Raw genomic sequence first — 66,439 nt, forward strand, 5'->3', positions numbered from 1 at the left:
AGGGCCACTTGGCTCACGCATCATCCACAGAGAGGCCCTGGTGTTCCTGCTTGTACCTTTGCTCAGGCCGCGTCCTCCTGGGGAATCATCATTCCCCAGATGCTGAGTCACAGCAGACACCACCTCCAGCGTTTATAGAGAGGGCACAGCCACCCACAACACACAATGTTACAGAAACAGCCGTCGGTCAGGGTCCTGTTGGGAGGCAGGGGGCCAAACCCCCAGAGGGGCCAGGGACCGGGTACTGACAGGCCGTGCTTCGCTTCCACCCGCCCACCCCTGCACCTCAACCTGTTAGGTCAGGGAAGGCCCTTGCGGTGATGGGGCTGGACCTCTCCCACGGAGATCACTGTGGCTCTGCCCCAGCACTGCCTGCTCCCTGCTCTGAAGGACCCGGACCCTGGTCCAGGGATCAGAAGCACTGTGAGGTGGGTAATTTCCTTCTTGGTTTCTGAGGCTGCCTGCAGGGGGTGACGGGTGAGAAGTTATCATCCCCTTTCCAGAGAACTTAAATGAGACACGTCTTCTTCACTCCTCTCAGGGCTTCCCCTGAAGGGACTCCAACAGCCTTAGGCCCCGCTGCCTGCTCTCCCATCATCCAGGACAAAGAGAGGAGTCGGGCTCAGCACGTGTGTTTTCTGACTGAGCCTTTCCCAACACAGCCTGTGAAGAGGGTGCGACCAGCCCTGCTTTGTAGGTTGGGGGCCTGTGCAAGGGTGTGATCCTGGGGACAGGCGTGGGCGCACTCTCCTCAGGGGCTTCTGGTCCTCTGTGGGGTCCATGCACTGCTCGAATCCCCCCTGACCTCTCCCCTCCCTGCTCAGACCGGAGAAGTACTGCAGGAACCCACAGGGTCTGGGGCTGCAGGGCCCAGTCCGTGGGATGGGGGATGGCCCGAGGGGTGCCCCTCCCTGGGCTCCAGGAGGCCTTGTGGGCAGAGGAGATGGCCTCCCACATTGATGTGTGTGCTTCTGCAAAGCCATTCCGGGACTCAGTAAGTGCCCGGCCCGGCCCTGGGGACTGAGGAAGGGACAGGACAGCCTCCCCGCCTCTGAGGGACCTCAGGCTAACAATGAAGCAACACAGAGCAGCCCTCTGCCGGCAAGCCCTGGGTCAGCCCTGCTGAGGTGCCCACGTAGCAGGTCGTCAAGGGTAATTCTGGGTGCCCCCTGCCCAGGAGACTGAGGGAGTGTCTAGTCAAGAATCTGCCACACCTGTTGGCTCTGGGAAAGGATGGGGGCTAGGCCTGCAGACCTGGCTCCTGTCCAGGCAGGGAGCGGGGAACAAAGGAAGTGGTCTGAAGTGGTCTCTGCTCTCCCCCCAGGATAGCCACTGCCCTCTACGCTGGACCCCAAGCCCTGCTCTCCAAGAAGGGTCCAGGCTTTACCCCTTTACCTCTGTGCCCAAGCTCAAGACAGGTGCCAGGGAAAGGCCCGGTCCCATCAACCAGGGGCGGAGGGAGCCAGAAACCTGTGCGCGCCCAGCAAGGACCAGTGGTAGATGCCACAGCCCGTGCACAGAGGGTGGGGATGGGCAGACAGGCACATGGTCCCAGATACCTCTGTATAAATTACTCATGAAAGCGTTAGTGGCTGGGGCGCCTGGTGGCTCAGTGGGTTAAGCCTCTGCCTTCAGCTCAGGTCATGATCTCAGGGTTCTGGAATCGAGCCCCACATCAGGCTCTCTGCTCAGCAGGGAGCCTGCTTCCTCCTCTCTCTCTGCCTGCCTCTCTGCCTACTTGTGATCTCTATAAAAAAAAAAAAAAAAATCTTAAAAAAAAAAAAAAAAAAAAAGAGTCTGCCTTCGGCTGAGGTCATGGTCCCAGGCTCGTGGGATCGAGCCCCACACCCGGCTCTCTGCTCGGTGGGGTGCCTGCTTCCCCCCTCTCTCTCTGCCTGCCTCTCTGCCTACTTGTGATCTGTCAAATAAACAAATAAATAAAATCTTAAAAAAATAAAATAAAGGGGAGAACCTGGTGATCAGGTGCACGTCACCAGGATGGACAGCAGGACACCTCAAGCCTCTCAGGGTGACGCCCTCGGAAGGACATCGTGGCACTGACGTGCTCTTTATGGCAAGAGCACAGGTGCTGAATCTCCCGGTGAGTCCTCAGATGAGCTCCGCAGAGGCACAGCCTACCGAGTGACTGGCTGTATCTTCCACATCCACGTCGTGCAAGGCAGGCAGGCTGGGATACTGGCACCAGGCTGTGGCCAGGATGGGCCACCTGGCGGGAGGCTCTGTGGAGGTCACTGGGGCACACAGCAAGGGTCCCCATGCACCCTAACCCAGTTCCCTGCACCGTGCCGTGGCTGCTCGGTCTGTCCTTCAGCCTTGCGGGATGCAGCGGGCATGTGAGGGGTAGAATTCGGGGTAACTAATGATCAAACGGTTTAGAAAAAAAATAGAGCAGAAATATAAAAAAGCAAATGTGGCGAAATGAGAACAAAGGGGAATGTGGGTCAGGGCCGTGCGCAGCTCCCGTGCGTCTGAAACGTGTCAAAGTAGAAACCTTTCAAACACGGGGCGGGGCGGCTGGTGGGAGTGCGTGGTGGGGCTCAGACCTGCCTGCTGTGTGGCCTTCGACTAGTCCCCATCCCTCTCTGAGCTCGTCTCCTGTGACATTTGTGAGGCTGCTCTCCCAGCAGCCGTGAGAACCTGAGTGAGAAGTGGCAGCCCCAACTGCAAAGGAAACAACGTCTACTTCTTGGGGTGACCTGAGGTCCAGCCTCAGGGCCCTGCCCAGGCCAGCATAGCAGAGGCAGTCAGAGACCTGGGCTGGGGACAAGAGGGCCCACCAAGGAAGGTTATTCCTGGGAAGCTGAGAGTGGCCTGGGAGGTGCCGATAATGTCTCTTGTGGCAAGAGTGACTGGTGTTGCCCTCAGGAGACGGAATGGCGGACCAGCATGGAGGGTGACAGCTGCCACGCAAGGCCTGGGACACGGCCACTACTGCCTCGTAGGCTGGGCAGAGCCCCAAGCGGAGGAGTGACATCTGCTAACAGGGGAGGCAGCCCCAGAAAGACAGGCAGTGGAGGCCGCTCTCAGCAGGCTCCAGGGGCCTGGGGACAGGCCTGGGCACATTCTCCTCAGGGACTTCTGGTCCCCTGCGGGGGTCCCTGCACTCCTCGAATCCCCTCTGACCCCTCCCCTCCCTGCCTCACACCAGAGGCACTGGAAGCCACAGGGACCCTACACGGCTGCCCATCCGGCCGCTGCTGGCCCTTGAGCAGAGGCTGACCTCTCTGGAACCCAGCCCTTCCCTACAAAGCCAGGACGTCAGGTGCACAGGTGGCCACCCGAGGGTCCCTGCAGCTGCACGAGGGGGAAGTCAGGCAGGCAGTGCCTCTGCCCTTCGTGGAGCCCACAGATTTCGGGGGACAGAGTCACTGGAGCCAGGGCAGCTGGCATAGGGGAACCTATGCCCCTGCCCTCGGCCCTGTCCCCCGACCAGGGCAAGGCCAAAACCAGACGGCAAGCGGCCCTGGCTCCATCCACGCATGCCGGGACACATTCAAGGGGTCAGACTTGCAGGGAGGCCCGCTCCAGGGGACGGGGTGTCCAGTGCCTCCCGGCTCAGCAGCAAACAAGAAACAGGCACCGCAGACGCCTCTAGACGAACAACGGGGCCGGCTGTCCCATGACCCCAGGAAAAGGAGCTTCAACACACCCCCACCAAGGTTAGGACGGAGGTGTGGGGCCTCCTTAGACCCACCGCCCACACGGCGGCGGGAAGGCAGAGGGCGCACTCCAAATAGGTGGGAGGCTTTATTGTCACTGCAGAGAAAGGCCGAGCTAGGACCTGGCCCACGAGATGAGACGCCGGGCCGCCTCCATGGGCTCCCCACTGCGGCCCGCAGCCAGAGAGCGCACGCTACAGCACAAACATTTCCCGCTCCAAGAGGACTCAACACGTAAGACGCCATCTGGCCATGCAGGCCTCCTGCCCTGGGCATGCTGGGGCTCACGCCCACAGCTGGACTCCACGCTGGCCAGCAGGCAGCTGCAGCCTGAACGCTAGGACGCCCCCTCTGCACGCGGGAGGCCACAGACACGTCTGCCCGGGAGCTGCCTGCTTCTGCGGGAAGCCAGTGAGGGAGACGGAGGATTTGGGGCCTCTTCCTGCATGGGCGCGGGGCAGCAAGGTGGACGGGAAGGTGGACGGGTGCTCGGTCTTCAGCGACGCAGTTCCGGGCACCCCATGTGGCCTGGCTTCACACAGGGAGGCCTGAAGGCCCTGGGGGCAGCTTCCGCTGCAAAGCAGTCTCCCCAGGGGGCATCAGGCAAACCCCGTGTGCTCCGGGCTGGGTGCGCTGCTGCCCAGTCAGCTTCCCAGGGGGCCCTGGGTCACTGAGGCTGCTGGCTCCGGCCAGGGACACAGAAGTACAGCCCCAAGCAAGGAGATGCTTGGGGGTTAGCCTCAGGAACTGCTGAGTGCATCCGGGGAGGGGTCCCTCCACCCCATGGCAGGGTGGGGCTGCTGGGAGCACCAGGGAGACCCGCCAGCTCGCCCCACTGGGAGTGGGCATGGTGGGCGGAGGCGGGGGCTCTGGGTGTGATCGGGGGTGGGGGGACTGCCGGGCAGGCCTCGGGGGGCTGGTGGGTACCGGGTGGCCAGTGCCATCAGAAGAGGTCAGGAGGCAGACACCCTAGTGACGGATTACAGGCCAGATGGCCTGGCCGGCTGCCCCTATCCACCACCTCAGAGCCAGGAGGAGACACAGAGGCCTCGAACAACGTGGGGCAGAGACGGCCAAGACCAGGGACGTGTGCCGTCCTGACGGTCCGCACCCCCGGTGAGAACGAGGGCGGAGTGAGGCCGCATGGTGGTGCTGGGCAGGCCGGCCACCGGGGCCTCTCAGTCTTGCTTGTCCCCTCTCTGCCTCCAGGGGTAGATGAGCTCCCCGAAGAACAGCTTGCGGCACAGGGAGCCCCAGGAGTGCGTGGGGTGGCAGCCGCAGCTGGGCAGGCGGTAGGCGTGCACCACACGACCGTAGGGCAGGGGGTTTATCTGGAAGCACAAGGGCAGTGGTCAGCTGGGCTACGCCCCCCAAATCCCTGAGGCTCCAACTTGCTGGTCCTAGTGGTCCCTCACTGGGGGTCCCTGGGCTGTCTGCGGTGGGTCCCCAGGGGCAGGCTAAGCAGCTGGAGAGGGAGCGCTGGGGCCAAGCTCAGGCGTGCTCTCCTCCTGGCAGGCTGCAGGACAAGCCACCCAGGGGACACACGGCAGAGCCCGAGAGCACGCCGCACCCCGAGGAAAACACGCAGGGCCCCAGCTGCTTCGGCATCTCCTCTCTCCCAGAGATGTGGTCCCCCAGCCAACCCCAGCAGCCCCCAGCGAGTCACCCAGGGACCCGCCCTCGCACTCCCACAGCCCAGAAGGACTTTCTCAGAGCAAGAGTGTGTCCTGAGACCTTGGTCAAGCCTATGCTCTACCTCCTGGAATGAGAGCCTGTGGGGCTCAGGGCAAGAGCCCGGGCTGGCTGAAGGCTTTGGACACAGGACAGAGGATCCTGTCCAGGTCCTGCTGAGGGAGGTTCCGGCCGGAGGGGTCACGGTGCCCAGAGGTCTTGGGGGTGCCCCTTGGGGCCCCACCCGTCAGCTCTGGCGCGCCCATGTAGCCCTCCCCCCAGGACAGCACGGAGGGACTGGATCCCAGCTGTCCCAGAACACAGGCAACATCACCGGGGCCGGGAGAGGGTCCGTCCGTGGGCCCCGGTACGAGAGGCGCACAGGGGCCTCACCTGCATCAGGAGGCGGAGGGGCCTGCCGGCCTCATGCTCCAGGACTCGGAACTTCACGCCGGCTGCGAGGACGGCAAGGTGCCTGTGAGGCACACGGGGCCCTTGGCGGACAGCCTCCCGGGCCTCCCGCCCCGTGTGCCTGCAGAGGCAGGGCTGGACACCGGGGCTGTGGCAACAGAGGCCAGGTGTCCGAGCTGTGCTCAGGAGGCCGCACCCCGGGCTTGCCTCCCCCACGCCTCCCCCACTTCCCGCTGCCTCTCTGAGCTGTCTCCGGGCCAGGATCAAAGCCTCCGCAGACTTCACGGAGACAGAAGCTGCATGTCTGGGAGGTGGGGAAGAGTCGGTTGGGTCTTGGGGACGCAGGCTGCACTGCTCTGCGAGGGGGGACGGGGCTCTTCCCCCAGAACGGACGGGGTACTCGGCGGGGCGCGGCTGCCCTGCGGGTATCCTAATGCCGAACTCCGGGTCAGCGGAGTTGACTGTGCTCCTGGCCTGCAGCTGGGGCTCCCAAGCCTGGGAATTTCCGAGGCAGAAAGTTCTTGAAGAGAGAAGCTGGAGCTAATTATCAATTCATGAAGAGCCCCCAAGGCAAAGTCGGGAGGAGGCGGGTGCGTCTGTGGACTCGGCCATGAAGCTGAAACGACTCTGCTCTGACCGTGGGCTTCAGGCTGGGTGGGGGAGGGGCTGGGTCCCGGGCTCTCTGCCTGCCCGCTCCTGGCATTCCCTAGTGAGGACAGAGGCTGGGGTCCCTGGCATGGGCCATCTGGGGGTCTGCAGGGGAGATGGCCTGCAAAGGCAATGTAAGAGCACCGGCAGGCAGACTTGGTCCAAAGCACACGGAGCCCGCAGGTTCAAGTCCCCTGGCTCTCCACGGGCTGGAAGCAGCTGCCAGGAGCTCTGGCGTGGGGGCTGGGCGTGCTGCTCAGTACGGGGCCTGCTGAACAGCCGCTGGGTGGGATCTGTACCAAGAACGCCCGCATCCCCTGATGCGTTCAAAACCCCTGAGCGGGGATGGACTGACTCACAATGCTGGACCAGTTAGGTCAGCACCCCCACCCCTGCAGTGGGGATGACCTTCCCTCAGGGGCATCTGGCCGACCTAGTGGTTGGTGTCAGCATGAAAACAGGGGCAGCCACCTGCAGAGGGGGACGGCCAGGGGCAGTGAGGGGGACGGCCAGGGGCAGTGAGGGGGGGCGCTGTCCCCGTGCAGTGGTGTGGGGTGGGGGTGGGAAGCTGCTCTCTAGCACCCTCCGGGCTGGCCTGTCCCCTCCAAGGCTGAGGGGCACCAGCCACACACCCAGTCCCACACAAGTTCACAGGCACGCTTCTTGGAGCCACATTTAGGTACCACCTACACCACTGCAGACAGGTGTCAGGGTAAAGGTCCACGTGCATCACAGAAGCAGGTGAGACAGGAAGGGCTGCCTCTGTCGCCTCTGGACCCTCCAGCTCACTGCAGGCAGCCGGCCCAGGGGACACCTGGCGGTCTCTGCCCACCCCCAGGCCCCGTGCCCTGCACACCGCGGCTTCCAGGCAGGGCCCGCGGCGGCACCTGCGCGCACCCCACACACAGACCTACCCGCGAGCCTGTAGGGCCGGCAGAGCCGGAGGCCAAGCGAGTAGAGCGGCAGGGAGTTGACGAGGTCCACAAGCAGATGGATCAGGCCCTGCATGGCCACCACCAGCAGCCGGAGCTGCAGCGACAGACGGCGCTCAGCCACACGCCCGGGAGCGCTGCGGCCCAGAGGGTCCTGGGCCACAGCGGAGGGGGAGCAGGGGCTCAATCCCCTGGGGAGGGCCCGGAGCTCATCCCGGGAGGGCACAGCTCCCACCCCAACGCTGAGGCCCAGCTGTGAGGGGGCAGGGGAGCAGCGGGCAAGGGAAGCTGACCCCCGGGAAACATGCCACTGGCCCCTTGGGTCCTGTCCCCTGTGCACCCAGCTGTGTGTCCCAGAGCAGTGGGTGGCATCCCCCCAGGGTAGGACCCCCGTCTGCTCTAGGGCCCAGCACACAGCGCCCCGAGAGTCTGGAACAGCCACGCCCCATCTGGGGTAGGGGTGGGTGGCCTGTCCATGGCTGCTGGGCCGGCACTCCAAGCACTGTGGCCGAGGGCCATGGGCCAGATCGGCCAGGGCTACGCACAATGCCCGCCGCGCCGCCTCTCGGCTCACCAAGGTGAACACCAGGTAGTACAGGGCTGTGGTGGGCAGCAGGAAGAGCAGCACGGTGAACAGCAGAGTCCCGATGAACAGCTGCAGGGACGGTGGCACTGCGTCAGCACCGGCGGGAGTCCACGCCGGGCCACACCTCCGTGGCCGCCCCCACCGCACCCCCCTGCAACCAGGCAGAAGCGGGCTGTCTGCCAGCAAGACCCCTGCTTCGCGACACACTCAGGAACACCCGCGCACGACAGCTGTCTCCGCACAGGAGACACTCGGGAGACAGAACCGCCAGCAGGGTTCGGCCTGTGCACCAAAGGCGGGAGGGCCGTGACCCGCCGGCAGGAAGGGCGTGCCTCCCAGCGCAGCACACGGGGTCCGCCCCGCAGACCGGGTCTGCGCACGCTAGGGGAAAAGTCAGAGCCAGGTCCCGTGCATAGGTCACGTCCACACCCCATGGGCCAGGAGCTGCCGGGGGCCCAGCACCCTCCTCACACCGGGGCCTGCCTCCCACCTGGGGCGAGGTCCTCCACTGTGAGGGCTCCACGTGCACCTGGCCCCCCGCAGACCACTCCCGCTCCCCAGGCTCAGCCCTCTGGCCGCCGAGCTGCCACATCACAAGCTGCGCAGCCGTCCTGGCCGGGCTCACAGAGAGGGAGCAGGTGGACAGGAGCATGGGGACAGTCACCCGTGGGTCCCACAGGCTCCCTGGGGCTGCGGTGCCATCTCCCCTGCCCTCTGGCCGCGTACCTGGTCAAGGTCATAGGAGCACGAGTCCACGCGCTGGCGCAGAACGTTCCACTTCTTCCCCCGGAAGAGGCGCCAGAGCGAGGACAGGCCGCAGATCTTCAGGCAGTACAGCCTGTGGGCCACAGGCGCATCAGGGGCTGCACCTCCCCCCGCCCCTGCACGAGGCCACCTGCGCACTCAGGGCTGGGAGCCGCCATGGACCGGCCACACGGGGGCACGCTCACCCACCTGGCCCCGTAGACATAGAAGCAGTAGATGTGGAAGGTGAGCAAGGCGATGATGTCGGACAGGGTGGACAGGGCGACCGTCAGCCCCAGGCAGGCCGAGAGGCCCACATGCCACAGGATGTGCTCGATGAAGGGGGAAAGGAGGTGGACATAGCCTGGAGGGACAGGGTTGGCCCTAAGGGAGCAGCGGGGGGAGGTCCTGGCCCCCCCAGTCCCTCACTTCCAGAAATGTGAGCAGCCAGCCGGCAGAGCAAGGATGGAGGGGACAGTGCGGATGGCACCAGCCGGCAGAGCAAGGACGGGGGGACGGTGCGGACGGCACTCACTGATCCATAGGTGCAGGTGGTACAGGAAGAAGCGGCCCAGCACCTGGTCCAGCGCCCGGTTCATCTTCAGCCCAGCGGGTGCTCCCATCAGCCACTGCAGCAGGTGCCGGAGCGCCTCAGCCACATGCTGCAGAGACACAGGAGGGACAGGAAGCCCACAGCCTGGGCCCCAGCACAGCCAGCCCAGGGAGTCTGGGCTCCCCCCACCCCAGGTGTCTCCTAATGTGCTGAGCACACAAGGTCTCCTACACTCATCTGGCCAAGGAACCTCTCTTCACGGAGGCTCTGGGACCTGGGCCTAAGAGACAGAGCCCACGCGGCTGACAGTCTGCCCCAGTCCTCAGGCCACAAGGGCCCTGAAGGGCATCACCTTTCCTCCACCTCAATCCTCTCACCACTGGACCCACAGGCGTGCTGGGTCCCACATGCCCAGAGGTGGAACAGACCCCAGCTCACCATGAATCTTATAGAGGGAGCTTATGGGTCTACCCAGTGCCCCTCGGCTGAGGACCACACCCCACCACCTGGCATGGCACCACCGAGGGCCTGAGCTGGGTGGGTGACCCCAGGTGACCCTGAGGGTGTCGAGCCATCAGGGGCCCATGGAGCAGGGGGAGAGCTGGAGGGCTTCGTAGAGGGAAGCGCAGATGGGGTCTGAGTCAGGAGCAGCGTCCAGGGAGGGCCAGAGACGGCACGGGGGCTCTCGAAAGCAAGCAGGGGAGATGAGCAGCATCCTGGCTACGCAGGGATGAAGGCCGGTGGCCGGGCACTGTGCCAGTCCCAGCGCACAGGCCCCAAGGCCCCAGCCTCGTCAGCAATGCTGAGGCGGTGGCCATGACAGCCCTGCCCCACAGTCAGACGCCTGCCGTCCCCCACTGCCCACCATGCGGGCCACGGCAGTGAAGAGAGGAACAGAACATTCTTTATAAATAAAGCTTATCTAATATTTAAAGGATAAGAGCTGAGCAGCAGGAAGAGACTTTCGTTTTTAAATTAAATATTTAGGGGCGCCTGGGTGGCTCAGTGGGTTAAGCCACTGCCTTCGGCTCAGGTCATGATCCCAGGTCCTGGGTTCAAGCCCCGCATCGGGCTTTCTGCTCAGCAGGGAGCCTGCTTCCTCCTCTCTCTCTGCCTGCCTCTCTGCCTGCTTGTGATTTCTCTCTGTCAAATAAATAAATAAAATCTTTAAAAAATAAAATAAAATAAATTAAATATTTATATCTCTGCACAGTTCTGCAAAAAAGAGATCGAAGACAAAGCCGGCCAAAAGGCAGAACGTGGGTTAGCCAAGTGCAGCAGCTAAGCCCCTTCCTGGCCTCCAGGCCCTCCCTCCTCTTGGACCAGGTCTCCCCAAGAAGCATGGGGGCTCGCGGCCTGTGAGGGGTCCTGTCCACGAGCAGGCCCAGGGCACGTCTGCAGTCGGATGCTGATGGCCGCACCAGAGGCAGCAAGCATGGGGCCACCCAGCCAGGCCTCGGCCCCTCGAGCACGCGGGGGCCAGGATGCCACTGGGGGAGGCCCAGGGGCCAGAGGGACTGCCCCAAGCGGGAAGACAAGCTCGCAACAGAAGTGACAGGCCTTACGGCTCTGAGAAAGGGAGGCAGAGAAGCCAAAGGCTTGGCCCCGGCAGGGAAGAGCAACAGGCTGGAAATCCTGGAAACCGGGGGAAGGATCACGGGGGGGGGGGGGGGGTGGGGCCTGCAGGCGAGCTGCTGGCACTCAGCGTGGGGACTGCAGAGTCAGCAGTGGGAGCAGCCTGATGGCACGGACAGCGCCGGACCCACGGGAGGTTTCTGTGCGGCTTGCTGTGCCGACAGCCAAGCCCAGAGCCGGTACCCTGAAGAGCCAGGAGTCAGGGACACTGGGCCTGATGGAGGCGGGTGGGCTCCCCCGCCGGACATGACCACCTTCGGGAATGGAAGGTAGAGGCCAGGAGCTAAGGCGTGACCCAGTGGGGGCAGGCGGGCACCCGGTAAGCCAAGGCTGTGCAGCCCTGAGGACCTGTCTGGGGTCAGGGATGAGGGCTGCTCCTCTGGCCCACCAGAGGGGAAGGGGCATGCAGCTCTGGCCAGCTGAGGGGCTTCTGCTGCCCCCAGGAAGGGCCCCACCCCTACCCCCACCCCTGGGACACAGGTGCTCCAGTCGGGACCAGGCTCCACCCAAACAACTCACATCAGCCACAGGGACGAGGGCCTCCGCCAGCTGCCCGATGCGGTCCTTCCCATGAAGCCAGGACAGCAGCGCAAGGCCGAGGGCCACATCGAGAAGCACAGAGACAAGCACGTTGGCCTTCCTGGAAGGAAGGGGCCGATGGGAGTGGGTGGTGAGGGGCCTGGCCGGAGGGGCCTGGCCGGAGGGGGCCGCGGGTGAGCACGGTGTGAGGGCGTTGGGAAGGCGCCGTTGGCCACAACAAAAGCAGCAGGCCCTGCACCTCATCAGCTGGGCGGGCTTCTCGGCCTTCTGGGTGCTGAAGACGAGCTCGAGCTGCTCCAGCCGGTGCCCGAGCTGCCCACACACAGCCAGCTTGCTCCAGATGAAGGACAGTGGCCGCAGCTTGAACACCCTGCGACGGGCCAAGAAAGGTGGCCGTTTGGGCCATGCAGCGGTTCCCCTGCCTGCCAGGGAGCAGGGGCCCCTCAGCTGGTGCTAGTGCCCCTCCCCAGGCCCACCTCAAGACCCTGGAGGCCTCGAACACGACGGCCACGCTCCTGAGCTCAGCGGGACAGGGACACCATGGGGGTGGGGCGACACAAGCACTGACCCGAGGCACCCCCAAAGTCACGAGCTAAGGCCTCGCCCCAGGAGAGGAGAGAACACACTGTCCCGCCAGCCGGTGCCTTGCCCTGCTGGATGGGCGACCCTCGTCGGCGGTCTGCGGGCCGATCGGGCTGCCCCATGGGACTGGTGTCTCCCGAGGGGAAGGAAGCACCGAGGCGCTTCTGCACACGTCCCGGCACTGAGAGGAGGTGTGTGCAGGCAAAGGTAAGGAAGGCCTCTTGGCCGCCGGTTCCATGTGCCTGCAAGAGCCTTGCTGCCGCAGGCAGGACCCTGCAGGGCCCGGGCCCGGGCCCAGTGCAGAGCTGCCACCCGGCCAGGCGCTCAGACGCTCGGGAGGAAGGAGGAAGCCTTCGAGCAGCTCCGAGCCAGCCCCAGGAAGGAGACACGGTCCGCACAGCCGTCCCGAACGCCAGTCAAGTGGAAGGCAGCCCTGCACTGTCTGCACCGAGCCCCCAACCCCCGCCGGCACGGCAGGGTCCCCGAGGCTCAGACCAGCCCAGGGCAGCCGGGCCCAATAGCATCCCGGGGCTGCCCTAGAGGGCCGGGGGGCTTCTCTCCTGCACAGTAACGGCCATGCCACGCATGACTGCCGCTGTGCTCTCCCCACGGCTCAAGCTGATGATCCGATCAGGGTCGGAGCCACACCAGCATCACTAACCTTTCTCGAGTCCTTGGAAGGTGGTAACAGCTAAGGACCGGCCCCCAAACTGCCCCTCGGCTGACACTCACTTTCCTGTAACTCATTCCAGGGGGTTGTGACGATCCCAAACCCACCGTTCGTGTCCAGGTTCCCTGCAGCCCTCAACCCAAGGCACCGTCCACACACAGCTGCCCAGGGGCTCTGCCAAGACAGGCCAGAGTGCTCTGCAGCCCTGGGTCAGCAGGCGAGGCCAGACCCCAAACTGGACCTAAGTAGGGGCACCATTGGGGAGCCAGCTTCTCACAGAGGGAGGGGCCCTGAGGCCGGAACAGCCGGTGCCGCCCCAGCGTTCCCTGGGCCCTCGAGGGCTACCCCTGGGGCCGGGGCCGCAGCCAGTATCCCAGGGGACACGGGCCCACCAGGGCCAGGGAAGCAATTAGCAATAATCGCGCCTCGGATAAACCTCATTGGCTACGATACTGCCACTGCGCAAAGCTAGGGCCAGGGAAGCAGGAGGGACCTGTGTGCCTTTAGGAGGACTGCTCCCAGGCACCGGGCCGCGCGGACACCAGCCGTTGGTCTGGTTCACGGTCTCATTCCCCCGCAGGGGACTGAGCCACCTGGAGTCCACACTGGATGGCTACCCGGTGGGTCCCATGTAAACGCGGAGGCGGCCAAGGGAGTCTGCTGTGCCCTGGGAGCAACCGCCCCCCAGACGTCCCCGTGGATATCGGGGGAGGGAACAGGACATGGAAGCAGGAGACTCGGCAGGGCGCGTCTGGGCCTCCACAGCTCTGCACCCTGAGTGGTGGGCCTCGTGCTCAGCGGCCGGCCTCCTCCCGCCCCGGCCCCAGGGGCACGTACCGGCAGGCGCTGGCGGCAGAGATGAGTGACAGCAGGCAGGCCAGCAGCCGGCAGACGGGCCCCGAGGCCCGCTTCGCCAGCTCCGCGAGGATGCTCGCCTCCACGCCCTCCGACTGCCAGTGGCTCAGCCGCACGGGGCCCTCGTCAAAGCGGTCGCTCCGGAAGAGCGCCTCACTGCGCGCCACCGTGTCGAAGACGGCAGCCAAGCCCTCGGCGCTGGCCGCGGCGTCCCCGGCCTGGCGGTCGGGCAGCGCTGCGGGCGGGTGCAGCTGGGACAGCAGCACCTGGCGCTGGTCGTAGAACACGAGCATGACCTGGTCCTTGACGCGGGCCGGCCCCTGCTGGCAGGTGGCCTTGCAGCTCCAGAGCCCGCTGGTCCGCTCCCGGCACAGCTGCAGCCAGGGCTCGTGGGAGAAGATGGCGCCCAGGCCCTCCAGGAAGGGCCCCAGGCGCTCCTCAGCCCCCTGGCGGCGGTGGCACCAGGTGCCCAGCACAGCCAGCCCCACGTGGCCGGCCTGATGCACCTGGGCCAGCAGCTCCTTCACCTGGATGGGGATGAAGGGAAAGTGCACCACGGCCAGGACCACGGCGCTGCTCTGCTCCGGGACCCACCGTCCTACCAGCAGGCCGCTGTCGGCCGAGGCGCAGCACGTGGGGAAGAAGGCCTTGAGCACCATGCCGGGCGGGCTGCAACAGAGGGGAGAGGCTCAGTCCAGGGGCACTGCCGCCGCCACCTCCCCGGCCCAGGGCCATGGGGCCCATGGGTTGGGCCCTCACGGAGTCTCCAGCACCCAGCCTTGGGTTTGATCACAGAGGCTGGCGGGACCCCAGTGGCACATCTCACGGGGGCACAGCCCCTACCCCCACCCCAGGCTGGCCAACACTTCCCCCTAGAACAGGGCGAGGAGACAGGCCTGACCCCCAGGACCACTCAGGAGGGGGTGAGGGGCTGAACATGAGGGCTTTGTTCTTGTTTCCAAGGAAACCGGTGAGAGCTTGTTACGTGTAGCACGTGGAGACACACACGGTCTCGTTAACAATTAGAGCAGGGCACGTGAAGTCTGAGGAACCTCGATTTCCTTACTAAGCTAGCGAGGGGAACGACCGAAGCCTAAGGGGATCACTGCTGGGCTGAGGGAAACCAGACGCAGGCACGCTGCTGGTCACGTGGACGCTATGCAGGAGCCCCAGAACATACCGGGAGACGTGCCTGCGCCCCATGCCCACCCCCCGTCCGGTGAGCCCCCGCAGGAGTCTCGGGGCTCGCGTGGACCCCCCAGCCTTGGGCGGTGCCCACGCGCCATTTCCGGGCTGGGTTCCCAGCAGGGGCCCAACTTCTCTCGTCACACTGGAGCTGGGCAGCTGTCTAAACACAGCGACCCTGGAGGACGACAAGCTCCCCACTGCCTTCTCTCGGGCTGAGGGCCGTGAACCTTCCCCACCTCTCACAACTTTTACGTGGCCTCTCAGCAGCAAGACCAGCCCCTGATTTCTGTGGGACCCTGCGCCCCGCCCCGCCCAGAGGTCAGTTCACATGCAGGTTCCTCAACAAGCACCAAGACAAGCCCCTCTAGATGGTGGGCAGCAAGCCCTCCTTCAGCCGAGGCCTGAGCACGCTTTCTCAGACACTGGCTGTCCCCACCTTGTTGGCACAAAGGATGCAGCAGCCACCTTGAGCTAAGACCCCCAAGCTGGAGCCCACAGGTCCTGAGGGAGAGACACAAGCCTTGGATGGTACCTGAGACCTCCAGGCCCCACTGCTCCCCAGGCCTGCAGGGACACACACGTTGTGATGGTGGGACATGTCACCAATGTCCTGTCGGCTGGGGGGTCTCTGGGAGGGGCCTTACACAGACACAAAGGCCCCTGGCTTAAGAGGTCACTGGTCTGGGGCACCTGGGTGGCTCAGTGGGTTGAGCTTCTGCTTTCGGCTCAGGTAGTGATCTCAGGGTCCTGGGATCGAGCCCGGCTTTGGGTTCTCTGCTCAGCGGGGAACCTGCTTCCCTTCCTCTCTCTCTCTCTGCCTGCCTCTGCCTGCTTGTGATCTCTGTCTGTCAAATAAATAACTAAAATCTTAAAAAAAAAAAAAAAAAAAAAAAAGAGGTCAGGGGTCCAGCTGCTCTCCCTTCCTGCCGAGAGACCAGACGGGGGCTGGGAGGTGGAGGCCTCTCACAGCTGGGGATTCCAGCTGAAGCGGTGCCTCCGAAACGTCCCTCCCCACCAGGAGACTGGAGAGGGCAAGCCGGGAGCCCCACAGCCGCCGGGCCAAGCTGCTGTGGCCGCCACGGGGGCCCACTCTCCTAACCAACCCTCCCGGCAGGGGCAAGATGAGACGGACCCGCCGTTCTGCTGCGAGGGACCTGGGGCTCCGGGCTCGCGGACCACCGCGGGGGACCCGGCGGCACACCGCCCCTCCAGCCGGACACACAGCAGCTCAGCCCACCTGGGGCCCCTTTCCCAGCAGCAGAGGCAAGCGGCCCCCCTGCTACGGCCGGAAAAAAGCCCCCGGGGGGGGGGGGGGGGCGGGGGGGGGGGGGGGGGGGGGCTGCACCTGCCGGAGCCGCGGCGCGTTCACCTCGGGAAACCCACTGAGCCGGGCCGCCCCGGCCGCGCCTCTCTTTGTGCGCCCAGCGCTTCATCTACAAAGTCCACCCCGAGAAGAAGCGGCCGCGGCCGTCCTGTGCCTGCGGAGGCGGAGGAGCCCAGGAGCTGCCGCTCTCTCGGCGGGGCGGGGGGGCGATCCGGGTCGCCCCCGCCGCAGCCTCCGGAGCCGGATCACAGAGACGGCGGCTCCGACGCGGCTCCGACCCGACGCCCAGGGAGAGAAGAAAGCGCGCCCGATCGATAGCGGGGTGCGGGGGGCGGGAAGAGCGGGGCACGCGGGAGGGAGCGGGGAGGGGGGGCGGGAGGGAGCGGGGGGGTGAGCGGGGGGCGGGGGGCGGGGCTCGCGCACCAGCCCGCGTGGAGCGCCGCGATCCGAAGCCACGGCGCAGGCTGGGAAGGCCGGGTGTGTCGGGGGCGCCAGGCCCCTCCCAGACGGTCTCCGCGGCTGGCAGCCCCGCTCCGGGCCCCCGGGGCCGCAGGCGCTGGGCAGGGAGGCCGAGCTCCCCGGGCACCGAAGACCCGCGGGCACCGCAGACCGGGCCCCCACCCGCCCGGAGCGGCCCCCCCCCAGGTCGCCGCCACGCTCACCCGACCCCGCCCGCACCCGAGTCGCCTGCGGCTGGTCCCGCGGACCCGGGAGCGCGGTCGCGGCTTCGGCTCCCCCCCGCCCCCGGGGGCGCGAACTCCCCGCCCCGGCCTCGTGCCCCGCTGACCGCCCTTCCCGGTCCGCCGCGGGCCAGCCGCGGTCCGCACCCCGGCCCCCCTACCCCAGGGCCCGCGGCCGGCCGCGCCGCCGCTTCGCGGAGGAGGAAACGGAGGCTCCGGGGCCGGGGGTGGGGGCCGGGGGCGGCGCCCCAAGGTCGCCCGCACGGACGCCGGCCCGCGCCCCGCAGTGCTCACCAGCTGCTCGCCAGGGCCGCGCCCTCGGGCGGCGGGGTCGGGACGGGGTGGCGGACCGCGTCGGGCGGGCCGGGCCGGACAGCGGCGCTAGCCGCCCCCAGCCCCGCCGCTGCCGCGCCGCGGGACCCGACCCCCATTTCCGCCGGCTCCCGGCGTTGCCGCGCGACGGTCCGTTCTCCAAAGGCGCCCGAGCAGCCCGCGGACCCCGCCCGAGCGTTCCGGGCACGCAACGTTCCAGTCTCAGGCGTCTGTCCGGTGCGCGCAGCGTCCTTGTCCCTCCGCCCAGCAGGTCCTTGCCCCTCAGTGTCCCTGTCCCCCACCCCCCGTGTCCTTGTGCCCCACCAGCGTCCCTGTCCCCCACCAAGACTGTCCTTGCCCCCACTGCCCCCTCCAGCATCCTTGCCCCCCAGTGTCCCCTTCCCCCGGACTGTCCTTGTCCTGCACCGTCAGTGTCCTTGCCCTCCTCAGTGTCCTTGTCCTCCGCAGCACTCTTGTACCTCCTCCAGTCCCCCTGCAGTGTCCCCAACACTCCCGCCTTCCAGTCCCCCACCTTCTCTTAGCTGCCAAACCTCCCCCATCCCCCATTTCCTCATCTGAGGGACCTGGTGGACCTGGCTTTGAGGGTCCCTGACCTCACCTTGCCACCATCCTCCCAGGGTGAAAGGACCCCCAAGCCCTGTGTAGGGTTCCAGAGGAGCTGCCTCCCCAGCTCCCGACCGGCCACCTCCAACAACGGTCTCTGCAAAGGGACGCCCCCAGGTCCCCTCAGGGCCCAGTGGGCTAGGAAAGCTGGATCCCCGTGGGTCAGCCCAGAGGCTGCAGTCATCTGGTTTGGTTGTCAGAGGGGTCCCTAGCCCTCCTGCTCCAGGAAACAATATCCCCGTGACCAGGAGCAACAAACAGCACTCATTGAGCGCGCAGTGTTCGTGCCTCCTTACGCTGACCACTGAGATACCGCCACCCACAGGGGCTGGTTCATATGCAGGGGACCTTGTCAGAGGCAATGTCCTGGTGACAGGCCGGACCAGGCATTGTCCCCTTCCCACTGAGACCTCGCACTGGAACTAGGATCCTGTCTGGGCCCCAAACACAGAGTCCCACCCTCACGTCCCCACACTTTGGGGCCCCGTTTGCCCATGGATCCTAAGTAACAGGAGTCCTTCCTCAAAGGGAGGCTCTCCTGGCTTAACCACCACCTGGAACCTTCCCAGCATGCTCCACCCATGAGCTGGGAGCCCTTTGCTCCTGGTTTGCAGAGGAGAAAACGCAGGTTCAGCCTGAGAGAGGGTCTCACCCTGGAGAAGTGGACCAGGGGTGTGGAGGCTCCCAGCCCAGCCATGTGCCACCCCAGGGTGCCTCTGGGGCTGCCCGTCTTCTGCATTGCCTACCTTACCTTACCTCAGGTAGGCCCAGAGAAGCTGCAAGAGGCTTGGCACCTGGGGTGCCTCTGAAGATGGGGGACAGTGATGGGCCGCTCCCCTGCCCTGCCCTGCCCTGCTTCTGCCCAGCCCAGCCCAGCTACCCCGCCCTGCCTGCTTCTGCCTGATTAGGACGCTGGGACCGGGGCACCTGGCCAGACTGGCTGCCTGGGGGAATGCTGGCAGCCGGCCCAGCGCAAGGTCTTCAGGCTTCAGCGGCTGGACCCAAAGCTCGGGCCTTCTGGGCCCTGGACCAGCAGGGCCATGGCCTGAGTGGACAGGGGGGCCGTGAGTGCTCGGGCACCCTAACCTGGGGTGTGCAGAGGGCCCAGCTTTGGAGGCTGGGAGGCAGCTCGTTGGTGGCTGCCAATGAAGTCTGAACCAACTCCAGGATGAAGGCAGAAGGCAGCTGGGACCTGGGGCAGCAGGAGCTCCAGTTCAGGGAGGGGTGGCCAGCAGTCCTGGGGGTGCAGCCAGCCCCCAGTGTCTCTCCCACGGTGGCCCTGGGGCCCTGGGGGGTGCACCAGGCTCAGAGGGGAGCCCACAGGTCAGGCCAGCCTCGAGCAGTACTGGTACACCTCGATGGCGCCATCCCCCACACCTGCCGCCATGAGCTGGTCCTGGGGCATACAAACCACAGTGCCTCAGTCCCTCGGACACCAGGCAGATGGGCACAGACCTTAGGGAACAGGGTCACACTGCCATCCACATCAGTGCACACACCTCCAGGGTTGCCAACGGCATGCCCTGTCAGAGCCCCCAGGGAGCCCAGGGGCTGGCGGGCACTGCCCACCAGCCGCACATCCCTGAACTCGTTGCTCATGGTGCAGCCCCTATCGGGCCCCGGGCCCACCCAGTGGGGACCCTCCAGCCTCAGCGTGGAGACTGGGGCCCGTGGCTGCAAGGCAGGGCTCAGCGGGACACAGTGCACGGCCCCAGGCACGGAGTCTTTCACCAGAAGGTGGCCGGCAGCCTCCACAGCCAGCCCCCTGGGGGCTGGGAAGGCGCCCACCACGACCCAGTGGCCCTGGGGGGCTTGGGCAGTGTGCTGAAGTGCGTGGACAGCCCCACGGACGAGGTTGCTGACCACCACGGGCCCAGGGCTATCATAGCCACATCCTGCAGCACGAAGGCTCCGGCCCCTGGCAGGCGGCAGATGGACTGTCCTGTGAGGTCCGTCATGTGGACGCAGGGCACAGGCGCACCCCCAGCCGTCATGAAAAGCAGGCTGTCGGGTGCCTGGGTGGCTCAGTGGGTTAAGCCTCTGCCTTCGGCTCAGGTCATGATCTCAGGGTCCTGGGATGGAGCCCCGCATCGGGCTCTCTGCTCAGCGGGGGGCCTGCTTCCCCCTCTCTCTCTCTGCCTGCCTCTCTGCCTACTTGTATTCTCTGTCTCTCAAATAAATAAATAAAATCTTAAAAAAAAAAAAAAAAGGCTGTCCAGGGACAAGGCAGATCCCGGGGTCCTCCTGCAGGCCTGAAGGCACCAGGATCTGCCCAAGCAGTGAGGGCCGGCAGGAGCGAGCAGGGTTTCTGGGTGGGTCCCTCTCACAGAGCAGGCCGTGAGGGGCAGCCTGCCAGCGGGTTGGGGAGGCTCAGGAGACCAGAAGACAGACAGGCGTGTGGCTAGGGGGTCACAGTCTAAGCTGCTCTGAGCCGAGGTCCTGAGGCTGGGCCCAGTGCAGGGCTGCAAGAGAAATGGTGCCACTATGGGCCAAGCAGAGGTGACCCCTGTTCCCCCGCTCTTCTGGGAGTGCTGGTGTACTCCCGTTTCACACTTGAGGAAACTGAGGCACGGGGGTGGGGGACGGGCTTCAAACCTAGTCCCACCAGGTCCTGAGTGCTGCTGGCCCCATCTATGAGCCCAGCAACCAGCCATGGGTCCAGGTCTCCTTTTTCCAGATGTGGCCCCTGGAACACAATTCTGGGGGACATGGGACCTGTGAAGGCTGCTGCAGGTTTTGCTCCGAGGCCTCCATGAGCCCCCGGGGATTGGGAGGTCTCAAGGTGTGTGGGGGGGTGGGGGGAGAGGCTGGGGGTCAGGGGACAGTGACAGAGGGGCAGTGTTTCTCAAACTCCTCTGCCCAGGGAACCCTACCTTCCTTCAGGCAAGGAAAGTAACCCTTCTCGGGGGCAGCCCGAGGCTCTGGCCATCGCCCCCACGAGGCCCCTGGACACTTCCAACCCCTGCAGGGCGAGGCTGCGGGGCTTTCTGAGGCCTCTCTATGTGCTCCCGCTCAGAGAGGTGGGGTGGGGGGGCTCCTGCCTGGGGCTAGCATCCCTCGGAGGCCCCGAGCAAACATTCGTGTGAGGCAGCCTCACCCACACTCCCCCAGTAGGACTGCAGGGTCAGGCCCTCTGGAAAGTGGGGAAAGGGGCTGTACCCCTTGCACGTGGGCTGGGTCACTCACCAGGGTCTGGGGTGGGGAGTCTCCAGGGTTTCATCCTGGCCCTCCCCCAAACGGGCAGGGTTGGGTCCTGCTTCTACACCTGTGAAACTGGGTTGATGCCCTCAGGCTCACGTCTGCCTGGCGGGTGGTGAGAAATCCGGGAGCAGAGACACAGGGGGTGTCAGCGGAGGGCCAAGGCGGAGCGGATCTCCCTTGGACTCTCCGGGAATCTCCAGGAAGGGAGGGGGTCAGCCCCCGTCGGTGACCCAGAACACTTCCCACCGGGCTGGCCCACACCCCAGCTCTGGACTTGGCCTCTCAATGCCCCATGGTGGGGTGGGCGGCCGATGCTATCGGCTACCTAGCACAATTAATGGGGCAGCCTTCGGTCCTGCTCTGACTGGCCCCAGCCCGGCTGGTCCAGCTTGGGGAGCCAGGCACAGGCAGGAACTGCCCTCCCTGGGGCCATTCCCAGGTGGGTACAGAGGTATGGCCAGCTCCCGGGGACAGGAGCGATTAGCTAGGTACAAGGGTCCCCCAGGCTCCCCTCCCTGGCTGCCCCCGCCTGTGGGAAGAGCCCAAGGTGGCCTAGCAGGGAGGGAGGCAGTGAGCTGTGAAGGCCGCCCGATGCCTATCGTGGCTGCAGGGGCTGGCTGGGGCCCAGCTAAGTCCACGCCGGGCAAACAGCCCTGGGCCACAGAATGTGGGGGCACCGCTTAACCGCAGAGGGAGCAGCCTGCAGCCAGGCTCTGACATCCGAGCTGCCCTGGCCAGACCCGCAGGCTGGAGGCAGGCCCAGGGGTCCGAGTGCCCCAGCAAGGTGCCCACACACAGGCTGGACCAGCTCCCAGACCAGACACACCTGCCCACCCCCCACCTCTCCCGGCTCAACCCCCTTGAGGGAAGGCCCCCCCATTCTATTCCCCTACCCAGGGGGGCCCAGTGGTGGATACCCAGCAGGCTGGGCCGGGATGCTGCCCACTCAGAGGCTGAGACCGGGGACACTTCCTTGGCGGGGACCGTCCCGGGGCTGATGCTGGAACGGCAGGAGAAGAAGGAGACCCAGACTGGGTATGTGAAGATGATTTCTATTCAAGCACTCACAACAGTGATCGATAAGGAGCTATGACTCTCTGCTGTCCTTTGGGGCCCCAAAGACAGGTCACGGCTGCGGCCCGGAGGTCAGTCCATGGGCATGCTGGACAGGCTCTGGGCCACACCCCTGGGGCTGGGGCAGGTGGGGGGCCGGGCGTCGGACACGGGGTGGAGGGGCCCTGTCTGCTAAAAACAGAGGAAGCAGCAGACGCTGTGGTCACACCTCCGCACCAGGGGGGCTCTGGAGGCTGGGGACAGCCTCAGGGGGCCAGGAGCCCCCAGGGCCGGCACGGGCCCCCCAGCTGCTGCCAGGAATGACAGGGTCCTCTGGGGCCTGAAGGGGCAGGCCTGGGGGTGGGACGCTGGAGTCAGCCTCGCATTTGGTGGTGTGGCTAGAGAAAGGCTCAGCTATTGTGGGGCCCAGCATGTGCGGGGGCTCAGGGGTCCCCCGGGCCAGCGTGGGGCCCAGCTCCAGCTGCGGCCAGGCCCCCACAGGCCCCTTGGGCCCCTTGCTGGGCGCCCGCTTCACAGAGAGGTCGAGGGGGGCGTCTGGGGGCCGCACAGCCCGCTCCAAGGCCTGGTGGATGGTGAGCAGCTCCTGGCGAATCTTGCCCAGCTGCTCCCGCAGAGGCCGCGGGGCCAGGCCCCCCGCAGGCACCAGCTGCCCCAGGCGCTGCTCCACCCTGGCGTAGTCCCCGAGGGCCCGGGTCAGGTCCTCACCCACGTGCCCGGGGCCGCCTGGCACCAGGCCCAGGGGTTGCTGGTGCAGGGGAGCCGCAGGGCTCGGGGTCTCGGTGTTGCCTGGCTCCTTGTCCTCAGGCCAGAGCACCATGGAGGGGCCCGTCCGAAGGCTAGGGGGTAGAAGCCAGTCAAGAGGCTGTACCCGTGCCCCCCATCCCTGCCCCCCTCCACCGGGAACCTCTTTGCTGCCTGTCCAAGGGCCTTGGGATCCCAGAACGGTAGAGTATGGCTCCCTGGACTTGGTTTCCCCCCGTGGACTGAAGAATGGGGCCTAGCCCCCCAGGCCAGCTCCCCTCCCTCCCCTCCCCACCCCCGTGGCCAGGGGCCCAGACACCTACCTGCTCTGGGCGCTGACTTTCACTGTGCCCGAGGGGCCCTTCAGGGGCTCCAACCTGCTTCCCAGGGGCAGCTTCCTCTTGGGGTCACTCTGGGCAACCTGGTCCAGCTCCGCCTCCTGCCCTGAGTCCCTGGGGGCTCCACCGGGCCAGGGCCTGCTCAGCCCGGGTACTGGGACCTTCAGGAGCCCCGGGGCCAGGGTCCCAGGGGGCCCCTTTGGGGTGGCTAAGGGCTTGGCAGGGGCAGCCTTGCTGGCCGGCAGCCCCAGCGTATGCTCCAGCAGCAGGGGGTAGTACAAGCGGGGGACCAGGGCAGGGCGCTCAGGGGTCTGTGGGGAAGGGAAAGCAGAGGTGGGGGGCAACAGGGGGCTGGCAGAGGCCAGAAAGGGCATGTGGGCTGCAGCGGCCAGGGAGGGTCCCAGGTAGGAGAAGAGACCAGGGCCCAGAGGACAGTTGACACCTAGCAGGGACAGATGGAGGCTCTGGGCCTCAGGGAACTCGCTGGGGGTGGGCGGGGGGTAGCAGGGGACGCCCCCGCTCTCAGGGCCAGCTGCAGCCCCGTCCACCACGGCTATGCCCCTTTGGCCCCCACCCGGCCCCGGCTTCCACGCCTCAGCCAGAAGCCCCCCAGGGCCCACGTCCTTCTGGGCATCCCGGGCCCCCGGGGAGGGGGCCCCCCGGGACCCGTCAGCCCCCAGCTTTGGGCCCCCCATGCGGCGTTGCAGGGAGAGGCCCTGAGAGGCCGGGTCAGGCGTGGGGGGCGTGTCTGGGAGCCGGGGTCCCCGCGGCTGGGGCTGGCGGCCTGGATGTGCCGGGCCCGCGGGGCCGTCGGGGCTGGGCGCGCGGGGCCGGGGCGCGGTGGGGGCTCGGCGGCAGGCCCAGTCTGGGGAGTCGAGCAGGAGCGAGAGGGAGTCCTTGCAGAGGCTGTACTTCATGTGGTTGTACAGGTGCGACTTCTCCAGGCAGGTGAACGGGCACTGGAAGCACTTGTAGTTGTAGGGTTTGCCCCACGGCCGCGGGATGTAGTGCGGCTTCTTGGGCTTCCGCGCCCGCGCCCGCGCCCCGGCGCCCAGGCGGCAGGAGCCCGCCTCGCGGGACATGGCACCGCTAGTGGGCGGGCCCGGGCCCCATGGCCACCTGCGCACAGGGGGCCTTGGTCAGCGGCCGCCCCGGACCGGCTCCCCACCGCCCTCCGCGAGCCGCTCGGGGCGCCACCTCCACCCTGCGGCCTGCGCCGCACCCGCGCGCCCCCTCCCCCACCTCCTCCTTCGCGCGCGCTCGCGGGTGGGCCCCGACGGCGGATGAGCACCAAAGACCCCAGCTCAGCGTGACTTGGGGGAACAGCGAGTGCTTCTGCAGGGGGGATGTCGCAGCGCGCGCTGGGAATGGCTGCTGAAGCTGCTGCTTCTCCGAAACCCAGGGCGACGAGGCATCCTGTGTTTTATCTGTGCTCACGTCCGCCCCCGCCCGCCAGCCCCCAGCAGGCCCCCTTCTGGGCTGATTCCATCTGTGCCAACCGGCTGAGTGACTCTAGGCCAGGTGTGGCAAGGCCGGTTCCTGGGGCCACCAGCCCTTCCCAGTCTTCCTCCCCCCCAGAGCCCTCCTCTATGCAGGGAAGCCAAGATGAACACGGCCCGGGGAGAGACCAGACCAGCTCCAAGCCTCACTAGCACGGTGTGTGCGTGCATGTGTGTGCACGTGTGTGTGTCCCTGCTCCGGCAGGCTGCTGGGTGGGCACTGGAGGGGGTCAGCCTCGTGTGGGGCCAGGCGGGGGGGCGGGGACGTCCCGGCACAGCCCCACGGCACAGCCACCTGCTCAGCCTAGCCATCTGGGTGGCTTCAGGCAGGTCAGCGGCCCAGCCCGCAGCGGCCAGGCTCAGCCAAGACCCTCCTCTCCCCACACCCCACACACTCACTCGGAAGCCGCTCCACACTCCATCTGGGCCGCCACCTGGGCCATCCACCGTCCCTGTGTGCGCCTGCGTGGGGCACATGGTGAGTGTGTGCACACCGGCTTCGGGTGTGTGCGCACGAGCGTTACAAGGCTCCAGATGAACCCTTACCCGGCGCCTGGAGGGGCAGCCTCTGCATGGCTGGGCCGCCTTGGTAGAGAGTCAGCTGCCAAAACGCACGGGGCCCAGGCACTCGTGCACACACGCACACACACACACACACCCTGCTCAGAGTGGACATGGTGGCGGTGCCCATGAGAGGACTCAGAGCTCAGCCGGGGCGGCGAGTAGGTACCTGGACACATGCACGGGAATGTGCACACACACCTGGGCACACACATGGGAACAGACGCGCTTCAGATGTGCATACGTACACACTTGCCCTGTTCCCCAGGACCCAGTGCTGGCCAGGGGTTTCAGCGGGGCAGGGGTAGGGTGCAGCACAGCCATGGGGCACAGGCCATCCTCCCTGCTGGCCTTCAGGCTCTGCACACAGCGGGCAGTCACGTCTGCTGCCCCACAACACCGGGTGCCCCCCCCCACGGGTGGAGAGAGCATCTGAAGGAGCCCTTGAAAGGGGGATCAGCCTGGCAACCACTAGGGCATGGGGGTGGGTGGAGAAAGCAGACAGATGAGAACTGACTGGTTTGTGGGTGTCCATGCCTTGTAGGGCATGGGGCTTGGAGAAGGGCATGGGGGTTGGGAGCAGGGGGCTGGTCTCGGGGCCTCCCTGAGGGGCGGCAGACCCTCTTGGACTTGGTGGTGGGAGCAGAGGTGGGCCCCATCCCTGTCTCCCGAACCCTCCCCAAGATACAGATGACAAATGGGCATGTGTGCTTGGGAGACAGAGACGGCTGCACTGGGGCCATCGATCACCCAGCCCTGGGAGCCACACAGCTGTGCCGCCTGGTGCCACCACCCAGCCCACCTCCCAGTCAGGCCCCTGGACTCAGGAGGTGGAGGGCTCTTCCTGTGCTCCCTCTTCACATCAGTCACCTGCGTGTGCGTTGTGCTGGGCGGGGGGGGGCTTGTTCAGGGAACATCTTAGCAGCTACTGGCCCCATGGGGACCCAGAGGACGCCTGGCGCCCTCCCAGTATGCTTGTGCACAAGCAGAAGACACCCCCAGACACCAGCAAGCACCCCCCCCCACACACAAAAGCACGTTCGTTTGCACACGTGTCCCTACGCGTGACTGGGTGCAGGGTCCTTGGGCAGCCTGCTGGCCCAGACACCTGAGCCCACTAGCCCTTCCCTGCCCAGGAGAGAACTGGTGTCCAGGCAGGAGAAGGAGGCCCTACCCCAGGGAGGAGAGAGGGTGCCCTGTGCCTGCAGCCTCGGTGGGCCAGCAGGGAGATTGGAGCTCACCCATCCCCCATGCCCCCCCAGAGACTTGGCCAGAGCCCCACAGGGCTTGGTAGAGAGGGGGTGACCAGGCTCCTCCTTGGCTGAGGTGGAGACCCCAACTCCTTCCTCCTCCCCAGCACACCGCACCCCTGGAGGGAGGGTGCCCTCCTACAGGAACAGGGCTGCGCCCAGGGGGTCCCCTGAGCAGAAGTGAGGGGGACATGGGGGTTGGGGCTGCGCCGGCCACACCTGGACACTCCCGCGGTCCCGCCGCCTCCGCGCCCTTCGAGCCCAGCCCGGCTCCGCGCGGCCCCCAAACTTCGCGCCGCCGCCCGAGCCCGCCCTACCTGCGCGCTGGCCGATCGGAGCCCGCGGCGCCCGGCGAAGTCTGCGCGTGGCCCCCAAGACGCCCCAAGACGCGGCGGGAAGTTCCCGCCCCAGCCCCGCCGGGTGCCAGCCGCGAGCCCGGAGCCCGCGGGACCGGCTCGGGCCCTCGGGGCAGCAACACGGACTCCCACAGGGAAACTGAGGCCCGGCGCTGGGAGCGGCCCCCGAGCGGTCTGCGGTCACTCACTGGGCAGCGAGTCCCCGAAGCGCCCTCCGCCGACCGCGCGCGTCCCCCCGACGCCGACTCGCGCCCACCGAAGTTGGCGGCGGGATGCCGCGCGTGCGCCACAGCGCGCGGGGGCTCGGGGGCTCTGCCACCTCTGACCCGGGCTCATGGGGGAGGGGACTCGCGAGCGCAGGGAGCGGTCTCCCTCGTGCCCCCCCCCCCCGCCCACAGCCGCCCCCTCGCCCGCACTCACCTCGCGCGCCAGGACCCGCTTGCTCAGCCCTCTCCGCGGCGCCGGCGAGTCCTGGATGGAACGGTGGCCGGTGACACCGGTGGCACCGCCCGAGCGGGCAGGGACGGACGGGGAGCTCTGTGGACCAGCGGGGAGTGGAGGCGCAGGTGTGCGGCCGAATGAGGGGCACCCGGCACCGTCCCCGCCCCCGTTGCCTGCAGGCTGCTGCGGGGGTGCACAGAGGCGGCCAGGTCTCCCGGGTCCCCGCAGCCGTGTGACGGGGTGTCAGCGGCCGAGGGCGCAGGGAAAGGCGCCGTCAGCACTCATCCGTCAGGGCAGGGCTCTGGCCCCTGACAGCCGCCCTCCGGAGCCAAGGCCTGGGGGCTGAGCCCTGGGACAGGGGAGCTGTGGGGGCACAGAGCCAGCCCGGGGAGGGCTGCAGCCCAGCCTCGGACAGGGCAGGAGCCCAGCCTGGCCAGGAGACAGAGCCCAGGAGGGCTGGAGGAGCCCAGGGCACCCACGGTGGAGCCAGTCTCCTTCCCCGACCAGCGCTCCCCAGCCAAGCTCGCCTCCAAACAGAAGGCTGAACGGATCTACACTCCCTAAGCCCCTGCCCTGCCCACTGATGGCACCAGGCTCAGGAAAGGATGGTCACCGTGGACTCACGTTCCCTTCTCTGGAAACACTACCTCACCACGCTGACAGGGGCCCAGCTCTCTGCCTGCCGGTCCTGCAAAGGGCCTGCGTTGCCTCTGGGAGGACCTGTGGTGGAGGAGGGGCAGGGGCAGAGACAGCCTCTGGTGTCCGGGACCCCCCGTAGAAGCCCCTGCTGCTCCTGTCCTCACGGCCAGACCTGTTTCCAGCCCACCTCCCCAAGGACGCGGATTCCATGTTGCTCCTCAAGCTGCCGAAATCTAATGGTCCCGGGTCCCACTTCTCAGCTAGATCCTGGTAGAAATTCATCTGCCCCGCAAGTTCTGTTCCAGACGTGAACACAGACATGCCGGGGGCAGGACCAGACTCGATGTCTCTGGTGGAGTCTTGCCTTTGTTTGGGGGGAGGGTACCTTCACCCAGAGATGGCTAAGGAAGGCCCGTGAGGGTCTCCTTCACCCTCCCTGTGGGCGGAGGTTCAGGCTCCAGGGTACTCTCCACTCAGTTTGGGGGGAAGGGAGAAGTATTCTCTAGGGGCTCTTGGTATTACATCTCAAGTGGGGCGCCCAGAGGAGGGCCCTGGATGCAGAGTCCAACACCCCCAGACCCCATGAACCTGGCCTCCATTTCCCCATCTGTGCAGGGGGTTGACAGGCCACGGCTCAGATGTCGGCACGGGTCCCCCGGGGCTCTGGTCACCTGTGACAGGCATCACGAGCAGGACCCTGCGGTTCTGGGGTGTGCCCAGGGCAAAGAGGCTGGTTGGAGGGTGAGCGTCTCCGTCCTGGCCCAGGGCCACCTTCCCTGACGCCACCTGAGGGGACTCGATTCTTCTCCTCGTCAAGTCCGAAGGGTAGGGCTGGGGGCTGGGTGGCACAGCACGCCAGCCTTCTCCTCTCCGCTCGCCTGGCCTGGCCCAGCTGACCAGCTGACCGTGCAGGCAGCCCTAGGCCGGGAGACAGCTTGAGTGGCCGTCACGCCAGCAGCCCCGTGGAGAGTAGAGGCCAGGAGGCCTGTTCCTTCTGCACACGGGCCCCTGGATGTGCTCAGTTGGGCCCGGGTCCCTCGTCACAGGCCAGAACCAGAGGGGGTCAAGGGCACAGGCCACCCAGAGATGGCGTGGGATGCCGGCTCCCAAGCTTTGGCCGCTGGGCCCCAGGGACACTTCCTTGCTCCCCTACCCCCTCCGGCCGAGCCCTCTGAGTCTGGGAGGGGATGCAGCCGCCAGCCCAGGGGATAGGCTCGCTGGAGGCTGTGGCCATCTCTTAGGGAAGGAAGGTGATGGGCCAGAGAGTCCTGGGTGCTGGGACCCTTCCTTTCCATGTGCAGAGAGGACAGCCAGGGACGCCCGCCCGCGTGAGCGCAGAGAGGAGGGAGGAAGCTGGGACTCCAGGTGACGGGACACGGAGGATGCCACCCCCGTGCGTGGCCTTTTGAGTCTGAGTTTGAGGAAGAGGAGAGGTGGTGGCACCTCCAGGGGCTCAGCACCCGGGGGTGTGACCTTTATGCGTTTCTGGGCTTCCAGGAGGGTCTGCGTGGGGCTGGGCCCCAGAGCCCAACTGGGTGGTGGCAGCCCAATGGCCTTTCCATGGGAGTGTGAGTCTGGCCAGCCCCCAGGGGCACCGGTGACTGTCCCCACGCCCTGGAGCTGGGCAAGGCTGGGACGTCAATGCCAGCCCCTTGCCCCCTGTGCCCTCAGCCCAAGGCCCATCTGCTCCCTCACCACTAGGGCATCTTTCCACTCAGGAGCAGGGGTGGGGGTGGGTCATGACCCCTGGTGGGGACCCACTCCACACGTTGGGAGGAGCTTGGGTCCGGACCCCTGAAGCAGGACAGGGCCGCCCATGGCTCTGGGGCTTGGTCATGTGTGGCTCCGAGCTCTGAGGCCCCGCCTCATCCCCTCACCGGCAGAGGGCTGGGAGGGCACTTGGTCTCCAGGGGCTTCGGGTACCAGCAGGCTTAGGGCAGCAGCGTCTCTTCAGTGGGTCCTGGTGCAGGGTGTGGTGGGGATCCCCGACCCTCCTTCTGACCCCTGCCAGAGCCTCGCTTTGGCCGTTTACCTCCTCTGCCGGGCTTACCCACGGCAGTCCGCCTGTCACCTCCATTCAGGCTGCTGCGTCCGTGCAGGGGGGCGGCAGGGGAGGCGGGGGGCCGGGGGGCCGGGGAGCAGGCCCGCAGAGGCCCTGTCTCACCTCCTCAGTGTCCACGCGCAGCTCTTTCTAGGACAGGCACAATGGCTGGGGACACTCCCCCGGGCAGTGCGGGGCAGACGCCTGGAGGGGCTGGAGCCCCCAGGCAGGGTCGAGGAGCCCCCAGGAGAGGTGAGCGCCGCACGGGGCCCCCTACGCCCAGGACACGAGACAGCCTGTGTACTTCCTCCTTCTCGGCTCCTTGGCGGGGCATCAGGGAGTCCTGGCTCCAAGGGCTGGGCCCAGGGCTTGGGCCAAAGGAGGCAGGGTCCCACCCGAGGGACCCGGAGGCCGGCCTGAGGCTGCCTGAGGCTGGCGGATCTGCCAGCCCCATGCGGATCATGGGAGATTCCCGGCCGGCTTGTGCGGGAAGCCGTGGCTGCAGCGACTGGCAAGGACGGGCACGGGCCTGTGGGTCCCCACTGCGGGCTAGAGAGGGCCAGGCACATGCAGAGCCTGGGGAATTCTCAGGGAATCTGTGCGGCGGCCCAAACAGGCCCAGGGACGTGGGGTGGAGCAGGCCACCCCAAGGGAGGAGACCCTGCTGGGAAGCTGCCGGCACCGGGCGGGGGACCCCAGGAGACGCCCTGCGGCGGCAGCTCCCCCGGACCTGCGATGGTGACTCTCTGTCTGCCCAGGCGTGCTTTGCCATGCTCTCCCCCAACCGGCTGCAGGCTCCGCCCTCTGGAGGCCCCCACGGCCCCTCCCACGGCTCTGTCCCCAACACGCCGGCCCCTGGCAACTCTGGGGTGAGGTCTGGGGGGAGACTCTCCCTGTGCCTCGGGCTGCTCCCTGGAGGGACCGGGGAGAGCTGGGTGCAGCGGGAGCGAGCTCCCTGTCATGGGAGGCATGCGAGCTCTGGCAGCGGAGTGGCCAGACGGGTGGGATGCGGGGCTGAGGCCACCCGAACCCCCACCCGCTTGCGAGCCCGTGTGGGCCGAGCAGCGCCTGGGGCCGACAGCAGCCATATGCTGGGAGAGGAGCTGTGTGCCCGGCTGCTCGGCCCCGGGGGCCCGGCCTTGCTGGGCCTGTCACAGACGATTTTCCCTGCCTGAGTGGCAGGCCAGCCAGCGGGCAGGGCAGGGGGCCGCCCAGCCGCCGTGCCAGCTCCGGGTCCCCCCACGGCTCTCTTGACACTGGGCCTGAGACTCTGGGGTAGACCCAAGCGCCGGGCCTTGAGCTCTGGCCCCCGGCTATCTGGCCAAGCGCTCGGCCTTGGCGTGGTCAGCCCCCGGCCAGGTCAGGGTCGGGGGCCCCGAGAGGAGCCCTGGTTGGCGGGCAGGCGAGGAACAGCCCTGCCGCTCGGTGGTGGGCGGACGGCCAGGGGTGCACGCGGGCTGTGTGGGTGCCCGGGGCGGGCGGGAGAGCGCCGGGAGCCTCGGCCCTGTCAGCCGGGCGCCCACAGCCGGGAGGAGGCCGCGGCTAATTTGTACACTAAGTGCTTCTGACAGGGACCCCTCACAAGTGAGAACACAGCACCGCCCGCCTGGAGAAGGCCGCCAAGGCCGAGTGGGCAGTGAGGCGGCCCGAACGAGAGGCCAGGCCAGCGGGCCGAGACGGGGAGGAGGGCCCAGGCCCAGGAGACAGAAGGTGGGAGACCGAGCAGGCTGAGGTGGGGAGCTGGGGCCCCACAGCAAGGCGGGGGACGGCCCCTGGCCTTGGGCCTGCTCCCCATTTTGGTAGCACTGGGATCCGGGTGCCTCCAGCCACGGCCAAGGGCTTGGCGGGTGAGTCTGCACCCCGGCCAGCCTGGCTGGTCCCCCGTCCTCTCTCCACCCCACCAGCCGCCTCCCCGGGGGCCCAGGTCCTGACCCAGGCCAAGCCCCACCTCACCCCTTGCCAGGACCCTCCATGAGCTCCCAAGTCACATCGAAGGCTCTGGACTATGGGGGTCCCCCAACTCCTCCTCGGACACTGTGTGCCCTTTGGGGCTGGGGACACCTGGTCCCCCGTTCCATTCCCGTCTACCTGCTAGAGCCTCCTCTCCTGCAGGCTAGGGTTCAAGGGGAGGGGGTGGGCACACAGCCCCCTCCCCCAGTGGAGTCCCCTGCCTGGCCTGGCACCACAAGGACCCTGGGAACCCACAATTCCCACATCTTGCTTCCGGAGGCTTCTGGGTAAGGAGATGGGTCCAGGCTGCTGGGACGCCCGGGGGTGACAGGGCCAGCTCTTTGCCCACTCCAGGTGGACTCGCCCCTGCCCCACCGGACAAGGCCCAGTGAGGCCGGCGCAGCCGCGATGGAGCAGGGCGCCCGTGAGATGTGTTGTGGCAGCTGCCCCGCTGCCCGAGGCCCGCCCGGAGCGAACACTGCTGGTGGCTTTAATTGCTTTCACATTCGATAGGCTGGCCTGTGACAGGCCTCTTACACCCGCCCGAGCGCCAGCCTCCGCACCCCCTCTACTCTGCAGCCTCCGTGGGGTGGGGGTGAGCGGCGCTGTGCAAATTGCAGCCCAGGGAGCGCTCATCAGGCCTGCCACCCGTGGGACGGGGACGGCGCCCCCCAGAGCGAGCAGGAGGGGACCGAGTGGGAGCAGGACAGCCACCATGCCACTTCTCTCCTGTGCACCCCCTTGCTCCATCTGCTCCTGCCTATAGAGCTGAGAGATTCAGACAGGCCCCCCCCCGTCCCCCTGAAAGCAAATGTCACACAGGGAACAGCCGCGCACGGGTGCTCTTCTGTCTGCGCAGGGACCAGCCTGCTGACCACGGCACGGCCTGGCCCGAGCCTCTGCCCTGCCCAGACACCCAGGCCTTCAGGGACGCACGTGAGGCACAAGCAGGGTGTCCCGAAGGCCGCCTGTGAGCACCTCGGGTGCTGGTGAGCCTTGCCCGCCAAGGTACTCCCCGCTCCCCCCAGGGCAGGCTTGGGTGGCCCTCGGGATAGCCCCTGCCTGTGCAGGGGAGGCGGGAATCCAGGGACCCCGGGAAGGGCGGCAGACAGATCGGGAGGCATCAGTACAAAACAAAACGTTTTTATTTGGTCCGTTGGAGCCTGAGTCTGGAAACACCCAAGGAGAACCATCCTGCAGGGATGGGGACTGACAAGTGATAAAATAGCCTCTGGGTCAGAAGAGCTGGCCGTATGTACAGGGTTAAAAATATTCACAGCTCCGAGTAACAGGAGGGGTACAAAGGAGGCCCGAAAGGGAATGGCAAGCGTCCTGATGCTTCTCCAGGTGTAAAAGGCCCCCAAGCGCTCCAGGGCTGCCCACTGCCTGGGCACAGCAGGACACTGAGGCCAGGCGGGCCCCCAGGAAGCTGGCCTCCGATGTCCAAGGGCAGACGCGGGACTCCGGCCTGACAGCAGCCACCAGGGAGGATGCCCGAGCAGCCACGGAGCTGCTCGACTCCCTCGGCTTCTGAGGTGGGGGAGGAGCTGGGGCCGACCTCTGCCCGGACAGCGAGGCCCAGGATTGCTGTCGGACCCTGGTCCTCCCGGCAGAGGTCAGGTGGTGTGAGGACAAACCACCTCGCCTCACAGCAGGCCGGGGCCGGGGCCTGGCTGGACCCTGCCCCACAGCCCCTGGCCTCCAGCCCCCAGGGCATGGCTTCTTCACTCCTGGCAGGCGGTCCAGGAATTGCATAGTGTCGTCAGAGGGGCAGCTGGGACCTTCCCCATCCCAGCCCTGAGCCCGTGGCCGCCAGCCACCTGCCTCCCGGGACACGCCGCTGGGACTCCGGGGACCCCTGCTTGCCTTGAGGAGGCCAGGGGGCAGGGAAATGTGCTCTGGGGACAAGCTGGGGACAGAAGGCTCCTGTTGTCATGTCTCATGAGGGGGTGGTCCCTGCTCACTCTGGGGTTCCAGCCTCCATCCCAGAGGAGATGGCTGCTGTTCACCCTGGGGGTCCAGCCTGACCCCTGCAAGGGAGTGACCCCTGCTCCCACTCTGGGGTCCTGGCCTCTGACCTGCCCAGATTCGGTTCTAGGAGCAAGGCTCCGAGCAGCCTCCTCCAGGTAGGAGGCTCCCGGCCCCTAGGGAAAGAGAAGCCTCACTGTGGCCGGGGCCGTCTGAACCCTGCCTGCAGGCGGCTGGTCCCAGAGGCGGGCGCACAGGCCCGGGCGCACAGGCCCGGCCGCTCCAGGCGGGTTCGAGGTATTCTGCTCTGCGGCTGGGAGGCTCTGGGCAGGAGGGAGGGGCGGGAGGAAGGCCTAGGGGAAGCTACTACAGCTAGTGGCTCCCTGGGCGGGGTCCTGAGATTCTGATTCAAGCGTCCTCTGTTGGGGTCTCCCTCATAAAGTGCGCGTGGGGGGCTGGGAAGGTGGGGTGGTCACAGAGGCCGCGGGCCATGCAGGCCAGCGACTTCGGGCGTGAGAGGGGGGCTGTGGGTGCCCCTGGAGGTTGTCCAGTCACTGAGGAAGGCCTGCGCAGCCTTGCGGTGCGCCAGGCGGTGGGTGATGGAGAAGCCCGCGTTGCCCTCCAGCTGGGACAGGATCACCAGGACCTGCCTGGGGGAGGGGGCCGGTGAGGGCCAGCGGAAGCCAGGTGAGGGGGCGGGGCGGGGGCGGGGCGGGGCGGGGCCCACCTGTGCAGCGGGGGCACGCTGTCCTGCGTGCGCAGGCTGCCGCGCGTGGACACCACGTTGAAGCTGTCGGAGCAGTCACACTGCACGTGCAAGTAGGACTTGGGGTGCCGGTTCTCCACCACCACGATGAGGCCCGCCCAGCCGTGCGTCAGGTAGTAGCAGGTCATGCCCTCGCGTCCCTGGCCACAGACCGTGCAGGAGTGGGCTGGGGCGGCGGCTCCTTCCCCGTCCCCCTCCCCCGGGACCCTGCCGGCCGCCCACCTCGTGCCGCTCGCCCCGGCTCTCGGTGAGCAGGATGATGGCGTCGGCCAGCGTGGTCGGCTGGGCCTCCACGGGCTCCACCATGACCAGCCTCGAGCTGTACACGGCCAGCACATGGCCGGGCGGCTGCGGGCTGCAGCGCGGGACCCCCGCCGAGGGGCTGGAGGCTGCGGGGAGGGGCGGGGGAGGCGGGGGGCGGGCGTGTGAGCGCGGGTACGCGCAGCGCTCCGTGCGGCGGGGCGGGGTGCGCGGGTGCGCGGTTACCCTGCGTGCTGGCCGGGGGGCCCGGCGCGGCGGGGCTCCAGTGGTTGAAGGCACAGCACACCACGGCGTACTCGCCGGGCTCCAGCATCACGTCGCAGTTGACGAACTTCTTGACGGCGCGCTTGCTGTGGGCGAGCAGGCGGCCCAGGCTCAGGCGGCCCCCGCTGCCGAACGACGCGCGGAACACCAGGACGCACAGGTCCAGGAGGTGGCTGTCCACCGAGTCTGCGCGCCTGTGGCCCGGGGACGACGGCGGTCAGCGCAGGGGCTGGGCAGCTCGGCCGCGCGCCCGCTGGAGCTCACCATCCTAGCCCGCCCCCAGCGCAGCCCCGCCCCGCCCCGCTCACCAGCCTAACCCCACCCCGCCCCCACCCCGCCCCGCCCACCTGCTGCCCTCCTGGAAGAGGGCGAACTCCAGGGACGCGCGCTCCAGCACCGTGAGAGCAGTTACCCCCACCGGCCCGCTGGCAGAGCTGGGAAAGCAGCCCTGCACACGCGCCTCCTGCCAGTCCGAGTGCACCTTGCAGATGTCCACGGAGTCGAAGTACCTAGACAGCGAGAGGGCAGCCCCACTGGGCAGCTCTCATCCCGGCTCCGGCACAGGTACTTCCTGTCCCCGCTCCACTCCCTGCCCCAGGGCACCCTCCGCATCTCCAGGGACCTGTGTCTGGGAAGCCCTGGTGCTGGCTCTTGCCCGAGGACACCACCAGGGGGCACCGGGTTCCAAGTCTGATGGGGAGGGCTGGTGAGGATGGTGAGCCCTGGGGGTCCAAGCCCTCCACTCCCCCTCCCCACCCCACTGACCCTGTGCTGAGCTGGATTCGGAGAGGTACAGGTGGGCTCCCCAGGCCAGGGCACCACATGCTGGGACGAGGGGAGCAGCCAAGGGGAAGGTGGCAGGAGCCATGGGGCAGGCACCGCACACCCGCTGCCGGCAGTGTCCAGCTACCTGATGAAGTCGCTGTACTCCATCCAGAAGACGCCCTCGCTGCTGCCGTGCGGCATGAGCTCGCTGCGCAGGTGCCCCGGCCAGTGCGGCCACTCGTCTGACCAGCTGCCATTCCAGGAGAAGCGGCCCCACGGGTTCCGGAGGCGCAGGAGCCTGTGGACCACAGGGCTCAGGGCCACGACCATGCCTGCCACGGTTTCCACCACACATCCACCCGGCCCCTACCTGGAGCCCTGGACATCGCGGACGTCCAGGATGGAGTAGGCGTGGCGGGGACGCAGGCCCAGGCTCTCGTAGGCAGCATCGTCCACCTTCATGTTGCCCCCGCCACAGGACGCACCCATGAGGAACCTGTGTGGGCAGAGCAGCCTCACTGACTGGGGGCCCCTCAGTACCCAGCGGCCTCTGCTCGCCCTGCCCCCGCCCAGCGGGGAGGTGCTACTCCCGGGTGGGGGGTGGGAGGTGGGGAGTAGCGGGGAGTGGAAGGTAGGAGGCCCTTCTCTGTCTGTGGGGGCCCCTGTGAGACACGTGGGACCCAGGAAGTGCTGGCCCAGCCCCCTCCACTGTGGTCCCGAAGCTCAGAGGCCTTGGGCTGGGGGTCGGGTAGGCCCGGTCCCTTGGAAGCCTCGAGGTTGGCTGGTCCTGCCAGTGTAGGGCTGCAGCCCTCCAAGGGCAGCGACGGCGCCCAGTACCAGCCAAAAGCACAAGGTCTGGGCACTGAGGAGCCGTCTCTCCCAGGCGTGAGCTTCCGGGCCCTCCCCACAGACAAACTGGCCAGCGTGTGGCAGGTCTCAAAGGGCAGACCCCACTCCCACCAGGTGCCTCTGCGGGGCTCTCTCCACGCGGTCCCAAGCGGGAGCTGGAGGTCATCACAGGCCCAGCTGAGGCAGAGGCCAACGGGCAGCGTCCTGCCCGCCCCCCCCACCTGGGCAGGCCAGACCCCCGGCCCAGCAGCGAGGGGTGCCGGCGACACCGGAGACGCAGGCTGTGAGTCAGAGGCCGCTCGCCCTGCTTGTCCCACCGCTCCAGGCCCCGGCCCGGCTGTCCCCTCGCCTCGCCGCTCCTCCCAACGCCGCTGACCGCCACAGCGCCCGCCCCTCTTACCCAGCCTCCTTAGAACTCAGCATTTTGGCCCAGATGAGGTCAGTGTCAACGGGCTCCTCGCGGGGGTTAGTGGAGCTGACCTGCAGCGCCAGGCTCTCACAGGGGGCGCCGGTGAGCGTGGCCAGGCCTTCGATGGCGCGCCCTGCCTGGAGGGCAAAGTAGGAGCCGTGCAGCTTGGCCAGCGCCTTCTCGATGAGGGCCACCCACAGCTGCTTCCGCTGAGCCTACGGGAGAGGCTGGAGTCGCGAGGCCTGACGCCTGTCGCCGCGCGGCGTCCCTCCCCTGCCCGCCCGCCCCGCCACCTGGGAGAAGAGGAGGAAGCCGGCCTCGTCACAGGGCAGCATGTCGTCCACCAGCACCGTCGTCCACGTGCCGTCCTTGCACAGCCGCACCTGGTAGGCGCCCTCGGCACACAGGCTGCGCGTGACCATCACCCGCTCCACCAGGTCGGGCCGCTCGGCCAGCACGGCCAGCGCACTCAGGAACCTGCACAGAGCCGGGGCGGTGAGCACCGGGACCTGCGCGCCGCCCAGCCCCTCCACGGGCGCCCGGCTCACCAGCAGTTCCCCAGCAGCCCCTGCAGGATGTCCGAGGGCCGGAGGGTGTGGAACACAGACCACGAGGTGCTCTGGTCCCTGGACACGGAGCAGTTGATTTCGTGGGGACGCAGCCACTGCCGCACACGCTGCTGGACGCTGTCGCCCGCAGGGAAGCCCACGGATGCGGGCCCAGGGGGGAAGCTGTCGTCCACGAAGTTCACGCTGTTCTGCAGGGGCCGTGACCTCACATTCAGGCTCCCCAGGCTGCGCCAGACCCACTACCCGGGAGACCGGCCCGAAAATGCTCCAGAAGGGAGAGGGTGGGGGTGTGCAGCCAGCCCAAGGGCTGTGGAGGGCTCGGCCGGGGCTTGTGTGGGCCACGCCACCCCGTGTGGGCCTGGGGAACCGCAGCCCCTGGGACACCAAACAGCCCCAGCCTGGAGGCCACGGGGCGGTGTGCATGGGCCGCAGGGAACCTGGGTGGCTCCCCCAGCCGTGGATGCCCCGGGGAGAGAAGCGGGGACGTGGCTTGGATGCGAAGCCAGGACCTGAGACCCCAGTGTCCGGCTGGGTGGCTGACGGTGACGGTGGGGCCAGACAGCCCCTCCAACTGACCCCGGGGGCAGTGCTGGCCTGGACTCTGGCCTCCCCAACACCCACAAGGGCAGAAGAGCATGAGGGAGTGTCGCGTCCCATTCCAGCAGGGTTCTGTGGCTGGAGGAAGCACAGGGCCGCCTGCTGGGGCGGAGCCTCCACCCACATCCTCCCCTCCTGGGGATTCACCATCTGTGCGACATCGCCTGAGAAGGGTCAGGAGCGCAGACCATGGGGTCACGGACCCTCGTGGGTACAGAGAAGGAAGGGGCAAGATGTGGGGGACAGGGACTGGGCCGCTGCTCCAAGCCTGGGGACAGAGGTGCCGGCCCTCTGGGGCAGGTTCCTCCCTCTCCCCGGCCTCCTCCCTACAGAAGGGACACTGGGGAAGGACAGAGAACGTGAATGCCCTGACTGGGGGACCGGGGATGTGCCCGGAGAGGAGCCCACGGGAAGGGGAGAGCTGGCCGTGGGGCGTCGACACCGTCCTGGGGGCACTCACCTCCCGGCAAAAGGCCACGATGTTTTCCCAGAGGGCCTTGGCCTCCCCCTCGTCCGTCTGCCGCCGCTTCTCCACGTGTATGCTCTCCCTGCGCCTCAGGGGCGCCACGCCCCGGCGCTGGACCACCAGGAGCTGGGGCGTGTGGCAGGCGGCGCAGTGCTTGGCCCGTGGCGCGTTGATCAGAGTGCAGGCAGGGCAGGCCCACGGGCTCGGGCGCTCGGCGGGCAGTGCGGGCAGGGGGCCGCCAGGCCTGTGGGCGGAGCAGGGCCCAGACCTGTCAGCGCTGCAGTCCGGGCAGCGGCCGGGGGGCTCGCCGTGCTCCTGGAAGCCGTGCAGCTTGGAGCAGCCACAGGCTGTGCACCTGGGGGCCGCCGTGGGGTTCCTGAGCGTGCACTTGGCGCACGACCAGGTGGTGAAGTCCGGGCTGGAGGGGCCGGCCGGCTTGTAGCGCACCGCGTCCCCCGCCAGGTCGATGACATCGCTGCTGGGCGCGGCACCACAGGCCTCGCAGCGGGCCGGGCTGGAATGCCCGGGCGCAGAGCAGGAGCCACACCGGGGCCGTGCCGGGCTGCCCTCGGGGGCCTCCTCCTCCAGCATGCCCAGCCGCTTGCTGGACAGCAGCTCCGCCAGGCGGGAGGCTCCGGCCGCAGTCCGCCCCGGGCCCTGGGGGAGGCCCTTGGAGCCGGCAGAGGAAGAAGGCTGGGGAGCCTCAGGCACCAGTGGCTGCAGCTGGGGGGGTACCTCACGGCGGCTACGAGGCACTGGGTTGTTCTGCAGGGTAGGTGAGAAGGGGCTGAAGGAGGGTGCCCGGGGGGGCTCCTGGTCGGTGGCAGAGGGAGGGTCAGCTTCGGCGCCTTCCCCGGGCTGGGCTGGGGCAGCTATAACGTGGAAGCCAGCAGGGGCCACGACCTCGGGGACCACCAGGGCCTCAGGAGGGATCCTGGGCAGCGAGAGTTTCCGGGGGCCCCCGCAGGCGGAGCAGGAGCTGGCCACAGGCGTGTTGTGCAGGGTGCAGCGCTGGCAGGTCCAGCCGCTCCCGGGCTCGGCCGCCCCCTCCTGCTCCTCCTTCTTTTCCTCCTCCTCCTCGTCTTCGGGCTGCCCCCGGGCCGGCTCTGCAGACACCAGCCCCACTGTCCTCCCGGGACCGGCTTCCTCCTTGCAGCTGCCCCTGGGCTCCGCCAGGACCCCGTTGATGACAGGCAGCAGGGAGGCACGAGGCACAGGCTCTGGGGCAAAGCCACACACCTCACAAGTCTCCTTGCCCAGGAAGTTCCGGAATGTGCAGCGGGCGCAGGGCCATTTCTGCTCCTCCACGCTGAGCCTGAGGATGTGGTCGAGATCAGGCTTGTGCCGCGGGGCCTCGCAGATGGAGCACTGGCGCTGGCCAGCCGGGTTCAGGAAGGTACAGCGCGCACACGACCACTCCCCAACTGTGGCCATGGACCCGGGCGAGTGTGTGTGGCTGCAAGGGAAGGTCCCAGTCAGCGGAGGCCCAGGAAGGGGCCCAAGTCTCCACCTGGGACCAGGGGCCCCAGGATCAGGCCCAAGAAGCAGGCTCTGAGCGGTTTGAGGACATGAGGAGTTGGGGGGCCCCCAGGGGACCTCACAGGTCTGTCCTTAGACCCCTCCTGGAGGCAGAGGGATGGGGCGGAACCACATGGTCCTAGTGGCCATGAGGCCCTGCTGGGGAGGCGGTCTTTGATCAGTCCCAGCAAAGCGCCCACGTGAACTTCCTCGACAGGTAAAGGGCGCCCTCAAATACCCACAGGAAACGTCACACCAGCGCGGACACTCTGTGGGCTTCCTTCCCAAGACCAGGAGCTCAGCGCTGCCAGTCAGCGCTGTACCAGAGACCCAGCCAGAGCAACTTGGCGGGAAAAAGAGATGAAAGGCATCCAACTGGAAAGAAAGAAGTAAAACTACCTCTGTTTGCACATGGCGTGATCCTACACACAGAATTCCCCAAAACTACTAGAACTGATACATGAATCCGGTGACATCGTGCGGCATGAGACTGACATGTGACCATCAGTCAGTGGCTTTCCGTGCCAGCAGCCAAGAGCTCAGCACCCCGGAGAAGGCAAGTTAGAAGAACAGCATCACTTCGTCTAACATAACCAAGGGATACGTTTTAAAGAGGAGAAAACTTGGGGCGCCTGGGTGGCTCAGTGGGTTAAAGCCTCTGCCTTCGGCTCAGGTCATGATCTCGGGGTCTGGGATCGAGTTCCGCATCGGGCTGTCTGCTCTGCGGGGAGCCTGCTTCCCCCTCCCCCCTCTGCCTGCCCAGTAAATAAATAAAATCCTTAAAAAAAAAAATAAAAAAATAAGAAAGGGAAAACCCGCACTCTGACCGATACAAAACATGACTCAAAGAAATCACAGAACACCTCAATGACCAAACACCCAGTGTTCACAGAATGAAGACTTGACAGGGTCGAGACGACAGTCCATCCAAGCGGCCTACAAGTTCACAGGTGCAATGCAGTCCCCTCAAAAGCCAATGGCCTGCCCCCCCCCAGGAATAGAAAAGCTGATTTTGAAATTCATATCGAATCGCAAGGACTTGCCCCCCCCACCCCCCAGTAGCCAAACTAGTCTCAAAAGAGGGAAAATGGAGACAGGGGTCCCAGCACAAGGACAGACTGCAAGCCTGCGTATGGCCCGTGCAGCCACGACAGAACTGGAGAGCCCAGAAACACACCCTCACATATGGTCAAGTCATTTTATTTTTTACTTTTTTAAGGAGGTTCCATGCCCAAGATGGGGCTCGAACTCACAACCCCCAGATTAAGATCCTTGCGCCCACTGACTGAGGCAGCCAGGCACCTGTGGTCCAGTCATTTTAGGCAGACCACTCTGTGGGGAAAGGGCAGTCTTCTCCACAGACGGTGCTGGGAACTCAGGACCTCAAGCAGTAAAGAATGCAGCTGGGCCCTTACCTCACACTGTGCGCAAAAATTACCTCAGAAGGGATCAATAACCTAAATGTAGAAGTGAAAACCAGAACCCTCTTAGGAGATAAACTAAGGAAACTTTGTGACCCCAAGGGGCGCCTGGCTGGGTTAGTCGGGGGAGTGTGTGACTCTTGACTTGGGGTCGTGAGTTCGAGCCCTGCACTGGGTGTGGAAATTACTTGAAAATGAAACCCTTAAAAGAAAAAATTCTGGGGTGCCTGGGTGGCTCCGTCGGTGAAGCCTCTGCCTTCAGCTCAGGTCCTGGGATGGAGGCCGACGCGGGGCTCTGTGCTCAGGGGGGCGCCTGCTGGAGGTTCTCTCCTCCTGCGCCTATGCCCAGCCCCAGCTCACACACGTTCTCTCTCTCTCTCTCTCAAAATAAGTAAAATCTTAAAAAAAAAGTTTCTGTGACCTTGAATTTGACAATGGATAATTGGATGTAACACCGAAAGGACAGGCGGATAAAGGAAAAAACTGGACTTCATCAAAGCGAGGAACTTCCGTGCTTCAAAGGGCCCAGCGGAAAAAATACGAGAACTCGTAAGAGAAAATATTTAGGAACCAGGTCTGGCTCCAGAAAACATAAAGAACCCTCGCAACTGAGCAACAAGAACGCTTTTCAGAAAAACGGGCGAAGGGCCGGAGCAGTCATGTCTCCAGAGGACACACAAGTGGCCGTGGAAGCACGTGGGCAGACGGAAGCATGCTCAGCATCGCCGGCCACAAGGACAACGCAAACCCGATGTGGGGGACCCCACTTCACAGCTGCTGCGGCTGGGGAGCAACCACGTCGCAGGGGACGGCAGGGGACGTCAGGGGACGGCAGGGACCACAAGAGCTCCCCCTGCCCCGCCTCTGCACCAGCGGCCTGGCGGCCTCTCCCGATAAACAGTCACCACCCAACCCTGCAGTTCCACTCCTGGGCACACACCCCGACGGACCGGGAACTGGTGCCCTCGTGTGTACACACACACTCAGAGCAGGTCCACGCACGACAACTCAGACATCCGTCGGCAAACAAACACATAAAGGAGATGTGGAATGTTATTCAGCCACATAACGGGATTCTGATACACGTTCAGTGAGAGAAGCCAGACACAAAAGACCGCACGTTCCGGGAGTCCATGTACACAGAATCCTTACGGCAGCAGGTCTGAGGCGGTGCGAAGCCCAGGGGGCCCCAGGCCTGGAAGTTCTGTAAGGAACACGGGCGATGCAGACGTGTGGGGACGGGGAGAGGGATGGACACACACTGAATGTGCCTCATGCCCTCTGAAACGGTTACTTCATGTCACATGGATTTCAGCTCAAAAAAAACCAAAAACAAAACCAAAGTGAGGGCTGGAGGGGAGGCCAGGGCACAAACTGGGGGGGCGCCCTAACTCAGGGCAGCCGGGTGGATCCCCTAACCAGCTGCCTGTCAGGTCTTTCTGGGGGCCTCCGGGCAGGCGTCTGACCACAAAAAAGCAATCCAGCAGCACTGGAGACCCACGCACTGGGCACATCCCTGCCAAACCCAGGCCACACGTGGGTCGTGGGGAGCCAGGCTGTCCCCGGAGGGGCGGGTCCTCTCCACTCACCTGTCCGCTGCCAACCCAGACCGCTGAGCCCCACGTGCCTGGTCCTGCAGCAGCGCGTGCCAGCACTGTGGGGCCTCAGCGGGGAGGCTTGGCAGCCTCCCATGTGGCTGTAGCAGGGAGCTGTGCCCCAGGGAGATCACTGGGGACATGGGGCAGGGGGATGTCCAAAGGCAAACTAGGTGGGAGAAAGGGCAGGGCCCCCTCTGCTGGGAACCTGTCCCAAAGTGCTGGCAACACCCAAGCCTGGGAGAGCGAGTTCCTCCTGGGCTGGGTGGCTGCGGGGCGCGTGACACTGGGGAGAGTGCCCCGCCCCACCTGGGGGTCCTGTCCCAGATCAGAGCTGTGCTTCAGACCCTCATGCCCTTGTCCCAAGGGATGGCCATGCACCCCACACATGCCAGGTGAGGACAGGGACGTGGTCCTCCCCAAGTGGCTGTCTAGGCCTGTGGCACGTGTGTGTGTGCGTGTGTGTACATGCATGGGTGCGTGCGTGTGTGTGTGTGTGTGTGTGGACGCGTCTAGAGCAGCTGGAGGGCAGCTGGGGGGTGCTCCTGGCTCCTCCAGCCTGATGTGGGTCCATGTCTGGGGGCGGTGCCAGCCCCTTGACCTGCAAGGGCTAATCCGGGCGCGAGGAGGGGTCTCCACAGCAGGACAGAGTCTCCGCGGACTGCAGCTGCTCTCCCTGGCAGAGATACCAATTTCTTAACAAGGCACGAAGCCTTGGCTTCTGACGCCGGGTTTACACCAAACCCTTTCGGCTCAGGAAGAAAACTTGCCTCTTCAAAACAAAAAAAATAAAAAACCTCCCTGATATTTACTCTAAAGATACAAACGTAGTGATCCGAAGGGGCACGTGCACCCTAATGTTTACATCAGCAATGTCCACAATAGCCACACTATGGAAAGAACCTACATGTCCACCCACAGATGAATGGATAAAGAAGATGTGGTATATATACACGATGGAATACTATGCAGCCATCAAAAGAAATGAAATCTTGCCATTTGCGACAACGTGGATGGAACTAGAGGGTATCATGCTTAGTGAAATAAGTCAATCAGAGAAAGACAACTATCATATGATCTCCCTGATATGAGGAAGTGGAGATGCAACATGGGGGGTTAAGGGGTAGGAGAAGAGTAAATGAAACAAGATGGGATTGGGAGGGAGACAAACCATAAGTGACTCTTAATCTCACAAAACAAACTGAGGGTTGCTGGGGGGAGGGGGGTTGGGGGGGTGGTGGGGTTATGGACATTGGGGAGGGTATGTGCTATGGTGAGTGCTGTGAAGTGTGTAAACCTGGCGATTCACAGACCTGTACCCCTGGGGATAAAAATATATGTTTATTAAAAAAAAAATTTTTTTTTCAAAAACCTCCCTGAGCAACAAGATTACTTCCCAGGGCCCTTCCCAGCCTGTGTGGCTGAGGGTCATGAGCTCCCACAGCCTTGCCCACAGATGGGCCATGGCAAGTGGGTGGGGCTGTGCCAGGCTGCGCCACAGGGGCGCGTGGCACCAGCTGGGGGGGCAGGCCAGCTTTGGCCTTCGCTTCTGTGCTGTGAAAAGCCTAAGAAATCTTCCTGGAGACCAGGGCGCTCCCCACTCAGGGAAGGGCCCAGAGTCAAGGGGTGGGTCACAGCAGGTGCCCACAAGTGGCTTCTACCCCAGTTCTAGGCCCGGGGGATGCTCACTCACCCTGCACACGGCCTCCACCTCCCGCCCGGCCTGGTCGCAGGGCCCAGCAGAGCGAGTCTGACACTCTGCAGGCCATCTGCCCATGGGAGGGGCGTCCAGAGAACAGACTCAGGGCCCGTCCTCCACGCAGGAGAGGGGGGAGGAGAGCCCTCCTAGGACACACCTGCCCTTGGCTCCAGGGCTCTGGGGGCCCCGGACGCACTGAGCAAGGCCAGACTGGGGAGGGAGGGGGCCCAACGCCAGTCTACCCTCCTAACCCACCAGCTGCCCGGTCCATGGCCTGGGTGCAGCTGCACAGGAGGCACATGTCCCCGGGTGCTGGCCAGGGGACACTGGTGGGACAGGGCCGGTGTCACAACCATCACAGTGGATAAAAGCACATCAGGAAGATTCTGCCTGGGGTTCAGAAAGGCTTACACGGAAACAGTGCCTACGACTCAAATTTCGCCAGGGGGACACAGAGGGCAAGCAGAGGGACCCCTGGTTAGGGTAAGGCTTCAAGCGCTGGCCACAGGGGCGCAGGGGCTCCCAGGACAGGCGGCGGCGGTGGCGCTACGCTCCCTCTCTGACCCTGCAGCCCACAGCGACGTGGCTCCAGGGTCAGTGAATGGATGATCAGAGGAGCCTGACCTTCACCTCCCTTGGCATCCCTTCTCTGACTCCACAACCCCAGGGTCCACCCAACATGATGCGGGGCGGGAGCTGAGGGCTTGGGAGACACTCAGAGAGGCCAGAGCACCCCACCAGCCTGGGAGGAAATAGCAGCGTGGGGAACCCTGAGCCAAGGCCAACTCCAATGAAAAGCAAGTCCAAACCCCGTGACACTACCTACTCCAAGACACAGACTGAGTCACGGCTGGAAGAAACCAGCTGCCCAGGGAAAGAGAGGCCATGTCTAAGGGAAACTGAGGCAGTCGTCCAGAAAACCCCGACACCAAATTCCCGCCGTGCCCTCCATCATCTGGGGACTGCTCTGGAGTCCCTCCCGGGGCAGCGTCAGGCCTCCCTAGCACCCGGGACACAGGCCTGCAAGAACACAGAAGCTCCCGGTCACCACGGTTGGGGCAGCCCAGTCCCAGGGCGATGCCTCTCCTCCCCGGAGGCAGCGGCGAGCAGTGAGCGGCGTCTGCACACAAGGACCTCAGTGAAGCTGCCGCGCCCGAAGGTCCGGCTGCCCTGATGGCTGGGGCCGCCTGACCTCTGACCCCTGCAGCTGTGAGGTGTGTACGCGCGCCTCCCTCTGGGGCCCCTCAGCCAGCCTTGCGTCATGCTCCCCACTGCTGTGTCCCCACGGGTTGCAGCGACGCCGGCCACGTCCATTGCTTAGGGATCAGGGTGAGCAGCTCCCCGGGCCATTGCTTAGGGATCAGGGTGAGCAGCTCCCCGGGCCTGGCGGTGGGTTACAGGGACACGCCCACACGTGGCTCTCCCAGCTTCCTCGGGGCAGTGGCGTGGTTCCAGCCAAGGAGGCAGCAAGCCCAGACGCGGGGCAGGAGCCGCGGTGCTGCTGGCTTCTTCACAGGGCCTCCCGGCCCCCTGTGCCGGGCAGAGCACCACACACATGTACGCCTGTGACCCCGTGCCCAGGTGTGCGTGTGGGGAGGGGTCCTGTCGCAGTGGTTGTGTGGGGCCCTGGCCTTTCTGCCCCCCATCCTGCCATCTGCCTTGCCCAGTTCCCCCCCAGCTCCCTGCACTGGCCGACTGTCTTCTCAGCCCCAGTCTGGACATCTGTGAATTTCTCAAGGTCGTTTGCAGTGTCTCCTCTGGCTTCGCCTGGGGCTCCCAGTGGCTGACGTGGACCGACCCTGGGTCTGGCTGGCTGCAGAGGGTGATGGGGAAGGGGCCGCTCGTCCCCCAGCCCGGGGGTAGGAGCGTGGCAGGAGGCCAGGAGAATGAGAAAGTTCGACTGGGTTCCGCAGTGTGTGCCAGGATCCAAAGTGACACGCACGTGTGCCCCTCGGCATCCTCGGGCGCGGGGAGGAAGGAGCTGCCTGGCAAACCCCACAGGGTCTACACCCTGCCTGCTGCTCTCCGGGGCGGAGGAGCCCCTCCCGGGACCCAGGAATTCTACTCCTAGCGATTTATCCTAAGGAGATAATGAGAATTTATAAAAAGCATGTGGACAGAGGAAGGCATGGGAAGCTGCAAGTCAGACCACGTGGGGACGCTGGCCCCCACCCGCCAGGGTGTCTAGAATCAAACAGGCAGATGGTCCTGAGTGCTGGCCAGGACGGGGAGGAACGAGAGCTCTCCCCCATAGCACTGGTGGGGATGGAAAGGGGTGCACGGAAAGGGACCCGGCGGAACACAGCCTGGCAGGGTCTTACAAAGTTCGAAGGCTTCCGCTGCAGCAGCCGCATGCCGGGTCCCCGCCCCAGGGGAAACGCGTCCGCACAAAATCCTACACGTGAGCGCTCTCACAGCAGCACAGGTCATCAAGTCCAGTGGAAACAACCAAATGCCCGTGAACTGAGGGACGGCTGCGACAGGCCGGGGTCTGTCCATACAACAGGCATTTACGATTTGGCCACGGAAGGAACGAGGCTTGGGCACCCGCCCCCGGGGCTGGGGCCTGACAGTATTACGCCTGGTGAGAGGCCAAGCACTCAAGGTGTTCTAGGGTTCCCCTTGTAGGACGTTTCCAGAAAAGGCACATCTACAGGCAAGAGGCAGGGTGGCTGCCTGGGGAAGGGAGGCAAACAGCAGGGCCCGGGGAGACGTGGGTGAGCAACTCTAGAAGTGGCCACGACCAAGCCGCAGAGCCGCGCGCTCAGGGGCAGGGGACGAGAGCACCCAAGTCCCACCTCACGCCAGCTGTTTCAGAAAGACACAGACGTCCACGAGTGCGCCACCGACGCCGGCACGAGGCAGCAGAGCAAACGCCCAACAACCCACGTTGCCGGCTCCAGCCACTCACCGGCCATGATGCCCCCGGTGCCTCCTGCTGACTCCTCCGGCGCCTCCCAGGCGCCTTACCTGCTGGGGCTCAGGCCTTGGGGCCCATGCCATCCCAGAAGAGACCCCCATTAGGACCACGCCTGCTGTCCAGACACCAGGAAAACCGTGCTACATGAGGATGCTTGGTCTACGGGAAGTGGCGGCCAAGCACACCACAGCAGGTGCCTTCGAGGGAGGGCGAGCCCGTCGCCACTGCCTCTCCCTGGGGCCAGAGGAACCCTGAGTATGTGCTGCGTGGCGGGGGCCCCTCTGCAGCGAGGCCATGGGAGGGGCTCAAGGCAGGGGTGGGATGTCAGGGCCCAGCACCCCCAGGCCTGAGCAGTGGGCTCGGTGCTGGGGCTGCCCCACACCAGTCATCCCAGAACTGCCGAGGGGAGGCTCGCCAGCTGATCCAAAGGGCAGCGTAGGCCGAGAGACCCGTGCGGAGCCTGGCCACGGCCGTGGTTGAAGCCGGCACAGGAGGGTCCGCTAGCGCAGCGGTACCCCGCACCAGGGAGGGGCCGGGGGCTGGCGGCCTCCCCTGCACCCCCACTCCAAGCACAAAGGTCCAGAAGCAGCGCCAGCAGGCGCAGCTCCCTGAGCGAGCCACACGCCCAGCAGGAAGGCCGCCCTGTCCCTGTCCCAGCAGCGGCCGCCAGCCAGGCCAAGGCTCACACGGCCCGGCTTCCTGGGGAAGGATGCAGCAACCGCAGAGCCTCTCGAGCCGCGGGCCTTCCGGGGAAAGCAACTTGCCAAAGGATTCTCGGAAACGGGACCCCATCTCCGCAAGCCCCTCTCCTCCGGCCGGGAAGGGGCCGCCCTGACAGAACAGCACCCCCGCCCCCCGGACCCCCGCCCCCTTTCTTACCTTCGGGCCCGGGGACGTGGGGGCTGGTGCTGCCGGGTGACCAGGGCACCACCCCAGACAGGCCCCCCAGGGCCGCTCCTACACCAGCTGGCTGCTGCAGGGGGGCTGGGGTAAGGCGGTCCCCCGGGGAAGCCGTGGTCCGACTCGGTCTCGGTGGCCAGCGAGGAGGCGGAGCTCCCCATGGCCCCCGCGGTGGCGGCCGCGCGGAGACCCGGGCCTGGTCACACGCGGCCCACAGTGGGCGAGCTGGAGCATGGAGGGAGGACGGCGCCCACGCCGGAGACAGGGCGGCCGGGCTGCTCCATCACACAACAGAGATAAACACAGAGAGAGAATAAAGAGAAACAGGAGAAACAGCATGACTCACAGGAAAGAAGGCCCCAGAGCCTGGGGGGGGGCTCCCCAGTGCGCTAGCGGCCTCGGGGACCCAGGCCCCACAGCCGGGGTCCCGGCAGAGTGGAGGTGCAGGGCTGCAGCGGCTAGCCCGAGGCCCGCCCCGCCACCAGCGCCCCTGCTCCGCTCCTGAGGTCCGACCCCAACCCCTCAACCGCCCAGAGGGGCCGGCCATGTGTCCACTAGCCGGGCTTCAAAGGGAGTCACACCCCTACTGAGAAAACACCACACGGTCACGCTTTACTGCAGAAAAAAGGACCCGGGAGCATCTGGCCAAACAGAACGGAGAAACAAGGAAGCGCGTGCAGCAGAGCTGGGACGGCTGGGTGGGGGGTGCCGAGTGTCCACGTAGCCCAGAGGAGACCCCTAGGGCTCCGAGGCCGGCAGAGAGTGGCTACCACATCCCTTCCAGAGCCTTCCAGAGGGAAAGCCTCCCCAGCCCTGGGGAGAGATGGGTGACTCAGGAAGGACCCGGGGATGGCCTGTGTTCAGGGGAGACCATCTGACGCCCATGGGTTGAGCAGGAGGCCCCTCCGCTCGATCCAGACAAGGCAAGTCCCAGTCAGGCTCAGGGCCAAGCAGAACCGGCAGCCCGCTCGGCTCTGGGGGCTGGGGGGCCAGTGACACAGGAGGAGGGGGCCAGGGTCGAAGAAGCCTGGGCCCCTGACCCAGAGGAGCTCTGGCCAGATCAGCCAAGTCCCCTGCGCAGTGACAGAATTCGCTCAGACGGCCTTTACTCCGAGGAATGGGGACGTGTGCGCGACAGGGCGGCGCCCACCCTGACCAGCCCGGCGGCCTCGTTGGTCCCCTGCCCCTCAGGCCTCCCCAGGGGGCCCCAGCAGGGCCGAACAGAGGAGGCAGAGGCCCCGTGGCCTGCAAAGCCGACACCGTCCCCACAGCACCTGAAGGAACGTCTGTCGGCGCCGACGCATGGGAGCCTCACGGGAGCCACGGGTGCCTTTCCCAGCCGTCTAGCAGCCACGTGAGGAAGGTCAGACGGATAAAAGGAATCTACAAGACGCATCTTACGTAACCCAGCACATCCAAAATACCTCCGTGCCGGCCTGAGATTTAGGTGAAACCACGTGTGAGCTACGTGGCACTGCGCTCAGTCAAGATGTTTGGACTCCGCTGTGGTCACACTCCTCACCTCGTGGGGGAGCCACGCTCGGGCCAGCAGCCACACATGCCGGCGGCAACTTCCACACTGGGCAGCGCGCAGGGCACGCTCACCAGCGGTCAGTTCCTCCTCAGCCAGGGTCACTGCAGACACCGGCCTCTCCTGGGGTTCCAGGTCACACCCCAACAGCCCCTCGGATGCCTGAGCTCGCCCACGTGGGAGCCCCTCGTGGGAAGAGCCTGAGCATTTCCGATGCTCCTTTCACAGCCAAACCCTGGGCAGATGGAGGGTACGGGAGGGCAGAGGAGGCCGGAGGGGGCGCCAGGCCCACAGGAGGTGTCGTGGGACAGAACAGCTGGCACTTGGCTCCAGGGCCATCATGGTCCTGACAAAGAGCTCTGCCGTGTCCCCGGGAGGGTGAGGCGGGGGGTAGATGGTGCCAGCACCCCATCCGTCCCATGCAGGCAGAGCCGAGGGCAAATCGGCCCTGAGGCTTAGTGAGGACGTGGCCCCAGGCTTCCCAGGGCTGCTACCAGGCCGCCTGCAGCACACCAAGGACTCCCCTGTTCCTCCTGAATGCCCTAATCTGGGGCAGTGAGGACTTGGGGAGAATGCCGGCCCCCCATCCCCGCCCGGGGCCCCCAAGCCCTGCAGCAGCTGCACCCTGTGCCCCAGCTTCCCGACCGTACAGGCCCTGTCTGGGGCAGGTGGGAGGCCCGTCCAGGGGTGGGCCATATGGTGGCAGCCCAGTCCCTTTGGAGAGGGCAGAGGCAACACAGGTCCCTGTTCCTGCGGGCTGGAAGGGCAAATGCTCCCTAGAGAGCAGCTGGCTCAGGAGGGCCCATCTGGGGATCTTTCATCTGGAGGTGGTGAGAGGACCTGGGAGTAAACCCCATGACAGTGTGCCCTGGCTGAGCAGGGCTCCCCAGGGGCCAACCCCCGTGCTACCCCGAGAGGCCCACCTGCACAGGGCAGCGTGCGAGGAGCTCTTGCCAGGCAGGGCAGCCCGCCCTGGCTCACATCCTGGCTCCGTGTGAGAACGACCCGGCACGGAGACACTTGCACACCCTGCTCCCCGGGCCTTGCAATTTGAGACAAAGCTAGGTGAGGGCTTCCCGAAGGGCAGAGCAAACCCGATCTCCGGGGACAAATGTCACGCAGCCCTCTTCCCCTACAGGGCCTGCTGGGTGGACAAAGCCCCCTGGGGCTGCCTGCCTCCCCGAGGTGGGCGCACGGGCCGTAGGCCAGCCCCATGGACACTGGGGACTCGCCATCTGTCGCTCTGTGCGTCTCTGCTCATCTCACGAACACCCGTCCGGCCTCGTGGGGTGCCAGGCCCCCAGCAACGCCTGAACCCTGCGTACTTAGGGTGCGCTTTCTTGCTGCTGTGCCTTCACAGGTCTCTGGGCAGAAGCCGGAGCGGACGCCAGCCTCCTGTCGGGGAACAGAGCAGGGTGCCGGGCAACACGGCGCTGCGGGCAATGCTCCTGTCTGCGGCCCGACTGGCCACCCCAGTCCTCCATGCCCTCATTTGGGAGCCGCTGCCCTAGATTTAAATGGGGCGGTGGCCTCGATCGGCCTCAGGGAACCGCGGGGTGGGGCTGCAGTCCCAGCTCCCGAAGGTGTTCCCCACTGGGAGGACTGGCGGGTCCCCCCGCCTGGGGAGAGCAGATGCCTGGCACGGCCCTCCCAGGGGACAGCTGGGGACGATCCTTCAGAGTGAGGAGCACAAGGGCCCAGTGGGGACGACCCCTCCTTAAGCCCCACGTGGGGAGCACCTATGCTGGTCACGGCAAGCACCCCCAGCCCTCACCCTAGCCCACCTGCACGTCCCTGCCCCTGAGGGCCCCGAGAGGGTCGGGCGCTGAGCCGCAAGGACACAGGCACGTTGTTTCCGCCAAGTGAGAACTCACCGGGCAAGTGAAGGCCAGAGAGGGGAACACAGTGTGGGCCTCACCCCAGGTCCCACTCTGTCCCACGCCTGGGGGGGGGGCCCAGTCAGTCCCATGGTGCTGGGGCCCGAGTCCTGTGTGACAATAGTCTGGGCTCTGGGCGGGCACACGGCGCTTGGTGATGCCTCTTCCTGTGCGCACACGCCCCGCCCAACCCCCCCAGACATGTCCGTGCTCTGCGCGCTCCCCACGCCGTGTCCCAATCCCACAACACAACACCCTGAGGTCTTGTGGGCGTGCATCTCCGTCTGACGGTAACCGGCCTGCACACACTGTAGTAACCCTGCCGGGCGGCCTGAAGCCAGCCCCAGGATGGGCACAGGGAGGGATGGGGGACAGCAGTCTGCGGGGAGGGCGTCGTGTGCCTGAAGGGCCACCCCGTCAAAGCCCAGAATCGCACCCACCAGACACGAGGCTGAGTGTGAGTGGCCTGGTGCTCCCCCTGTAGCCCGAGGGCACGACCCACCCAAGGAGGTCCAGACCTCAACCTCCCCGCTGCCCTGGACTGGTAGGACAACACCCTCCCTCAGGGCACAGGACCAGGTGTGTGGAGGGTCCTCTGGGGAGGAAACACCAAAGGCGTCGCAGACGTGGCCTGGTGAGACACGTGTGCTTTGCAGCTCACCCTGCAAAGACAGGACCACAGTCTCATGCCCCAGATGCCGTCAGGGCAGGAGTCCAGGAAGCGGGTCTGGGGGGTTCTAGACAGAGGCCAGGGAACTGCCACAAGGAGAGGGGCTGCCCGCACTGCTCAAGCCCTGCCACTCCGTGAGCGACCTACAGCCCAGATGCACACACAGCCCTGGGGAAGGAGCTCTCCTGGTGCGGCAGACGCCAGACCCTCCCCAGGCACAGGCACCTGGACACCACTCCCTTTTCTGGAAGGTTCTGGACTCTGGCCCGGCCGCAGTCCCACTCCCAGGCTTATCAGCACTGAGCCAGAGTTCACCGGAGTGAGTGCCAACTTGGTCCAGGCTCTGTCTCCACCTCCGGACACGTGGGCCTGAACAAGGAGCGAACCTCAGTCACCCTGGGCGTGCTCCCATGGCTGGTGGCCCGAGGGCTGTGTCCCTTTAGAAGCTGCATCTGTCCCTTACCCGGAGGAGGCTGGAGGCTCTGGAGCAGCCGCGTTGCTCAGCCAGCTCCTCGCTGCCTAGTGCAAAACCCCTGACCACCGTGGGCCAGCCAGAGTGGCAGACGGGGCTGTTTGGGATCCTGGGGCACGGGGACGGGGCCTCCTTCAGCCTGGGCCTGCCTGCGGTGGGGGTTGCCAGGGAAAGTTACCCAAGGGGACAGGGCTCCAGGAGAGCAGCCAGGCAGCTGAGATTCTGGAGGCTCAGCTCCCCGCATCAGCGGCTACCCTGCCCACCAGTGAGGCAACCCCGCCCCAAGCCCAGCAGCTCTGCTCTCCTTCGCATTCGAGGACCCTGGTGGGGAGGGGCATGTACTCTCCCCTCAGGTCCTTCAGGCCGAACAAGGGCCCAGGCTCCACCTCACTGTGGCCCCTGCCACAGGCTCACCGTGGCCCTCCGGAGAACACCAAGGCCAGCCACCCCTGCCTGCTGGCCCCAGAGCCTGTGCCCCAAGAGGTGACGTCACCAGCCTGCTGACCTCAGAGAGCCAGGTGTCAGGGTTAAGGCTGTGGGCTCTGGGAAGGTACCCAGCCCTTCCTGTGAGCAAACCCGAGAGGGATGGACGGGGCTCTGTCCCAAACCCTTGCCCTCCAGACCAGGAGCTGCTGCCTGAGCACGCTACAGGACGGCGGTCACTCTTGGCACTTCTGGACTCCCCAGCGCCCACAGGTTCTGGCCGCCGTCGGGGCTCCTCGCCATGCAGCTAACCCCCATCCCCCGCCGGCATCCTGGGCACATCGGGGCACCAAGGTGGGAGGGGAGGGGATGGGTCTCTCAAACCAGACGCACACGCAGGCCCGGGGGCCAGGGTGGCTGCATGTCCTTCTGTGTCGGTGTCCTACAGCACCTGCCGCGCACAAGCAAGGAAACGAACTACGTGTCCCACAGCAGCGTTTTCGGAGGAACAGGCACGTCCTCGGGATTCCCTAGTTTGCGAGTCTGACACCGCGCGACATCTGACCGTGTCTTCTGCGCAGAGGGGACCGGCTCCAGACACGGGCTCCAGACACGCTCCCTCACTCTGGGCGCTTCAGTGCCTCTGCTCGCCAGCTGGCAGCAGAAGCAGCCTCGGCCTGGGCAGCCTGGCGACCTCAGCCTCACTGGCAGCACAGGCTCCTGGGGTCATCAGCTCACCCCAAGGGAGGAAGACGGGGAGCCGGGGAGCTGAGGTGACCGGGCCCCATGAGCTCGGGGCTCTCTGCAGCCACCCTTCCAGATCGGCGGGGCTCTAGAACATACCGCCGCTCCTGCTGACTGGAGGGGAGTATCAGGTGGGGGTGGAAGGTCCTGGGGTTCGAGGTGCGCTGAATTCCAAAGGGCACGGGCGGATGTGGAGGGGATGGAGTGCAAGGAGGGACTCGCTCTGCTTCGGGTCTGGGCTGTGACGGCAGGGGAGGAGCAGAAGCCGCAGCCCAGGCCTCCTCCGGACACAGGCACACGTGACACTGCTGAGCTGCGGCCATCAACCTGCTCTCCTACTGGTGCTCCTGCGCACCGTCCGGGCCCATCCCCCAGCCTGGCCACGGGGCAGGTGGGCACGGAGCTTCCCTCCGTCGTGGGGAAAAGTGCGAGCAGGGCGTGGAACGGCGGCTGAAGCGTGATGCTGGGCACCTGCACGGGGGCAGAGGCCGAGACACGCTTGTGCTCCGCTCGGTCTCCTGCGGATCCACGCCTGGTGCCCAGACAAGTCCCTGCAGGAGGGAGCGAGTCGCGGACCTCCCCACCGGCCCCTCCTGGGCGGTGCGCACTGGGCCGGGACACCCCTCGGTCCTCCCACAGCCCCCCGGCCCCCGCACCTGGCCCTTCTCGTGCTGGTGGCACCGACATGGCTGTCTGCTGAGCCCTGCTCGGACCCTTCCCTGAGCCGCTGCCAGGACCCACCGAGTGACAGGGTACGGCTGGGCAGGTCTCCAAGCTCAAGAGGCGGAGGCAGCCCAGCCTCACCCCACAGCCTCCTTCCAGCTCATTCCGAGAGGGCGGAAGCCAGTAAGTCCACTCCTCAACCCAGAAGGGCTGTGGGGCGCCATTCCGGACGGCCCCGCGATGACTGGAGCCGCCTGCCAGCACGGAGCCGGCCGAGGCTGTTCCCTGCCCACCCACTCCGTGTGGACGGGACGATGCTGAGCACCGAGGGTCTGTGTGTGCTCCGCGGCTCGAGACGGGGTCCAAGCTCGGCACAGGTCGCCTGGCCCTCCTCAGCAGAGCAGGAAGGCAGCAAGGTGGGGGAGCCTGGGTCCACGCCGAGCAGCTTGGCCGAAGAGATCAAGGCACAGACACAATCACAGTCCTGCTCTGGGGCACTTCTGGGGCACTGGTGCTGAGGAAGCGGGGGCGGGGCGGGACCCAAGGGACGTGAGGCCAGCCCGTGTCAGGAGCAGCACTGGTGGGAGGGGAGAGCTGGAGCAGGCCTGACTCCAGAGCTTGTCCTGCACACCCAGGGCCCGAGAGCCCTTGCTCGGCGTCTGGGCCGCGGCTTTGGAAGTCTGAGGAAGCGACCAGCCAAGCCAGCCCGCGCGTCCCCACGCAGCTCGGGGCTGCGCTCCGCGGGTGCGTGTGACCGGTCACCTGGGGCCAGGTTCCTGCCAGCGTCCAAGCGGTTCCCATGTGACCAGGCCCCCGTACTTCTAGCACCTTCTGTGCCGGAGGCAGCACGCGGGGAGGGGGCGGCCGGCTCTGCGCCCAGACTGCAAGACTGCGGGCCTGCCCCTCGGGCTCTGCACACCGTGGGCCGTCACACCCTGTCACTCCGCGGTTCCCGAGGGACAGGGATTTTAGTGCAGGGGCGCGTCCTTCCCGTACCCCGTGCAGGACCCACCCGGGAGACCGAGCGAGCCGAGGGCCGTCCAAAGGCAGCCCCGCGGGTCAGATGCCGGCAGGTGCAGCCCCCGCCGCCCCTGGCCTCCGCCCGCTTGTCTGAAAGCCCGGCTGAGCCCGGCACTAGCCGCGACAGGGGCCGGGAGAGCTGTGCACAGGCCAGAGCACGGGGAGCGTCCACCAAGGGCACCACCGTCCGGCCGGTCGAGCGGGCCCCTCTGGTGGAGAGCGGCGGACTCGGGACCCGCCGCCGCGGCCCTCAGCGCCCATGGCCTGTGGGAGCCTGCCTAGCGGTGCTGTCCCTGAGCCTCGGCCCAGCAGGGCTCGAACTGGGCTCTCAGGAGGTCACGAGGTCACCAGCCAGTCCGCTGGGGAGCAGCTCCAGAGAGGTCAGATGCAGAAGGAAGGGAGAGAAGTGCCCTTTCGGGAGAAGGATGACCTGAGAGGACGTCAGAGGTGCCCAGCCCAAGGCCAGGCGGAGCCGGCTTCCTGCAGGACGAGTCTGCGCCCGGCACTGCCCGGCACTGCCCTGCACTGCCCTGCAGCTCCCCGGCCTGCCACAGGCCCCATCTTTCAGTTCTCTCTGTCGCCAGGTCTGCGGAGGGATGGATGACCCCCGCCTCCTACCCCGGCCTGTCTCTGCTCACCGGGGGGAGTCTGGACATGACCCAGCCAACCCTCACAGCCCTCCCCGCCGGCCCCAGTGCAGCCCACTCCCCCACGCCCCCACCCAGAGGCACCGCGCTCTTCCGCAGGACCCCAAACTCCCGGCCTGGGCTCGCAGGGGTCCTGCTCACCAGCTCCCGCGCAGTCAGGGGGCCGCCCCTACAGCCTCGCGGTCAGGGCCACTGGGGCTCACAAGGGTCCCCTGGTCAGGAGCGAAGGGAGGCCCGCAGGGAGAGGCAGGGGCCGCCCAGCCGCCCGGCCAACCTTCCCCGGAGTCCCCCGGCCCCTCGAACTCCGCCGCGGCCGGAGCGCCGCCCCCAGAGGAACAGGGAACAGGGAAGTGTGGGGCGGCCGACGGGCGCCGCCCCCGGGAAGTGCCCGCGGTCCCTCCGCGGGGGCACCGGGGGGGGGGGACACTCCCCGCAACGCCGGCGGGGGCAGAACGCGCCTGGACCGTAAGGGCACTCAAGGACAGGCCGGGGCCGGGGCCGCCTCCCGCGTCCGCGGCACCCCGGGGCTGGCCTCCCGGCGACCCAGACGACCCGGGTCCGCGCACGCTCCCCTCTCGGGCTGCGCCCCCAGCCCGGCCCGGGCTCCGGCCCGAGCTCGGGGCGCGCCGCTGGGGTGCGGTGGGGGCAGCCCCCCGGTGGCGAGGCTCCGGCGCGGGTCCAGGCCGCACTCCCGGCCCAGCCCGGCACTGCCGGCCGGACTCACCTCCGCAACCAGGCGGCGCCTCCTCAGTCCCCGCGGCCCGGGCGGCGCGGCCCCGGGCCTGCTCGCGGGCGCCGGCCGCTCCACAACTTCTGCCGCCGGGCTCCCGCGCTGAGTAGCGGAGCAGCCGCGCGCCCGGCCCGGCCCCGACCCGGCCCGCGTCCGGCGCCCGCTCTACGCCGCCTCCGTAGCGTAGCGCCCGGCCGGGGCCCCGCGGCTACGGCGCGCCTGAGGCGCACACCGCGCTGTGAATCGCGCGCGCGGACTACCGCTCCCACAGGGCCGCGCGACGCCGCCAGGCCGGAAGCTCGGGGCGGGGCCCGACGCGATGCGGATCGGGAGTTGTAGTTCTCGGATGTCCGCCAACAGACGCGACTATCGGCTCCCTCCCCGGGCCCGCCGACTTCCCGGGCCGCTCCGCCCACCGGCCCCGCTGGAGACGGCCGAGCCCAGAGCTCCGGGCGGCGCTGACTGTCGGGTCTGGCTCGGAGCGGCGGAAGGGATGCTTCGAGGACAGAACTGCGACTACTACTCCCAGAACGTCCTGCGCGGGAGGAAGGGGCGGGGCCTCCACCCAGCCCTAGTCCCTGCGCTTCCGGCTGCGACTCGCAGGCCGAGACGCGGGTCTCTGGCCGCTTCTTCCGGCCGCCTGGGCAAGCTGCAAGCTCTGCCCTGGCTCCCACGTGTCCACGGGGTCCGCACAGCTGCGTAGCGCCCTCCCGGGGTCTCCCGACACCCCCTACCCCCCCGCCCTCTAGCTGCCCCAGACCCCCTGCTCGGTTCCCCTCCAGGCTCCGGGGTCCACGGCGCCCGTTTGGTGCGACCTACCTGGGTGGAGACGCGGCCTTGGCACTTCCAGCGTGACCCGGTCACATTACTTCCGTGGGCCTCGGTTTCCTCCTCGGTAAAAGACGGCGGAACGTGCCGGCATCCGCGGAGCGCTCGGCCCGGTGCCTGGCGGGAAGACCCCTAACCCTGGGAGGCCGGTGTCGCTCTGCGGGGGCCTCTGAACCGGACCCACCCGCCCAACGCCGAATTGACAAAAGAGCCTCCTAGGTCAAACCTCTCGCCTCAAGGTCCCTCTGGGCAGCTTGAGGTCGTTCACAACCAGCACTCACGGAACCGGAGGCCCCGCGCAGCCTGTATGTTTGGGAGACAGCCAGACCTGCAGCGAGGCGGCTCGCCGGATGCTAGCGCAGCGCGGGAGGCTGTAGGGCGGGAAGACGGGACGCTGAGGGCAGAGCCCGGAGAAATTTTGGGCGCTCGGGGGGCACTGGTCGTGAGAGAGACACGGAAGCAAGGCATGTCTGCTAAGAGGGATTCAGGGAGAGTGGCAGTGCCTCCAGATTAGGCCGAATTTCCCAAGTGTAAAATTGGGTCATGTTTGTTCTAAGTGCCCAGAAAGTCAGCTGACCTCAGTAGGACCTACAGGGACAGAGCTCAGTGCTCCCTGGCAACCCCCTCTCACTCTCCAGTAGCTGCAGCAGGAGCGGAGTTGCTTCCTGAGCCCTCTAAGCAGCAAGCTTCTGGGGACAGAGCTGTACAGTGTCTTGGCCTGCCCCTAGCTTCCTCACCTGAATGGTGAAATTGTGTGGCTGTGGAATCACATGAGTGGACAGTCAAGGGCAATCACCTGGTGGGGGGGCCTCAGTAACCACAGCTCGCCCCCACCCACCATGGACACTGGCTGGGTTGGCTGTTGGACTGGTGGTCCTCAGCCCCTAACCTCCTAAGGAGAACAGCTGAAACCGAAGGGAGATCCCTGCCCACTCACTGCAGGTTTCAGAGTCATGGTCTACGCGGCGGTCGGGGGTGTAGGAGCATTGCCTTCCCCGGGGAGGGGCCAAGGCCTCTTGTTGGAGGGGCGGGGAGAAAGCCCAGTCATCCCAACAGGGGTCAGGAACAGTCTTCGGAACTGGAGTTGCTCCGTGTTGGAGAGGAGCCTCCTGAACAAGGGTTGGGAACAGTGTCTGTTGGCGGTGGTGGGAGGCAATGGTTCAAGCATCCCTGTGCCTATGGAGTTCTCTGCTTTGGGACCCAAATGGCCCAATCATAGACTGGGGATTCTAGTGGGACTGGGGCTCAGGGACCCTCAGGGGTGGGACGTACATGCTGGAGGCAAGGTGGGCCAAATGCAGAACACCCTGTGCTGAGACACGCAACCCGTGTTCTGGCCAGTTTTAAGGAATGACTCATCATTGCCTGCTTTGTGAACCACCCCTTGCCCCCTGTGCCTGGCTTAAATAGGAGAACAGATCCCCATATAAGGAAAAAAGTAAGGGCCCTTCCCAGGGCCACCACCTCCAGGTCTCTGAACTGCCAGCAGGTGGAACGGCAGGTGCTGGGGCATCCTTCCTTCAGCATGGCTGGGTTGGGGCAGGGCCAAGGCAGGGCATGGGCAGTGCTCAAGGGACAGCTGGAGGGCCCAGACAGCCATGCCCCCACCCACCAGATGCCATCTTCCTTGCTTTGTGCTCCTCTATCATGCAGGACTGACCGACTTGGAGGGTTCAAGCAGTCCTCAACAGACATGAGCTGACTTCAGACAGGATCAGCCTGGGGGGCTTGTGGCCAGGTCACTTCAAGGTTAGGGTGGAGGGTCCCCACATGGAAGGGGCGCACTTGGGTCTGGGGGGGCCCTTCCTGGCTGGCAGTGGGCACTGCTGTTTCCATTTACGGTGGATTTCCAAGTGTTCTCCAGCCCGACCCTGTTCCAGTGGATAACAATCTCCCCATCGGGCTGGGGACCCTGGGAGGGCCAGGGCAGGGATCTCAGAACTGGCTGCTGGGGGGGCCAGACCATGGATGGGCCCCCACATGTTTAAGAGCATAAATGAAACACCTGATGGAGCTAGGCCCCCTCCCCACCTGCAGCTTCTCCTAGGCAGGGGTGGGCCCTGCAGGCTCCAGACAGACAGGTAGGGGGAGGGCAGGTATCACCCAGTGCGCCCAGGCTGGGGACAAGTGTGTCCTGGACCCTCCCTGACCCGAACTTGCCACCACAGCACTTGGGCACCCCAATGCTGAGCAGGCCCTCTGTGCAGAGCTCCAGCGGGAGTGTGTGGTTGAAGCCTGCACCCCAGGCCACAGCACAATGCCATCCCTCCCAGGCCATAAGTTCTGTTGGTCCCACCTGTGGGCAGCGGGGCCCAAGTCCCGCTAATGGGCTTGCTAATGAGAGCGCACTGGCCTGTCTAGGGAACTACCTGCTCTGAGCGCCAGGAGCACAGGACAGAGCCTGGAGCTTCACACACTCTCCAGACCCTGGGAAACTAGCGGGGAGGTGGCTGTGGGCAGGAAGTTGGCCTTGGGCATGTCCACACACCAACAGCCCCCCAGGTTCACTCCTCACTGCAATCCCACACAGCATCCAGGACTCCCAGGCCTGACCTTGGCGGCCCCTGCTCACAAGCCATACTGTGTCCACTCACCATTGGCGTCAGGTTGTCGGCCCCATGGGCCAACATACCTGGGCTCAAGCCCCTTCAGTGCCCTGCTGGATGGCTGAGGGTGGGGTCCTTGGCCTTCCCTGAACCTCAGGTGGTCCATTTGTCTCTGACGTGCAGGCAGCTAGCTCCGTGCGAGGGAGGTGTTAGACGCATGGTTTGCTGCTTCGTGGACGCCTGGGCTGGGGAACTGAGTTTGGGAGCTTTGGCTAACTCCCACTTCAAATTACATTTGCTCACTTACCCACAGAATCTTCTCACTGCGTGCCCTTGACGACGGTGGTACCTGCGCTCTCCCCCGAGCCTGACCACCCAGACTGACCTTCCTCATCTTTGAGCCAATCCGTGTTGAGCCTGTGCCTTCAGTTTGGGTACCGTGCATGACGTCCTGGGGACATCACCAAGCCCCAGATCTGGGATGCAGCCCCTCAACCCAGCCTGCACTCGCTGTGTCCACCATGAACACCCACGGCCCCAAAGGCCCCGTCACACGGCTTCACCCCAGGAGGGCCCCCTGGCTGAGCTCTGCTGGGGGTCCAGACTAGAGGTACAAGCCTGGGACCTGTAGGAGGGGTCAGCTTGAACAGAAGCTCTCCTACAGAGCTCACATGGTACAGAGACCCCCGGATACCTTGGAGGGCCAGGCCAGGCCCAGGGCACCCCACCCAGCCCGCAGACCCCATGGAGGAAGAAGCCGGTCTCTGCGTGTATAGACAGCTTTAATCTTCAGCGAGACTGTCCTGGCCTTGCCCTTCAGCAGCCAGGCCACCACGGCACTGCCTGAAGAGTCTTTCTCAAGGGGAAGGCAACAGGGTCACTGTGCATGTCGACGTCTGGGTGTCTGTGTGAAGCCTCTCCCAGCAGTCCCCGTTTACAGTTACGGGACAGCTGAGTGATGGACAGAGACAGACCCACATCTGTGTCACCGGGGCAGGGCTGGGCACGGAAAGCAGAGTTCCAGTATTTATTATCATACATATATATATTTTATGTGTATACACAGATAGTTTTCTCTCTTGGAAGTATTAAAAAATTGATCAACCTTCAATCTATAAAAAATACCTACTCTACATGATAGAAAAATCTCTCCTCCAAGTTTACACTGATTTACACCCAAGGCTTTCCCCAAAATGTACAATACGAGGCAACGTCTTAAATCTTAGTGTAGAAGGTGGGCCACATGGAGGACGGAGGGACGCAGGGCAACACACACACACACGCACGCAGACGCACACACACACACACATGCCCTCTCACGCACACGTGCACACAGCAGTGGCCCGTCTGTGTGCAGGCCCAGCGGCCCCCATGGTGATGCGGTGCCTGGCACTGGGGGCACAGAGCCAGGCAATGATTTCCTTAACGGAGCCCCCAGGCTGCTGGGAGGGCCCTGTTCTCCATTCTTGATCATGTACTGGGAGAACCAGCAGAGCTTGGCCACCTGCAAAACCCAGCTTGGGGAAGGACGGCCACTTCGACTTCAAATCCCAGGGGAAACGTGCACTCTGCTTAGGAAACCGGGACTCCCCTGGGGCAGCTGAGACCTGCCGGGGGAGGGGCTGCTCCAGGAAGCCAGGGAGGCCACCCCAACCGGGAGGCAGTTTCTCACCAGGATGCTGCCTGCACCTGGGGTCACAAAGGCCAGTGACACCCACCCTGTCCAGAGAGCATGCTCCGCATGGTGAGACTCTCAAGTCCTGATTTCAAAAGGGAGGCTCCTGCCCCAGCCTCCACGGGAGGGTCTGGCGCTGGACCGAAGTGATCCTCTGGACGGGAGCCGGCCCCGGGAAAGCTGGGACCCCCGCAGCTCCCAGCCAAACCCTGACGCGCACGCCCCGGCTGCCTGTACTCCCCATGCCACCGCATCTAGCGAGAGGGTCCTGGGGCTGCCGTGCCATCACGTGACGGCCTCTGAGCAGATCATGCAGAAGCACCCTGGTGGGGACACATCCTTCCTTCCTTCCCTGATGGGTAGGCAGCAGCGGGGTCTGCCACATGGGAGGGAGCTCCCAGAAGGGCTCACCTGAGCTGGAGACGTAGTCTCCGCATCTCTGCAGAGAGCAGCCCAGCCCCACCCTCTCCTGTGTGGGCCCCAGCCCTGGGCTCCCGTTCCTTCTCCTTCCGCAGACCCGTCACTGCGCCCCCAGCCACTGGTCTCAGGCGCACGCGTGCCGTGGCCATCTCCTGAGTGTAGGTGGGGTCCTGGGCCCACCAGGCTGGGCCTTCCTGCCTCTATTTGACCTCCAGGATGGATGGGTTGGTCTCCATGATGGCCACGATGATCCGGTCAATGTAATCCTGCAGCCGGAAGTTGATCTCCTCCTGCTTCTGAATCGCGTCCATGAGCTGCGGGAAGAGCGGTGTCAGCGCCGGCCTGGTGCACAGACCATGGCACACATGGGTGGCCGGGCCTGGCCAGGCCTTACCTCATCTCGGGAGACGGAGCTGATCTCCGCAGCCAGGGACTCCGAGAAGGACGTGGAGAAGAGGTTCTTGGCGCCCTGGATGCTCAGGTTGATGATCTGCCCATTGAGCTCGTCATTCTGCTCCTTCAGGTTACGGTTATCCTGGGTGGGGGAGCGCGCGGGAGCCTCACTCCTGCAGCTGGGACCCTACTGGTGGCTGAACCGGCACAGGGACCGGCCAGAGGGGCTTCCCGCTCAGCGTCCCAGCCCCCCGCATGACCCTGCCCCGTGCTGGGCCCGGAAGTTTCCGCAGCGCCCCAGGGGCGAGTCTGCCGCACCTGCTTCAGCCTGCGGACCTCCTGCTCCAGCTCGCTCTCGCGGGTGCGGCTGTTGTACTCCTGCAGGCCCACGCTGCTGCCGCGGCCCCTCCGCTGCTCGGCCTCCAGCTTGAAGAGCTGTAGGTGCTCCAGCTGCTTCCGCAGGTCCTCGATCAGCTGCGGGCACGTGCGGGGGAGCCGGGTTCCAGGCACCGAGGCAGCAAGTGCCAGCCCTCGGCGTCCTGACCTCTGGCTGCATCCAGCGCCATCCCCAAGCAGGAGGACGATGCCACGCTTCCCAAACCCCTCCCGCCCAGCAGCCCTGCCCGGCACGACCTGGTTACCGGCCTCCGGTCTCCGGACACAGAGGATGCCAGGCTCACCTCCTGGGTTGCCTCCTTGTCCCTCTGGAACTGGTGCCTCTCGTGACTCAGCCTGTCCCCCAGCTTCCTCCTGTTCTCCTGCTCATCACTGAGCCGCAGGGACAGCTCTTCGATCTCATCTAGCAACTTCTGCTTCTCCTGCGGCGGGAGGATGTCCGCTGCGGCGTGCCCGCTGGCTGCCCCGTTCGCACAGCTCTCCTGAGCGCGCTCAGCCCCTTGGGCTCCATCATAAAGGCGGCCCCTGAGCCACCCCATCATGACCAAAGTGCACACACCTCTGGGGGCACGCTGACCCTGAGCACCATGCGCACGGGTGGGCCCGGAGAGCACCTGGTGCGCGTGGCTGCAAGGGCCACAGGGACGGTTTCCAAGGGAGGCGGGGCAGGAAGGACCAAGGCAAGAACAGGACCACAGCGGCTCTGCAGGAAGTGCTCACAGGAGCCAGAGCACATGTGGTCTTGGACGTCCTCAGGGTTCACAGCTTCCCAGGGGACCTTGGCAAGGAGGGGAGGAAGGGGGCAGAGGCCTCTCGAGGGAACACCCGCAGGACCAGGCATGGGGGGTCTAGCTGAAGTCGGCCCTGAATTCAACCACACGTCCATCTCAGCTGAACCCAAAGACCCATGTCTGTGGGGACGCTGGGATGTCAGGCAGGGACCAACAACCTCCAACAAAGTGATGGCCAGACTCAAGCTGTCCTTGTCCCCATCCCCGGGGCCCGTGGGCCCAGGGCCATCAGCATGCTCTCTGGAGTGGTTCCACCCTGCGCTGGCTGTGCGGCCGTCCCACTCTAAGAACCTGTCAGTGGCAGAGGGCAGAGGAGCGCCCTGACGCTAGCCGGGCCGATGGCGTGCCCACCTGTCACGGGGCCGGGCCCCACACGCTCAGCGCTCCCAGCTGACCGCTCACCTCCTCCAGGCGCTCAATGTTGGCCTTCAGACAGGGCGTGCAGGACCTCAGCTCCCCATTCTCCTCGTCCAGCTGCTGCAGCCTGAGACACAAGAACAAGGCTGGGACCTCATGCCCAGGAAATGTGCCTCCCTGAGGCAAGGGAGGCCCCCTGTCCTGACAGCCACCCCGCGAGTCACCCAGGGACCCACAGAGGCTCCCCAGGAGGCCCCAGACCTCACTCAAGTACTCTAGGCCCCAACTTTTCGTTAAGCTAGGACGGTCATTAAATATACTTTGGGTCTAGGAACACTTGTGGGTTTACACAAAAGCTGCAGACACAGTGCAGGGTCCCTGTGGGCTCAGGCCCCCTTCCTGCAGGCCATGTGCTCATTGCTGTGGTGGCTCTGCCGCCCACACAGCCACACTGGGATACACTAGTCCCCAAACCACCCACTTCACTTGATTTCCCACCGGTGCCCCTCCTGCCCTGGGGCCCATCCCGGGGCCACACTGCACTCTGTCGCCGCGTCTCCTTGGGCCCCTCTGGTCTGCGGCAGTCTGTAGGACCTCCTTGGCTCTTTGTGAGCTTGGTCATTCTGGGCAGTTCTCGTCCCATATTGCTCCGATGCCCCCACACTGGGTTTGTCTGGTGTTTCTGGGACGAGACGGGTCACAGAGGCGAGGTGCCCTTGTCACCGATCAGGTGCCACACGACTCACCGCAGGCCTGGATCACCTGGTGAAGGTGTGTTTCCAGGTGTCTCTTCCCGCGGGTTCCCTGTCCCCTGGAAGCTGGTCACTGGGCCCGGCCCGCGCCCCAGGGGAGGGAGGACTCTGCTCCAGCCCCGGGGGGCATCTCCCCGCATCACTGGGAATCCCTCTGTGAGGAAGGTTCATGTCTGCTCCCCACGTCTTCACCAGGGCTCACGTCGAGTGGGGCTCCAGGTTATGGTCCGGTAGTAGTATTAGTGTGTTACTCAAAGTGGTCCAGCTTTGACCTCTGGGAGCCCTCATCAGCTGCCCCATCACTGTGTGCAGATCCATGCTTCTCTGAGCACCTCCCTACTTTCTGACATGATGAGAAGCCGTGCTGGCCTCACTCCCATCCCAGCCACAGACTTAGTCCCTTCTCCAAGGAGCCTCTTCTCTGCTCCACAGTCCTGTCCATCGTGTCGCCTTCTGTGGCCGTCTGCACTGCGCACGTTCTTCTTGGGCACCACACTAGACTGGGGCCACACCAGAGAGGCCCTTGTGCTGGGCTGACCTCAGGGTGCTGACCCCTCCCACCGCCCCCACCCCCAGGTAACTGCAGGAGGTTGACGGGATCCAGCCACACAGAGCAGGCAGCAGGTCTGCTCAGAAGCAGTGGAGTCCCGCCCTGTCCCCTGAGGGCTTTGCGACACCTGGTATACCTCGCTCCCCACGAGCTGCTGCCCTGCTCAGAACCCCAGGGGAGAGGCTACCCGCACACACAGACGAGGAACACACAGCCACGCTGTGCCGAGGCCCAGGAAAGAAGGTCCCCCAGCTGCCCGGG

At 65.9% G+C, this 66,439-nt stretch overlaps 5 protein-coding genes across 9 annotated transcripts in view; all 5 read right to left on the minus strand.

Annotated features, from left to right (window-relative positions):
* Positions 1 to 4,789: 4,789 nt before the first annotated feature.
* LOC111156084 (phosphatidylinositol glycan anchor biosynthesis class Q) lies at positions 4,790 to 15,399 on the minus strand. 2 transcript variants are annotated; one of them, XM_022516681.1, is made up of 10 exons: positions 13,490 to 15,399; positions 11,639 to 11,770; positions 11,380 to 11,500; positions 9,208 to 9,334; positions 8,883 to 9,036; positions 8,655 to 8,766; positions 7,917 to 7,997; positions 7,325 to 7,439; positions 5,745 to 5,806; positions 4,790 to 5,011 (listed from the first exon to the last, which is right to left on the minus strand). In XM_022516681.1, exons 1-10 carry the CDS (start codon positions 14,164 to 14,166, stop codon positions 4,859 to 4,861), a joined length of 1,734 nt encoding a protein of 577 aa, XP_022372389.1. In that variant the 5' UTR covers positions 14,167 to 15,399; the 3' UTR covers positions 4,790 to 4,858. The 2 variants fall into 2 exon arrangements, with proteins under 2 accessions (XP_022372389.1, XP_022372390.1); XM_022516682.1 differs by lacking the exon at positions 4,790 to 5,011 and having other exon boundaries at positions 5,751 to 5,826.
* A 3,560-nt stretch (positions 15,400 to 18,959) lies between these two features.
* LOC111156291 (NHL repeat containing 4) lies at positions 18,960 to 19,593 on the minus strand. The gene is given in 4 exon segments (XM_022517069.1): positions 18,960 to 19,050; positions 19,052 to 19,087; positions 19,089 to 19,438; positions 19,528 to 19,593. Coding segments are annotated over 4 exon segments (543 nt in total).
* Positions 19,594 to 22,112: 2,519 nt separating this feature from the next.
* LOC111155979 (proline rich 35) lies at positions 22,113 to 24,071 on the minus strand. The gene is made up of 2 exons (XM_022516476.1): positions 22,975 to 24,071; positions 22,113 to 22,746 (listed from the first exon to the last, which is right to left on the minus strand). The coding sequence occupies exons 1-2, from the start codon at positions 24,069 to 24,071 to the stop codon at positions 22,113 to 22,115; spliced, it is 1,731 nt and encodes a 576-aa protein (XP_022372184.1).
* An 8,782-nt stretch (positions 24,072 to 32,853) lies between these two features.
* LOC111156016 (calpain 15) lies at positions 32,854 to 59,714 on the minus strand. Of its 4 annotated transcripts, none has more exons than XM_022516551.1 (12): positions 58,290 to 59,714; positions 38,635 to 40,096; positions 37,557 to 37,765; positions 37,302 to 37,485; positions 37,000 to 37,223; positions 36,121 to 36,246; positions 35,896 to 36,048; positions 35,333 to 35,494; positions 34,947 to 35,179; positions 34,683 to 34,849; positions 34,422 to 34,600; positions 32,854 to 34,344 (listed from the first exon to the last, which is right to left on the minus strand). In XM_022516551.1, exons 2-12 carry the CDS (start codon positions 40,072 to 40,074, stop codon positions 34,167 to 34,169), a joined length of 3,255 nt encoding a protein of 1,084 aa, XP_022372259.1. In that variant the 5' UTR covers positions 40,075 to 40,096; positions 58,290 to 59,714; the 3' UTR covers positions 32,854 to 34,166. The 4 variants fall into 4 exon arrangements, with proteins under 4 accessions (XP_022372259.1, XP_022372258.1, XP_022372256.1 ...); XM_022516550.1 differs by lacking the exon at positions 58,290 to 59,714 and adding an exon at positions 57,465 to 57,574; XM_022516548.1 differs by lacking the exon at positions 58,290 to 59,714 and adding an exon at positions 48,673 to 49,081.
* A 2,143-nt stretch (positions 59,715 to 61,857) lies between these two features.
* The window catches only part of LOC111156292 (RAB11 family interacting protein 3), a 78,854-nt gene continuing 74,272 nt past the window's right edge, over positions 61,858 to 66,439 (minus strand). The window contains exons 11-15 of the mRNA XM_022517070.1: positions 64,922 to 65,003; positions 64,013 to 64,150; positions 63,651 to 63,806; positions 63,334 to 63,474; positions 61,858 to 63,253 (exon numbers count right to left, since the gene is read on the minus strand). Coding sequence (XP_022372778.1) covers positions 63,140 to 63,253; positions 63,334 to 63,474; positions 63,651 to 63,806; positions 64,013 to 64,150; positions 64,922 to 65,003 — 631 coding nt within the window. The 3' untranslated portion in view covers positions 61,858 to 63,139. The remainder of the gene's footprint in view (positions 63,254 to 63,333; positions 63,475 to 63,650; positions 63,807 to 64,012; positions 64,151 to 64,921; positions 65,004 to 66,439) is intronic.

Source organism: Enhydra lutris, unplaced genomic scaffold, assembly GCF_002288905.1.
Source record: "Enhydra lutris kenyoni isolate GAN:26980312 unplaced genomic scaffold, ASM228890v2 scaffoldscaffold45, whole genome shotgun sequence".
In the NCBI taxonomy this organism is placed as follows: domain Eukaryota; kingdom Metazoa; phylum Chordata; class Mammalia; order Carnivora; family Mustelidae; genus Enhydra; species Enhydra lutris.

Coding starts and splice junctions, on each gene's coding strand:
- LOC111156084 (XM_022516681.1), bottom strand. CDS start 14,166: ATGGTGCTCAAGGCCTTCTTCCCCACGTGCTGCGCCTCGGCCGACAGC. Junction 11,771..13,489: donor TCTGCCGCCAGCGCCTGCCG/GTACGTGCCCCT, acceptor GGCCCGTCGCAG/GGTGTTCAAGCTGCGGCCAC. Junction 5,807..7,324: donor CCGGCCCTACAGGCTCGCGG/GTAGGTCTGTGT, acceptor CCGTCCTCGCAG/CCGGCGTGAAGTTCCGAGTC.
- LOC111155979 (XM_022516476.1), bottom strand. CDS start 24,071: ATGTCCCGCGAGGCGGGCTCCTGCCGCCTGGGCGCCGGGGCGCGGGCG. Junction 22,747..22,974: donor AAAGTCAGCGCCCAGAGCAG/GTAGGTGTCTGG, acceptor TCTACCCCCTAG/CCTTCGGACGGGCCCCTCCA.
- LOC111156016 (XM_022516548.1), bottom strand. CDS start 48,854: ATGGGGAGCTCCGCCTCCTCGCTGGCCACCGAGACCGAGTCGGACCAC. Junction 37,766..38,634: donor TCGTGGCCTTTTGCCGGGAG/GTGAGTGCCCCC, acceptor CGGCCCCTGCAG/AACAGCGTGAACTTCGTGGA. Junction 37,224..37,301: donor GCTTCCTCCTCTTCTCCCAG/GTGGCGGGGCGG, acceptor CCTCTCCCGTAG/GCTCAGCGGAAGCAGCTGTG.